The sequence below is a fragment of the Melanerpes formicivorus genome, unplaced genomic scaffold (assembly GCF_026170545.1).
Source record: "Melanerpes formicivorus ecotype bairdi unplaced genomic scaffold, bMelFor1.0.p_v2 SCAF_82, whole genome shotgun sequence".
Lineage (NCBI taxonomy): Eukaryota > Metazoa > Chordata > Aves > Piciformes > Picidae > Melanerpes > Melanerpes formicivorus.
The window spans coordinates 2,833,718-2,899,831 of record NW_027142434.1 but is presented as its reverse complement, the minus strand read 5'-3'; the positions used below and the strand labels follow the sequence as shown (position 1 = coordinate 2,899,831).

The window sequence follows — 66,114 nt, the reverse complement described above, 5'->3', positions numbered from 1 at the left end:
GGGGCTCCCGCCGGGCACTAGAGCTGAGGGGCTCCCGCCGGGCACTAGAGCTGAGGGGCTCCCGCCGGGCACCGGGGCTGAGGGGCTCCCGCCGGGCACTAGAGCTGAGGGGCTCCCGCCGGGCACCGGAGCTGAGGGGCTCCCGCCGGGCACTAGAGCTGAGGGGCTCCCGCCGGGCACCGGGGCCGAGGGGCTCCCGCCGGGCACCGGAGCTGAGGGGCTCCCGCCGGGCACCGGGGCTGAGGGGCTCCCGCCGGGCACCGGCGCTGGGCAAACCGGAGCAGGGGGCGAGGGAGGGGGCTGAGCCCCGGGGGGGTGAGGCTGGCTCCCTGTGGGAGGTTTCTCCCCATCCCACCGTGCTGTGGGTGATGCCAGCCAGGAAGGTACTGAGCACCCTGTGCCGGTGGGGGCAGGATGAGGCAGGATGAGGAGAAGTGAGTTCAGGATCAGTGCCCGCCAGCAGGGTGCAGGATCAGTGCCCAGCAGTGGGCTCAGGATCAGAGCTCACCAGTGGTGCTCAGGATCAGTGCTCACCAGTGAGGCTGAAGATCAGAGCCCCGCAGTGAGATGCAGGATCAGTGCCCAGCAGTGGGTGCAGGATCAGAGCCCAGCAGTGAGATGCAGGATCAGTGCCCAGCAGTGGGTGCAGGATCAGAGCCCAGCAGTGAGATGCAGGATCAGTGCCCAGCAGTGGGTGCAGGATCAGAGCCCAGCAGTGAGATGCAGGATCAGTGCCCAGCAGTGAGATGCAGGATCAGTGCCCAGCAGTGGGTGCAGGATCAGTGCCCAGCAGTGGGTGCAGGATCAGAGCCCAGCAGTGAGATGCAGGATCAGAGCCCAGCAGTGAGATGCAGGATCAGTGCCCAGCAGTGGGTGCAGGATCAGTGCCCAGCAGTGAGATGCAGGATCAGTGCCCAGCAGTGGGTGCAGGATCAGTGCCCAGCAGTGAGATGCAGGATCAGTGCCCAGCAGTGGGTGCAGGCTCAGAGCCCAGCAGTGGGTTGCAGGATCAGAGCCCACGAGCAGGTGCAGGACAAGACCCGCCCCCCAGTGGGGTGCAGGATCAGGCCCTGGGTGCACAGCCAGCCCCAAAACCAAACCTGGAGGCCAACCCCTGGGTGCCAGCCGTGGCTCTGCCCATCCCCGTGGCACCAGACCTGGCTGCTCCCTTTCCCCCAGGATGAGTTACTGGAAAGCTGGTTGGGAACCGATGTGTTCCCAGCACCCTGCGCTGGCGACAGGAGCAGCTCAGCACCACAAAGGGCTGAACACGGCGCTGGTGTCCACCCCCCGCAGGGAGGGGACTGACGGCAGCATGATGACCCTGGGGGTCCCTCCATGGCGGTGCTCCCAGCTTGCCGGAAACCCTCTGCAGCGCTCAGCACCCTCCCTAAACTTCAGGGGGGCGAGGAGGAGGAGGAGGACGTTGGCCTCGCTGCGCAACCCCCCCGCGGTGCCCCCCACCACTGCCCCACTCGTCCCCAGCGCCCGGGGCAGCCCCGCTCGGTGCTGGCACCGGAGGCTGACAGCTGCTGGGGGTGGCAGCTCGCCCTGCCCTGCCCTGCGGTGACTCAGCGCCCGCGGGGTGCAAGCCCCTGCTCGGGTTCGTGCCGCCCTAGGCTGGGAGGGGGTGGTCCCGCAGGGTCCCGGAGCCCTCTCCACCCCCAGCCCCCCAGCCAGCAGCTCCTCTCCCGCAGCTCTTTGCCATCTTCGCCTTCGGGGCCTGCGGCTCCTTCAGCGGCGAGAGCGGAGCGACGGTGAAGTGTGAGGGTGACGCCCCGGACACGAGTGTCATAGCCGTGCAGTTCGGGTACCCCTTCAGGTGAGGGGGCAACCCCCCCCCGAAACCGACACTGACTGAAACCCCCCTCTCCCCACCCCCGCTGCTGGGAGCGGGGCCACGGCCCTCGACCAGCTGCACCCTGGCACCGTGGGGCATCCCTGGCACCCGAGGCCATCCAGATGCCAGCCGGGGAAAGATGAAAGGATACTTGGGATCCTGGTGGAGGGGAGCTTGGGGCTGGGCCAGCCCTGAGCTGTGGGTTTAACCCTTTCCTTCCCCCACTGCTCCTGTGCTGGGCACTGCACTGAGGCAGAGGGGCCAGATCCTGCCCCAGCAGTGGGTCCATGCCCGGGAGGGCAGCCCACGGTGGTCACTTCCCCCATGCCCAGCAGCCTCTCCATCTCCAGCGTGGTTGTTTGGGGGCTGGCAGAGCCATCTCTGTTGCCCCACTCATTCCCAGGGGCCCAGCCCAGCATGGTTACTTCACCCCCATCCTCATCATCCCTTCCTTACCTGAGTCACCATCCCCAGCATGGTTACTTCACCCCATCCTCATCATCCCTTCCTTACCTGGGTGACCTTCCCCAGCATGGTTACTTCACCCCCATCCTCATCATCCTCTCCTTACCTGGGTGACCATCCCCAGCATGGTTACTTCATCCCCATCCTCATCATCCTCTCCTTACCTGGGTGACCATCCCCAGCATGGTTACTTCACCCCATCCTCATCATCCTCTCCTTACCTGGGTCACCATCCCCAGCATGGTTACTTCACCCCATCCTCATCATCCTCTCCTTACCTGGGTCACCATCCCCAGCGTGGTTACTTCACCCCATCCTCATCATCCCTTCCTTACCTGGGTGACCATCCCCAGCATGCTTACTTCACCCCATCCTCATCATCCTCTCCTTACCTGGGTCACCACCCCCAGCGTGGTTATTTTGGCCACCTCCACTCCCTTCCCTTCCAAAAGGCATCACCCCAGCATGGTTACTTCACCTACCCTCATCATCCTCTCCATCCCCAAGGGCCAGTTCCAGTGTAGTTCATTCACCCACCCCCATCCCCTCGCCCTGGCCCCAGGGGGGGGGTCACCCAGTGCAGCTGTGGCAGGGCTGGCAGATCCATCTCCACTCTCCCCTCCTCATTCCCAAGGGGTCATCCCGGTGTGGTTACTTCACTGCATTCCCTCTCTCCCTGCTTGACTCTCCCAGCACAGTTGGCCATCTCCATCTCCCCTTCATCCCCAGGGGACCACCACAGCATGGTGGTTTCTCCATCCATCCTCAACATCCCATCTGCCCCGGGGTGGCCACCCCAGGATGGTTACTTTGGCCATCACCTCCATCCCAGGGGACCACCCCAGGGTGGTCATTTCAGGGCTGGCAGAGCCGTCCCCATTGTCCTCTCCCATCTTTGGGTGGCCATCACCTCCAACCCTGAAGGACCACCCCAGGATGGTTACTTTGGCCACCACCTCCATCCCAGAGGATCCCCCCAGGGTGGTCATTTCAGGCCACCCCCATTCTCCTCTTCCATCTTGGAGTGACCACCACCTCCAACCCCCCAGGACCAGCCCAGCACAGTTATTCCAGAGCCAACCTCACCATCTCCCCCATTCCCAAGTGCCCATGACTCCTTCCCCCATCCCCATTGCCCTCCCCAGCCCCATGGCACCACCCCAGCAAGGTTTCCCTCCCCCATCCCCATTGCCCTCCCCAGCCCCGTGGCACCACCCAGCAAGTTTTCCCTCCCCCCATCCTCATTCCCCTTCTTGTCCCACTCCATCTTTGGGTGACCATCACCTCCAACCCTGAAGGACCACCCCAGGGTGATTATATCCCCATTGCCCTCCTCCATCTTTGGGTGACCACCCCAGGGTGCTTACTTTGGCCATCACCTCCATCCCAGAGCATCCTCCCCAGCCCCATGGCACCACCCCAGCAAGGTTTCCCTCCCCCCATCCTCATTGCCCTCCTTGTCCCTCTCCATCTTTGGGTGACCATCACCTCCATCCCAGAGCATCCTCCCCAGCCCCATGGCACCACCCCAGCAAGGTTTCCTTCCCCCCATCCCCATTGTCCTCCCCAGCCCCATGGCACCACCCAGCAAGGCTTCCCTCCCCCATCCCCATTGCCCTCCCCAGCCCCATGGCACCACCCCAGCAAGGTTTTCCTCCCCCCATCCTCCTTCCCCCATCCTCATTCCCCTCCTTGTCCCACACCATCACCTCCAACCCTGGAGGACCACCCCGGGGTGGTTATATCCCCATTGCCCTCCTCCACCTCTGGCTGACCACCCCAGGGTGCTTACTTTGGCCATCACCTCCATCCCAGAGCATCCTCCCCGGCCCCCCGGCACCACCCCAGCAAGGTTTCCCTCCCCTCCCCCAGCCCCCTCCTGTGGCCCAGCCCCCAGCTGCCCCCTCCCTCTGGCCCAGGTTGTATCAGGTCCCCTTCTGGGCGCCGGACTGCGCGGGGGAGTCGCAGGCCCTGCACCTCGTGGGGGACTTCTCCGCCCCTGCCGAGTTCTTCGTGACCCTGGGGGTCTTCTCCTTCCTCTACGCCATGGTGGCCTTGGTGCTCTACCTGCGCTTCCATTCCCTCTACAGCGAGAACAAGAAGCTGCCCTTCGCGGTAGGGCTGCCTGCGGCCCCTGGGGGGCGCTCTGGAGGGTGTTTTGGGGGTGGGCTGGGGTAGCGGGGGGAGGGTCTTTTGGGGGGGAGTGGGGGGTTGGTTTTTTGGGGGGGGTAGGGTGTTCTGGGGGTGCACTGGGGGGGTTGGAGTGTTTGGAGGATGGGCTGGGGGGGTGGGTGATGTGTTTTAGGGGGTGGGCTGGGGGGGTGGGATGGTGTGGGGGGGATAGTGTGGTTTTGGGGGTGAGATGGGGGTGTGTGTGTTTTGGGGGTGGGCTGGGGGAATGGGGGGAGTGTCTTTTGGGGGTGTGGGGGGTGGGACGTTTTGGGGGTGTGGTTTTGGGGGGTGGGTTGGGGGGGTGGTGTGTTTTGGGGGTGCTCTGGGCGGGGTGTTTTGGGGGTGTGCCTGGGTGGGTGGGTGGTGTGGTTTTGGGCTGGGGTGGGCTGGGGTGTTTTGGGGGTTGGGATGGTGTGTTTGGGGGGGTGGGCTGGGAGGGGGGGGTGCGTGTTTTTGGGGGTGGGTTGGGGGGTGGGCTGTTTTGGGGGTGGGCTAGAGGGATGTTTTGGGGGGTGGGTTGGGGGGTGGTGTGTATTGGGGGTGCTCTGGGTGGGGTGTTTTGGGGGTGTGCCTGGGTGGGTGGTGTGTTTGGGGGGTGGGCTGGGAGGGGGGGGTGCGTGTTTTTGGGGGTGGGTTGGGGGGGTGGGCTGTTTTGGGGGTGGGCTAGAGGGATGTTTTGGGGGGTGGGTTGGGGGGGTGGTGTGTATTGGGGGTGCTCTGGGTGGGGTGTTTTGGGGGTGTGCCTGGGTGGGTGGTGTGTTTGGGGGGTGGGCTGGGAGGGGGGGGTGCGTGTTTTTGGGGGTGGGTTGGGGGGTGGGCTGTTTTGGGGGTGGGCTAGAGGGATGTTTTGGGGGGTGGGTTGGGGGGTGGTGTGTATTGGGGGTGCTCTGGGCGGGGTGCTTTGGGGGTGTGCCTGGGTGGGTGGTGTGTTTGGGGGGTGGGCTGGGAGGGGGGTGCGTGTTTTTGGGGGTGGGTTGGGGGGTGGGCTGTTTTGGGGGTGGGCTAGAGGGATGTTTTGGGGGGTGGGTTGGGGGGGTGGTGTGTATTGGGGGTGCTCTGGGCGGGGTGCTTTGGGGGTGTGCCTGGGTGGGTGGTGTGTTTGGGGGGTGGGCTGGGAGGGGGGTGCGTGTTTTTGGGGGTGGGTGGGCTGTTTTGGGGGTGCACTGGGACGGGGTGTTTTAGGGGTGGGCTGGGAGGGGTGCGTGTTTTGGGGGTGCACCGGGACGGGGTGTTTTAGGGGTGGGCTGGGAGGGGTGCGTGTTTTGGGGGTGCACCGGGACGGGGTGTTTTAGGGGTGGGCTGGGAGGGGTGCGTGTTTTGGGGGTGCACCGGGACGGGGTGTTTTAGGGGTGGGCTGGGAGGGGTGCGTGTTTTGGGGGTGCACCGGGACGGGGTGTTTTAGGGGTGGGCTGGGAGGGGTGCGTGTTTTGGGGGTGCACCGGGACGGGGTGTTTTAGGGGTGGGCTGGGAGGGGTGCGTGTTTTGGGGGGTGCACCGGGACGGGGTGTTTTAGGGGTGGGCTGGTGGGCGGTGGCATGCTTTGGGGGTGGGAGCTGGGGGTGAGCCCAGGCAGGGGCTGCGGGCTGAGCCCCGTGTGTGTGTGTCCCCCCCCCACCACCACCCCCGGCAGGATTTCTGCGTCACCCTCTGCTTCGCCTTCCTCTGGCTGGTGGCGGCGGCGGCCTGGGGCAAGGGGCTGAGCGACGTCAAGGCGGCCACTCGCCCCTCCAGCCTGCTGGCCGCCGTGGCGGTGTGCCAGGGCCCCGACGTCACCTGCAGCCCGGGCACCACGCCCGCCATGGGGCTGGCCAACATCTCCGTGGTGAGCCGCGGGCGCGGCGGGGCGGCTGGGGGCGGGCAGGGGAGGGGGTGGGCCGCGGGGGGGCGCCGCCGAGAGCGGAGAGGATTAGGTGTTGGGGGGTGTGGGAAGGGCGTGGAGAGCACGGGGAGGGGCGCACGGAGGGCACACGGGGGGCACGGGGGTGCATTGGGTGCATGGGATGTGTAGGGACACATGGGACACACGGGACACATGGGACACAGGTACATGGGACACATGGGGTGCATGGGACACAGGTACATGGGACACATGGGGTGCATGGGACACATGGGGTGCACGGGGCACGTGGGACACAGGTACATGGGACACATGGGACACATGGGACACATACATGGGAGATAGGGGACACATGGGACACAGGTACATGGGGTGCATGGGACACATGGGACACATGGGACACAGGTACATGGGACACATGGGACACATACATGGGAGATAGGGGACACATGGGGCACAGGTACATGGGACACATGGGGTGCATGGGACACATGGGGTGCACGGGGCACGTGGGACACAGGTACATGGGACACATGGGACACATGGGACACATACATGGGAGATAGGGGACACATGGGACACAGGTACATGGGGTGCATGGGACACATGGGACACGTACATGGGAGATAGGGGACACATGGGACACATGGGGCACAGGTACATGGGGTGCATGGGACACATGGGGTACATGGGGTGCATGGGACACATGGGGTACATTGGACACATGGAACACAGATACATGAGACACATGGGACATGAGATGTGGGATACAGGGGACACGTGGGGCACATGGGACACACAGGACATGGCACACGTGGGACACAGGGCACATGGGACATGTGGGACACATGGGACATGAGATGTGTGGGACACATGAGACACATGAGACACATAGGGTACATGGGACATGGGAGACGTGGGGTGTATGGGATAAATGACATACAGGGGACACATGGAGTACCTGGGATGTATGGGACACAGGGGGTGCATGGGATGCATGGGATACATGGGGTACATGGAACATGTGGGGTACCTGGGACACATGGGAAGCATGGGGTATGTGGGGTGCCTGGGGTGTATGGGGGACACATGGGGTACATGGGGTACAGTGTGGGACACATGGGGTACATGGGACACATGGGGTACGTGGGGTGCCTGGGACACATGGGGTACATAGGACACGTGGGCCATAGGGGGTACACAGGGTACATGGGACACATGGGGTACATGGGGTGTGTGGGGACACATGGGGGACACATGGGGTACATGAGGTGCCTAGGGTACATGGGGTACATAGAACACATAGGGTACATGAGGGACACATGGGGTACATGGGGTACAGTGTGGGACACATGGGGCACGTGGGGGACACATGGGGTACATGGGACACATGGGGTACATGGCGTGCCTGGGACACATGGGACACTTGGGGGGGACATGGGGTACATGGGGTGCCAGGGACACATGGGACATGTGGGGGACTCATGGGGGACACATGGGGTACATGGGGTGCCTGGGACACGTGGGACACGTGGGGGACTCATGTGGGACACATGGGGTACATGGGGTGCCTGGGACACATGGGGGACACATGGGGTACATGGGATGCCTGGGACACGTGGGGGACAGATGGGGGACACATGGGGTACATGGGGTGCCTGGGACACATGGGGGACACATGGGGTACATGGGGTGCCTGGGACACATGGGACACGTGGGGGACTCATGTGGGACACATGGGGTACATGGGGTGCCTGGGACACGTGGGGGACAGATGGGCGACACATGGGGTACGTGGGGTGCCTGGGACACATGGGGTACATGGGGGACAGATGGGGGACAGATGGGGGCCATGTGCCCCCCGTGACACGTGAGGCGGGTGTGTGACCCCGGGCTCCCCGCCGCCCCCCGCGGGGTCCCTCCTGTCCCTGCAGCTCTTCGGCTTCCTCAGCTTCCTGCTGTGGGCCGGGAACTGCTGGTTCGTGCTGCAGGAGACGCAGTGGCGGGCGCAGGCGGCACCCCAGGGCCCCGACGCCGCCGAGCAGGGCGCCGTCGACAAGCAGTAGCGCCCGTGGGTGCCCCCGGGACCCCGCTGCCGCCGAGCAGCGTGCCGGCGCCCGTGGGTGCCACTCGTCCCCCCGGAGCCCAGCGCTGCTGAGCAGGGTGCCCCCAACGAGCGGTGGCACCTATGGGTGCCACCTGTCACCCGAGGCCTTGCCGAGCAGAGGGCCATCGACAAGCGGCAGCGACGATGGGTGCCACCTGGCCCCTTCAGGAGCACCCATGGGTGCCACCCGTCCCCTGCAACCCCGCTGAGCAGGGTGCCATCGACAAGCAGTAGCACCCATGGGTGCCCCTCATCCCCTACAGTAACACCCATGGGTGCTTCCCATCCTGTGAATTAGCACCCATGGGTGCCCTTCATCCCCTACAGTAACACCCATGGGTGCTTCCATCCCCTCAATTAGCACCTATGGGTGGCCCTCACCCCTACAGTAACACCCATAGGTGCTTCCCATCCTGTGAATTAGCACCCATGGGTGCCCCCCATCCCCTACAATAACACTCATGGGTGCTCCCATCCCCTCAATTAGCACCCATGGGTGCCCCACATCCCCTACAATAACACACATGGGTGCCCCTTGTCCCCTTCAGTAACACCCATGGGTGCTTCCCATCCCCTGAATTAGCACCCATGGGTGCCCCTTATCCCCTCAATAAGCACCCATGGGTGCTGCTCGCCCCTACATTAACACCCATGGGTGCCCCCATCCCCTGATTTAGCACCCATGGGTGCCCCAATCCCCTGCAGTAGCACCCATGGGTGCCACCTGTCCCCCAGGACCTCGCGCCGGCCGCCAGCAGGGGGCAGGGTGCCGCTGGCCCCGGGGGGAGGTGGGTGCTATAGAGGGGGACATGGCACCCCGGAACTGGGCGGTGTGGAGGGGGTCTGCGTACCCCAGGGAGCCCCACGCTGCGTGGGGGCAGGGGGAGACTCTGGGGGGCACATAAAGTCCTGGGAACCAGCTCTATATGGGGGGGCCCAGAGCCCCTGAGTCTGCCTCTGTGTGGGGGGAGAATGCAGCCCCTGGGTGCAAGGAGCTTTATATAGGGGGAATGCAGCCCCTGGGTGTAAGGAGCTTTATATGGGGGGAATGCAGCCCTGGGTGTAAGGAGCTTTATATAGGGCGGAATGCAGCCCCTGGGTGTAAGGAGCTTTATATAGGGGGAATGCAGCCCTGGGTGTAAGGAGCTTTATATAGGGGGAATGCAGCCCCTGGGTGTAAGGAGCTTTATATAGGGGGAATGCAGCCCTGGGTGTAAGGAGCTTTATATAGGGGGGAGTGCAGCCCCTGGGTGTAAAGAGCTTTATATAGGGGGGAATGCAGCCCCTGGGTGTAAGGAGCTTTATATAGGGGGAGTGCAGCCCCTGGGTGTAAAGAGCTTTATATAGGGGGGAGTGCAGCCCCTGGGTGTAAGGAGCTTTATATAGGGGGGAATGCAGCCCCTGGGTGCAAGGAGCTTTATATAGGGGTGAAGGTAGCCCCTGGGTGTAAGGATCTTTATATAAGGGGAGTGCAGCCCTGGGTGTAAGGAGCTTTATATAGGGGGAATGCAGCCCCTGGGTGTAAGGAGCTTTATATAGGGGGGAGTGCAGCCCCTGGGTGTAAGGAGCTTTATATAGGGGGGAGTGCAGCCCCTGGGTGTAAAGAGCTTTATATAGGGGTGAAGGCATCCCCTGGGTGCAAGGAGCTTTATATAGGGGGGAGTGCAGCCCCTGGGTGTAAGGAGCTTTATATAGGGGGAATGCAGCCCTGGGTGTAAGGAGCTTTATATAGGGGGGAGTGCAGCCCCTGGGTGTAAAGAGCTTTATATAGGGGGGAATGCAGCCCCTGGGTGTAAGGAGCTTTATATAGGGGGAGTGCAGCCCCTGGGTGTAAAGAGCTTTATATAGGGGGGAGTGCAGCCCCTGGGTGTAAGGAGCTTTATATAGGGGGGAATGCAGCCCCTGGGTGCAAGGAGCTTTATATAGGGGTGAAGGTAGCCCCTGGGTGTAAGGATCTTTATATAAGGGGAGTGCAGCCCTGGGTGTAAGGAGCTTTATATAGGGGGAATGCAGCCCCTGGGTGTAAGGAGCTTTATATAGGGGGGAATGCAGCCCTGGGTGTAAGGAGCTTTATATAGGGGGAATGCAGCCCTGGGTGTAAGGAGCTTTATATAGGGGTGAATGCAGCCCTGGGTGCAAGGAGCTTTATATAGGGGGGAATGCAGCCCCTGGGTGTAAAGAGCTTTATATAGGGGTGAATGCAGCCACTGGGTGTAAGGAGCTTTATATAGGGGGGAGTGCAGCCCTGGCTGTAAGGAGCTTTATATAGGGGGGAATGCAGCCCCTGGGTGTAAGGAGCTTTATATAGGGGGGAGTGCAGCCCCTGGGTGGAAGGAGCTTTATATAGGGGGGAATGCAGCCCTGGGTGTAAGGAGCTTTATATAGGGGGGAATGCAGCCCCTGGGTGTAATGAGCTTTATATAGGGGGGAGTGCAGCCCCTGGGTGTAAGGAGCTTTATATAGGGGGGAGTGCAGCCCCTGGGTGTAAGGAGCTTTATATAGGGGGGAGTGCAGCCCTGGGTGCAAGTAGGTTTCTACAGGGGGCTATAGGCTGTACGCAGCCCCTGGGCACCAGGAGCGTTATACAGGTGCTGTAGGTAGCCCTTGTGCATCCTGCCCCCTATGCTGAGTGTCTCTCAGGGCTGCCCGGCTCTCCGTGGGGCACTCCAGGGCCCCAGGCCCCATAGGAACGCCCCAGGGTCCCCCAGCACCGCTCTGGCTCTGTGTCGCCCCCAGCTGCCAGTCCCTACAGCGCTGTGTGCCCCCCCGCAGGGGTACAGGGACCCCAGCACTGCACAGGAGCATAGGGAACGCCGGGTCCCCCGCGGCTATATCGCGATATGGATCCCCAGCCCCTATATCAGTCTATGGATGCCCCCAGCCCCTATATCACAACGGGGATCCCCAGCCTCTGTATGGATGCCCCTATATCACGATATAGACCCCAATCTCTATAGCAGTGTATGACCTCTCCAACGCCCGTATCATGATATAGCCACCGCCCCCAGCCCCCATATCACGATATGGACCCCGATCCTTACAGCATTACATGACCTCTCCAGCCCCTGTATCACGATATAGCCAGCGCCCAGCCCCTGTATCACGATGTAGCCATGCCCCCCAGCCCCTATACCGTGATATAGCCAACCCCCCAGCTCCCGTATCGCGATATAGCCATCCCCTCCCCTCGAGCCCCTATATCACGATATGGATCTCCAGTCCCGATAGCTGACTGTGGACCCCCCCAGCCCCGCTGGCAGCCCGGTGCCGGTGCCGGTGCCGGTGCCGGGCGGGGCTGCCTGCGGGACTACACCGCCCGTGGTGCCGCGGGGCGGGCGGGGGCGCGCGGCGCATGCGCGGGGGCGCGCACGGGGCGGGGGCGGCGGCGGCAGCAGCGGCGGCGGCCGCCGTTGGGGGGGGGGGGGGGAAGGGGGGGGGCGCGCTCGCTCCCGCGGCGGCGGCGGCGGCGGCGGCGATGGCGGCGGAGCGGCGGCTGCTGCCCAGCCTGGACGAGTTCGCGGGGCAGAGCTGGAGCGCCTGGGTGGAGCGGGCCGGGCCCGCCGAGCCGGGTGAGGGGCGGCGGCGGCGGGGGGGGGGGCGGGGGGTGAACCGGGAGGGGAGGGGGGTGGGTGACCGGCGGGGGGAGCAGCGAACGGGGCCGCGCCCGCCGCCCCCCGGTCCTAGCGCCGCCGAGCGGCAGGAGGGCAGCGGGAGCGGAGCAGCGGGCACCGGGCATATTGCACCGGGCACTGGGAAAGGGGCACCGGGAAGCGGGCATCCTGCGCTGGGCAGCGGGAAACGGGCACAGGGAGCTGGGCACCGTGCAGCGGGCACCGGGAAGCGGGCGTCTGGCGCCGGGAAGCGGGCATCCGGCGTTGGGAAGCGGGCAGCGGGAGTGGGGCATCCCACGCTGGGCAGCGGGAGATGGGCACTGGGAAGTGGGCATCCTGCAGCGGGAGCTGGGCAGCAGGGAGAGAGCAGCCGGCACCGGGCAGCCCACACCTGGCACCGGGAACTGGGCAGCGGGCAGCAGGAGCAGGGCAGCCCACACACCAGGCACCAGGAAATGGGCACAGGGAACTGGGCATCCTGCGCCGGGCATCCTGGACTGGACGCTGGGAACAGGGCAGCAGGAGAGCTGTGCCCAGTGCAGGGTGCCTGGCACTGGGGGCTGGACGGTGGGAAGCAGGCAGCTGGCACTGGGCACTCAGCACTGGAAACTGGGCAGCCAGAACCAGGCAGCCCAGTACCAGGCAGCCAGAGCTGGCACTGGGCACCCCAGTGTGGTCACTGGGAAGCCTGGGGGGCATCCCAGGTGCCAGGTATCCCTGGGTGCAGTGGGCACTAGGTAGCCTGGAGCAGGAAGTGGTAGCCAAGCCTGGCAACCGATTTGCCACCCAGGCTGGGCAGAGGATGCCAGGTGCCCAGTGTGGACACCAGGTGGTATGGCATGGCTGGGTGGGCCTGGGTGCCCAGTATGATACGGCTGGATGGAACTGGGCACCAGGTGTGGCATGGCTTGGTAGGAGTGGAGGTGGACTGGGCACCCAGTATGGCACTGGGCACCCAGCACAGCAGAGCCAGGCAGGAGTGGGTGCCCAGTGTGGCACTGTCAGACAGCATGTCCTGGATGGCATGGTCAGACTGGCACAGCTAGACAGGACTGGGCACCCAGTATGACATAGCCAGGCAGGACTGGGGTTGAACTGGGCACCCAGACTGGCACAGCTGGCCTGGTGCCCACCAGTTGCCCCACAGCAGATCCCACTGCAGCTGGTTGGGTCTGGGCCACCCCTGGGCGCAGCTGGGATGCCCCCAAAGGTGTCCCAGGGGTGTGCCAAGGACATCCCAGGGGTGTGCCAAGGGTGTCCCAGGGGTGTCCCAGGGGTATCCCGGGAGTGTGCCAAGGGTGTCCCAGAGGTGTGCCAGGGGTATCCCAGGGGTGTGCCAAGGGTGTCCCAGGGGTGTGCCAGGGTGTGCCATCCCGGTGGGGCAGGGCTGGGAGGGGCTGGGTCATGATGGGGCCAAGCCTGATCCCGGGATGGATCCATCCCAGGTTGGTTGTCCTGGGCACGGTGCCGGTGCCAGGGAGGACTCAGCTGCTGGATGTGGCCCAGGGCAGGCCCAGGTCGTCCCTGTGCCAACCCCACTGAAGGGCTTCTGTCCCTGGCAGGAGCTGGGCAGGAGCTGGAGGAGGGAGGGAAGAGCAGCAGCAAGAAGCTGGAGGCCATGACCCTGATCAAGGAAGGTGAGTGCCAGGGCTGGGGCACACCCCTGGGCATTGGGCTCTGCCAGGCTGTGCTGAGCTGTGCCAAGCTGTGCCCAGCTGGTGTGAGCTGTGTCAAGCCATGCTGAGCCAGTGTGAGCTGTGCCAAGCTGTGCCCAGCTGGTGTAAGCTGTGCTGAGCCCTGCCAAGCTGCACTGAGGCAGTGTGAGCTGTGCCAAGCTGTGCCCAGCTAGTGTGAGCTGTGCTGAGATGTGCCAGGCTGTGCTGAGCTGTGCCAAGGTGTGCTGAGCTGGTGTGAGCTGTGTCAAGCCATGCTGAGCCAGTGTGAGCTGTGCCAAGCTGTGCCCAGCTGGTGTGAGCTGTGCCAAGCTGTGCTGAGCCGGTGTGAGCTGTGCCGAGCCATGCCAGGCTGTGCTGAGCTGTGCCCAGCTGGTGTGAGCTGTGCCAAGCTGCACTAAGCTGGTATGAGCCATACTGAGCTGTGCCAAGCTGCACTGAGCTGGTGTGGGCCATCCCAAGCTGTGCCAAGCTGGTGTGAGCCATACTGAGCTGTGCCAAGCTGTGCCAAGCTGGTGTGAGCCATACTGAGCTGTGCCAAGCTGTGCTGAGCTGGTGTGAGCCATACCAAGCTGTGCCATGGTGTGCTGAGCCAGTGTGAGCTGTGCCAAGCCATGCCAAGCTGCTCTGAGCTGGTGTGAGCTGTACCAACCTATGCCAAGCTGTGCCAAGCTGGTGTGAGCCATCCCAAGCTGTGCCAAGCTGTGCCAAGCTGGTGTGAGCCATACTGAGCTGTGCCAAGCTGTGCTGAACTGGTGTGAGCCATACTGAGCTGTGCCAAGCTGTGCCAAGTTGGTGTGAGCTATACCAAGCTGTGCTGAGCTGTGCCAAGCTGGTGTGAGCCATACCAAGCTGTGCCACGGTGTGCTGAGCCAGTGTGAGCTGTGCCAAGCCATGCCAAGTTGCACTGAGCTGGTGTGAGCCATAGAGAGCTGTGCCAAGCTATGCTGAGTTGGTGTGAGCCATACCAAGCTGTGCCAAGCTATGCTGAGCTGGTGTGAGCCATACCAAGCTGTGCTGAGCCAGTGTGAGCTGTGCCAAGCCATGCCAAGCTGTGCTGAGCTGATGTGAGCCATACTGAGCTGGTGTGAGCTATACCAAGCTGTGCCAAGCTGTGCCAAGCTGGTGTGAGCCATACCAAGCTGTGCCAAGCTGTGCTGAGCTGGTGTGAGCCATACCAAGCTGTGCTGAGCCAGTGTGAGCTGTGCCAAGCCGTGCCAAGCCATGCCAAGCTGTGCTGAGCTGATGTGAGCCATACTGAGCTGGTGTGAGCCATACCAAGCTGTGCCAAGCTGTGCCAAGCTGGTGTGAGCCATACTGAGCTGGTGTGAGCCATACCAAGCTGTGCCAAGCTGTGCCAAGCTGGTGTTAGCCATACCAAGCTGTTCTGAGCTGGTGTGAGCCATACCAAGCTGTGCCAAGCTGTGCCAAGCTGGTGTGAGCCATACTGAGCTGGTGTGAGCCATACCAAGCTGTGCCAAGCTGTGCCAAGCTGGTGTTAGCCATACCAAGCTGTTCTGAGCTGGTGTGAGCCATACCAAGCTGTGCCATGGTGTGCCAAGCTGCTCTGAGGTGGTGTAAGCTGTACTAAGCTGTGCTATGCCATGCCAAGTTGCACTGAGCTGGTGTGAGCTATAGAGCGCTGTGCCAAGCTGTGCCAAGCTGCTCTGAGCTCGTGTGAGCTATACCAAGCTGTGCCAAGCTATGCTGAGCTGGTGTGAGCCATACCAAGCTGTGCTGAGCCAGTGTGAGCTGTGCCAAGCCATGCCAAGCTGTGCTGAGCTGGTGTGAGCCATAGAGAGCTGTGCTAAGCTGTGCCAAGCTGCTCTGGGCTGGTGTGAGCCATAGAGAGCTGTGCCAAGCTGGTGTTAGCCATACCAAGCTGCTCTGAGCTGGTGTGAGCCATCCCGAGCTGTGCCAAGCTGGTGTGAGCCATACAGAGCTATGCCAAGCTATGCCAAGCTGGTGTGAGCCATAGAGAGCTGTGCCAAGCTGTGCCAAGCTGCTGTTAGCCATACCAAGCTGCACTGAGCTGGTGTGAGCCACAGAGAGCTGTGCCAAGCTATACTGAGCTGGTGTGAGCCATACCAAGCTATGCCAAGCTGTGCCAAGCTGGTGTGAGCCATACAGAGCTGTGCCAAGCTGTGCCAAGCTGCTCTGAGCTCGTGTGAGCTATACCAAGCTGTGCTGAGCCAGTGTGAGCTGTGCCAAGCCATGCCAAGCTGCTCTGAGCTGGTGTGAGCCATCCCGAGCTGTGCCAAGCTGTGCTGAGCTGGTGTGAACCATACAGAGCTGTGCCAAGCTGTGCCAAGCTGGTGTGAGCCATACGGAGCTGTGCCAAGCTGTGCCAAGCTGGTGTTAGCCATACCAAGCTGCTCTGAGCTGGTGTAAGCCATCCCGAGCTGTGCCAAGCTGGTGTGAGCCACAGAGAGCTGTGCCAAGCTATGCTGAGCTGGTGTGAGCCATACCAAGCTATGCCAAGCTGTGCCAAGCTGGTGTGAGCCATACAGAGCTGTGCCAAGCTGTGCCAAGCTGCTGTTAGCCATACCAAGCTGCACTGAACTGGTGTGAGCCATAGAGAGCTGTGCCAAGCTGGTGTGAGCCATAGAGAGCTGTGCCAAGCTATACTGAGCTGGTGTGAGCCATACCAAGCTATGCCAAGCTGTGCCAAGCTGGTGTGAGCCATACCAACCTATGCCAAGCTGTGCCAAGCTGGTGTGAGCCATACCAACCTATGCCAAGCTATGCTGAGCTGGTGTGAGCTATAGAGAGCTGTGCCAAGCTGTGCCAAGCTGCTGTTAGCCATACCAAGCTGCTCTGAGCTGGTGTGAGCCATCCTGAGCTGTGCCAAGCTGTGCCAAGCTGCTGTTAGCCACACCAAGCTGCTCTGAGCTGGTGTGAGCCATCCCAAGCTGTGCCAAGCTGCGCTGAGCTGGTGTGAGCCATACAGAGCTGTGCCAAGCTGTGCCAAGCTGCTGTTAGCCACACCAAGCTGCTCTGAGCTGGTGTGAGCCATCCCAAGCTGTGCCAAGCTGTGCTGAGCCAGTGTGAGTTGTGCCAAGCCATGCCAAGCTGCTCTGAGCTGGTGTGAGCCATCCCAAGCAGTGCCAAGCTGTGCCGAGCTGGTGTGAGCCATAGAGAGCTGTGCCAAGCTGTGCCAAGCTGCTGTTAGCCATACCAAGCTGTGCTGAGCTGGTGTGAGCCATAGAGAGCTGTGCCAAGCTGTGCCAAGCTGCTGTTAGCCGTACCAAGCTGCGCTGAGCTGGTGTGAGCCCTACCAAGCCCTTGCCCACCTCTGCCCCCGCAGACATGAACATCTTTGGGCACTGCCCTGCGCACGATGACTTCTACCTGGTGGTTTGCAACCACTGCAGCCAGGTGGTGAAGCCCCAGGCCTTCCAGAAGCACTGCGGTGAGTGGCACCCCGGGCACCGCCGGCCCCCCCCACCCCCACCCCCGGCACCGGTGGCGGCCGCTCGGGCACCGCCCCGCAGCGGTGGGCACCGCCCCCCGTGGGTTTTGCCCCCCCCCCGTGCCACCCTCCCGTCCCCGGCAGAGCGCCGCCACGGCCCCCTCAGCAAGCTGTACGCCCGCGCCGCCGCCGCCGCCACCGCCGCCCGCTGCCACGGCGCCGTCAACGGGCAGCCGGTGCCCGCCGGCACCCCCGGCACGGCCAAGGCGCTGCGGGAGAAGCCAGCAGGTGCCCGCGGGCGAGTCCAGCCCCTGCCCGAGCGGCCGGACAAGGACCTCTGGTGAGGGTTGGCACTGCTGGCCCTGCCCTTTCCTTCCCATGGCATCCCTGGCCCTGCCCTTTCCCTGCCATGGCACTGCTGGCCCTGCCCTTTCCCTGCCATGGCACTGCTGGCCCTGCCCTTTCCCTGCCATGGCACTGCTGGCCCTGCCCTTTCCACCCTATGGCACCCCTGGCTCTGCCCTTTCTGTACCATGGCACTGCTGGCCCTGCTCTTTCCTTGCCATGGCACCCCTGGCCCTGCCCTTTCCACCCCATGGCACCCCTGGCCCTGCCCTTCCCGTCCCATGGCACCCCTGGCCCTGCCCTTTCCTTGCCATGGCACCGCTGGCCCTGCCCTTTCCGTGCCATGGCACCACTGGCCCTGCCCTTTCCTTGCCATGGCACCCCTGGCCCTGCCCTTTCCATACCATGGCACCCCTGACCCTGCCCTTTCCTTGCCATGGCACCCCTGGTGCTGCCCTTTCCGTGCCATGGCACCCCTGGCTCTGCCCTTTCCCTGCCATGGCACCCCTGACCCTGCCCTTTCCATACCATGGCACCCCTGGCTCTGCCCTTTCCCTGCCATGGCACCCCTGGCTCTGCCCTTTCCCTGCCATGGCACTGCTGGCCCTGCCCTTTCCATCCCATGGCACCGCTGGCCCTGCCCTTTCCGTGCCATGGCACCCCTGGCTCTGCCCTTTCCACCCTATGGCACTCCTGGCTCTGCCCTTTCCACCCCATGGCATCCCTGGCCCTGCCCTTTCCTTGCCATGGCAGTGCTGGCCCTGCCCTTTCCCTGCCATGGCATCGCTGGCCCTGCCCTTTCCGTCCCATGGCACTGCAGGCCCTGCCCTTTCCTTGCCATGGCACCCCTGGCTCTGCCCTTTCCACCCCATGGCACCCCTGGCTCTGCCCTTTCTGTGCCATGGCACCCCTGGCTCTGCCCTTTCCGTCCCATGGCACCCCTGGCCCTGCCCTTTCTGTGCCATGGCACTGCTGGCTCTGCCCTTTCTGTGCCATGGCACCCCTGGCTCTGCCCTTTCCACCCCATGGCATCCCTGGCCCTGCCCTTTCCTTGCCATGGCACTGCTGGCCCTGCCCTTTCCACCCCATGGCACTGCTGGCCCTGCCCTTTCCTTGCCATGGCACCCTGGCTCTGCCCTTTCCACCCCATGGCACTGCTGGCCCTGCCCTTTCCGTCCCATGGCACCCCTGGCCCTGCCCTTTCTGTACTATGGCACCACTGGTGCTGCCCTTTCCCACCCCATGGCACCCCTGGCCCTGCCCTTTCTGTACTATGGCACCACTGGTGCTGCCCTTTCCATCCCATGGCACCCCTGACCCTGCCCTTTCCTTGCCATGGCACCCCTGGTTGTACCCTTTCCATCCCATGGCACCCCTGGCCCTGCCCTTTCCCTGCCCTGGCACCGCCTCTGAACGCCCCCTCCCCTCGCCCCCTCCTCTCCCCCAGCCTGTTCGTGCCAGTGGTCAACCTGGAGAAGATCCCCAGCATTCCCAAGGCGGACGGGCACGGGCTCAAGGTGCCCCCCAAGGCCGTGCCCAGCAGCTCCAAGGAGCCCTCGGGGAAAGCCGTGGCTGCCGCCGTGCCCACGGAGCCGCCGGTGCCAGCCGGGCCCGGGGGGGGCCTGGCGCTGCCCGCCGCTGGCCCTGGCTGCCGGCCGGAGCCGCTGCCTGCCCCGGGGGAGAGGGAGGCGGCGGGCACCAAGGCGCCCCCCAGGTCCCACAAGAAGCTGGCACGTGAGTGCCCCTCTTTGCCTTGCCAAGCACAGGGGGAGGGCAGCAGCCCAGTGCCCAGCTGGCACCGGATCCCTGCCTGGCATCCCAGTGCCGGGAGCTGGGTGGCAGGGTCTGGCAGCAGGGTGGGTCCCGAGGGGGCATCTCCTCCCTTCCTCTGCCCCTGCAGGTGCCAGCTGGTGCTAGCTGGTGCCCCCAGTGGGGTGTTGGCAGGGGTAGGGGGGTGGGGTGCCAGGCTCCATCCCCCCCCCCAGATCTGGGAGCTGGGCAGAGAGCTGTGGGGCACCAGCGATGCCATAGCAGGGACCCAGGCTGGGGGGGATGGGGGGGGGGGGGGGTATAGGGGAGGGGGATGGGGGGGCTTGGGGGCTCACCCCCCAGGGCAGGAGGTGAAAGTTGGGGGTGGGCAGGACTCGGTGCCCCCCCCCCCAGAGGAGGACTCTGAGGGGTGGGTTTGTGCCCCCCTGACTCACCCCAAGGCGAGGGGGGGGGCGGGGCAGGACTGGCACCCTGGCACCCAGCAGCACCTCCCAGCCATGGCCCAGCAGCCAGTGCTGGTCCCAGTTGGATTGGGCCCCCCACCCTTTGCCCCCCCCCGAGCTACCAGCCCCTCCCCCCCTCCCCATGCCACCTTCCACACCAAACCTCAACCAGTCTGGGGGGGTTGGGGGGCACTGGGGGCTGGTGCTGGGTGCCAGGGGTGCTGGCATGGGGGGGAGGAAGGGTACCTGGGGTGCGGGGGAGGGGGAGAGTGGGGATTGAAAGGGGGCTGGGGCGGGGGGGGGCAGTGTCCCCCCTCCCTCCCTGAACTGGGGGGGTGGGGAGGTCGTTGGGAGGATGAAGGAAGGGGAGTGGGGATTTGGGGGGGGGCGGGGGGGGGTCCCCATTTCATTCCCTTCTGACCTGAATTGGGGGAGGACAAGGTGGGGGAGCTGGAGTGGGAGCTGGGATTTGGGGGGGGGGTCCCCGCTTGAATCAGGAAGGATGGGAGGGGGGGGCAGGGATGGGAGTGGTGGTGATTTGGGGGGGCAGGGATGGGAGAGGAGATTTGGGGAGGCAGAGATGGAAGTGGTGATTTGGGGGGCAGGGATGGGAGTGGATTTGGGGAGGGGGACAGGGATGGGAGTGGATTTCGGGGGGGCAGGGATGGGAGTAGATGGGGGGGCAAGGATGGGAGAGGAGATTTGGGGGGGCAGGGATGGGAGTGGATTGGGGGGGCAGGGATGGGAGAGGGGATTTGGGGGGGAACAGGGATGGGAGTGAATTGGGGGGGGACAGAGATGGGAGTGGAGATTGGGGGGGAACAGGGATGGGAGTGGAGGTTTGGGGGGGGGAGCAGCGATGGGAGTGGATTTTGGGGGGGCCAGGGATGGGAGTGGAGATTTGGGGGGGACAGGGATGGGAGTGGAAATTGGGGGCAGGGATGGAAGTGGATTTGGGGGGGGACAGGGATGGGAGTGGAGATTTGGGGGGGCAGGGATGGGAATGGATTGGGGGGGTACAGGGATGGGAGTGGATTGGGGGGCAGGGATGGGAGTGGAGGTTTGGGGGGGCAGAGATGGGAGAGGAGATTTGGGGGGGCAGGGATGGGAATGGATTGGGGGGACAGAGATGGGAGTGGATTTGGGGGGGGCAGGGATGAGAGAGTGGAGATTTGGGGGGGGAACAGGGATGGGAGTGGATTTGGGGGGGCAGGGATGGGAGTGGAGATTTGGGGGGGACGACAGGGATGGGAGTGGATTGGGGGGGCAGGGATGGGAGTGGATTTGGGGGGGGGTCCTCTCATTTTACTGGGAGAGCCAGGGTGGGGAGGCAGAGCTTTGGGTGCCTCCCATCTCACCTCCTTCCAGACCCCTGACTCGGGGGGTGGTCAGAAGGGTTCCCCACCCTTCCTCACCCCAATATAGCCAAGACCCCCCCCCCTGCAGCGACCCTCCCCCCCCATAGAGACCCTTCCCCTCCCGCCCACCTTGCCTTGCTGTGCCTGCAGGCAAGGAGTGTGACCTGAACAGGCAGTGCGGGGTGCTGAACCCCGACACCAAGAAGATCTGCACTCGCCTGCTCACCTGCAAGGTACTGGAGGGGGGGGGGGAGGGTTGCCCCTGGTATTTTGGGGAGTCTGGGGGGGGTCAGCTGGGTGTTTTTCCGACCCTCTGACCCCCCCCTCCCGTCCCTTCCCCCGTCCCAGATCCACTCCGTGCACCAGCGCCGGGAGGTGCAGGGCCGTGCCAAGGACTTCGACGTGCTGGTGGCGGAGCTCAAGGCCAGCTCCCGCAAAGGGGAGCCCCCAAAAGAGAGGAGCCCCCCCGGGAAGGAAGCCGGGCCCCCCCCACCTCCGCAGGACCCCTCCTCGCTTCCCCAGCCCCTGGCGGGGCCCCCCAGCACCTCTCCGTGCCGAGCCAAGCAGCCTCACCCCCTCTGCCCCCTCCCCAGGTGAGCGGATGGGGAGTGGGGGATCGGGGTGGGAGGGGGGCACATACACACACACACACGCCCGCACGCACGCACGACACCCCCAGATTGAGCCCCCCCAGACTGGGCACCCCCGAAATCCCTTACGCCCTGTCGCCCCCCCCCTCCCCGGCTTGTGCTGCAGGACTCAGCTCTCCTCCGACAGCGACCCCGAGGACGCTCCGGCTGCCTCCGGGGGAGGGGGCTCCGGGGGTGTTCCCCTTCCCCCTGCCCAAGGGGGGGAACCGGGTGTCGAGTGAGGAGAGCGAGGAAGAGGGGGGGCAGCGAGGAGCCCCCCCGGCCCCCCACCCGCCCCCCCCCGGCCCCAGGCGGTGAGTAACGAGGGCCCCCCCCCCCCCCGCCCCGGGATGGGTCGGATGGATTGAGACCCCCCCCAGCCGCACCACGAACCCCACGGCTGGCTGGGGCTCGTTGCTGGGGGAGGTGGGGGGGGGGGGGTGTGGGGTGGAGAGGGGGGGGGTCGTGGTGACCCTTGTGCGTGCCTCCCCCCCCCCCCCAAAGTTCTGCACCTTCGGGAGCCGCCTGGTGAGCCCTGGCTGCTACGTCTTCAACCGGAGGCTGGATCGGTTCTGCTCCGCCCTGGGCTCCATGCTGGAGAGGCATCTCAGCTCCCACATGTGGAGGTCAGGGGGGCACTGGCGGCGGGGGGGCCGGCACGGGGAGGGGGCACTGGGGGGGCACTAAGGGCTGGGGGGCTGCTGCTGGGTGCCAGGGTGCAAAATCACCAAGCCCCGAGGGGTAGTTTGTCCTCCCTGAGGTGCTGGCACAGGGTGGAGGGAAGGGACCTGGATTGAGAGGGGGTGGGGATTTGGGGGGAGGGGCCTCTGGAGGAGGAGAGGGCATGGAGAGGGGGTACTGGGGGGGGAACTAAGGGTTTGCTGCTGGGTGCCAGGGTGCAAAATCACCAAGCCCCAAGGGGTAGTTTGTCCTCCTCGAAGTCCTGGCACGGGGTGGAGGGAAGGGACCTGGATTGAGGAGGGAGAGGGGGAGTGAGGATTTGGGGGGAGGGGGCTCTGGAGAAGGGGGGGCACGGGGAGGGGGCACTAAGCATTGGGGGCTGCTGCTGGGTGCCAGGGTGCAAAATCACCCAGCCCTGAGGGGTAGTTTGTCCTCTCTGAGGTCCTGGCATGGGGTGGAGGGAAGGGATCTGGATTGAGGGGGGAGGGGGATTTGGGGGGAGTGGGCTCTGGAGAAGGGGGGGGCACGGGGAGGAGGCACTGGGGGGGGCACTAAGGGTTTGCTGCTGGGTGCCAGGGTGCAAAATCACCAAGCCCCAAGGGGTAGTTTGTCCTCCCTGAGGTGCTGGCATGGGGTGGAGGGAAGGGACCTGGATTGAGGGGGGAGAGGGGGAGTGAGGATTTGGGGGGGGGGGGGGCACTGGAGAAGGGGGGGCACGGGGAGGGGGCACTGGGGGGGCACTAAGGGTTTGCTGCTGGGTGCCAGGCTGCAAAATCACCCAGCCCTGAGGGGTAGTTTGTCCTCCCTGAGATACTGGCACAGGGTGGAGGGAAGGGAACCTGGATTGAGGAAGGAGAAGGGGAGTGGGGATTTGGGGGGGGGGGGTGGAATGGGCATTTGGGGGGGAGGGATGGGGGAGTGTGACCCCTCCCTGCCTGAACATGGGGAGGATGCAGGGAGGGGAGCAGGGATTTGGGGGCGGGGGGGGGGTCCCATTTCACTCCTTTCCCACCCAAACAGGGGGACAAGGTGAGGATGCAGGGGGGGGGAGCTGGGATTTTGGGGGGGGGGTCTTGCCTCACCCTTCCCTACCTGAACCAGGAGTAATGGGGGGGGGAGGGATGGGAGAGAGGTTTTGGGGGAGTCCCCATTTCACCTCCTTCCTACCTGGAAGTAAGGATTTGGGGGGGGGGGGTAGGGATGGGAGTGAGGATTTGGGGGGGAGGGAAGGGAGTGAGGATTTGGGGGTGGGAGTGGGGGTTGAGGGGTAGGATGGGAGTGAGGATGGGGGGACAGGGATGGGGAGTGGGGATTGGGGGGGTAGGATGGGAGTGGGGATTGGGGGGGGTAGGATGGGAGTGAGGATGGGGAGACAGGGATGGGAGTGGGGATTTAGGGGGGAGGGATGGGAGTGGGGATTGGGGGGTCAGGATGGGAGTGGATATTTGGGGGGCAGGGATGGGAGTGGAGGTTTAGGAGGGGGCAGGGATGGGAGTGAGGATTTGGGGGGGAGAGATGGGAGTGAATATTTGGGGGGGAGGGATGGGAGTGGAGGTTTAGGAAGGGGGAGGGAAGGGAGTGAGGATTTGGGGGTGGGAGTGGGGATTGAGGGGGAGGGGATGGGAGTGGGGATTTGAGGGGCAGGGATGGGAGTGGATATTGGGGGGACAGGGATGCGAGTGGAGGTTTATGAAGGGGCAGGATGGGAGTGAGAATTTGGGGGGGAGGGATGGGAGTGGAGATTGGGGGGGGCAGGGATGGGAGTGACGACTTGGGGGTGGGAGTGAGGATTTTGGGGGAGAGGAGTGAGGATTTTGGGGGAGGGATGGGAGTGGGGATTGGGGGGGTAAGGATGGGAGTGAGGATGGGGGGACAGGGATGGGAGTGGGGGATTGGGGGGGGTCAGGATGGGAGTGGGGATTTAGGGGGGGAGGGATGGGAGTGGATATTTGGGGGGGAGGGATGGGAGTGGAGGATTAGGAAGGGGGAGGGAAGGGAGTGAGGATTTGGGGGTGGGAGTGGGGATTGAGGGGAAGGAATGGGAGTGGGGATTGGGGGGGCAGGGATGGGAGTGGATATTTGGGGGGGAGGGATGGGAGTGGAGGTGTAGGAGGGGGCAGGGATGGGAGTGAGGATTTGGGGGGCAGGGATGGGAGAGGAGATTGGGGGGGGACAGGGATGGGAGTGGGGATTGGGGGAGGGATGGGAGTGAGGACTTGGGGGTGGGAGTGAGGATTTTGGGGGAGAGAGTGAGGATTTTGGGGGAGGGATGGGACGTTGGGGATTGGGGGGGGTAGGATGGGAGTGAGGATGGGGGGACAGGGATGGGAGTGGGGGATTAGGGGGGTCAGGATGGGAGTGGGGATTTATGGGGGCGGGATGGGAGTGGATATTTGGGGGGGAGGGATGGGAGTGGAGGTTTAGGAAGGGGCAGGGCATGGGAGTCGAGAATTTGGGGGGGAGGGATGGGAGTGGAGGTTAGGAAGGGGGAGGGAAGGGAGTGAGGATTTGCGGGTGGGAGTGGGGATTGAGGGGAGGGGATGGGAGTGGGGATTGGGGGGGTAGGGATGGGAGTGGATATTTGGGGGGGAGGGATGGGAGTGGAGGTGTAGGAGGGGGCAGGATGGGAGTGAGGATTTGGGGGGAGGGATGGGAGTAGGGACTTTGGGGGGGGAGGGATGGGAGAGGAGATTGGGGGGGGGACAGGGATGGGAGTGGGGATTGGGGAAGGGATGGGAGTAGGGATTTGGGGGGGGGGGGGAAGCAGGTGAGCATTTGGGGGGTGTCATTTCACCCCCCTTCCCATCTGATCTGGGGTGGGGACAAGGTGGGGAAGCAGAGCTGGGAGCTGGGATCTGGGGGGGGGGTCCTGTCTCAGCCCTCCCCACGTGAAGCAGGAAGGAAGAGGGGGCAGGGATGGGAGTGGGAGTTGGGGAGGGTCTCTTTCACCCCCTTCCCATCTGCACTGGGAGGGCCCAGGTGGGGAAGCGGGGGGGGGGGGGGGGTACCATCTCAACCCCTCCCACCTGCACTGGGGGCGTCAAGGTGGGAGTATTGTTGGGGGGTGGGGGGGGGTCCCACCTTGCTCCTCCCCACCTGAATCAGGAAGGATAGGAGGAGGGGGCAGGAATGGGAGCAAGATTTGGGGGGGGGGGGTCCCCATCTCATCCCTCTTCACCTGGCCTGGGGGGGATGTGGCAGGGATAGAAGCAGGTATTTGGGGGGAGGAGGGGGGGAGGGGGGGGGTCTCATCTCGCCCCCACCACACTTCAATCTGGGGGGGGGGGGGGGGGGCGAGTGCACATGAGGAGGCAAGGACTGGAGTGGGAATTGGGGGGTGGGGTGGGGGTGGGTGAGGGTCCCATCTCACCCTCCCCCCTCCCTTCCCACAGGAAGATCCCTCCAGCTGCCGAGCCCCCTCTGCACAGCCCCCCGCCCCCCCCCAGCCCTGCCGCCCCCACCTGTGGCCTCACCACCAGGACCCCCTCACCCCCACCACGGACCTCCTCCTCCTCCTCTTCATCCTCAGCAGCGCCCCTGCGGGAAGGCAGGGTCCCCACCGTGGGGTCCCCCCCGGCAGCAGCCGCCTGCAGCCAGCCCGAGTGTGGCGGGGGGGGCAGCCAGTCCATCACCTCCCCCCTGCCCGCCAACACCCCCTCCCCCTCCTTCAGCAAGTTGCCTTCCACCAAGGCCAGCAAAGCCTCCCGAGCTCGGGAAGCTGCCGGGGGCGGGGGCAGGGGTGGGGGGCGGGGGGGGTGCCGGGGGGGGGATGGACCCCGACACCCGCAAACGAAAACCCCCCCTCGCCCCCGGCTGCCCCCCCTACAAACGGACCTGTCCGGGTGACGGGGGCAAGAACAAACCCCCCAACTGCCAGGCTTTGCCCCCCCCCGGCAAGACGAAACCCACCCCTGCGGCTTGTCCATCCTCATCCTCCTCCCCCCCCCGCGCCCCCCCCAGCTCCGCCATCCTCAACGGCACCACGCGGGTCAAGCGGCTCCCCCCTCCCCTCCTCCCTGGACTGCCGTGGCCCCCCCGTTGCCACCACCGCGGACCCCCGAGGTTCGCCGCTGCACGGCCCGCCGGGGGTCCCGCCGGGGGTCCCGGCGCCGCCTCGGTGCCTCTCCGATGACGAAGTGAAGAAGCGCAAGAACTCCGCCACCTACTGCCGGCCCCCTCAAGCCCAAGCCTGTGCCGCCCCCTCCCCCGGCCGGGCCCCCCCAGCCGCCCCCCGCCTCCGCGCCCCCCGACGCCGCTGGCTCCATCAGGAGGAAGAAGCCGGCGACCCCCCCGGGCTTCGAGGAGAAGCGAAGCGCCCTGAAGGTAAGGGCTGGGCTGGGGGGGAGGGAGGGAGGGGTCCCGGCTGAGGTGGGAGTGGGTGTTTGGGGGGGCTCCTAGGGGGTGCAGAGGCCGGGAAGGGGAATGGGGGGGACCCCTCCAGGGCCGCTGGCACTCCCAGGGGGTACGGTGGGAGCCACTTTCCCCCAGGGCTTTGGGGCTGCTGGTGGGGGGCCACGGCCCCAGGGGCACTCTGGGCTCCAGGGGGGGAGACCACCGTGAGGGCAACTTGGTCTCAGTAAGGGGGGGGCCAGGAGGACAGCTGGGCCTCAGGTGAGTGGCACCGTGGGGGATCCCCTGGGGGTGGCAATGGCTTAGGTTGGGGGCACCCTGGGGACCCCCTGGGGGTGACAATGGCTTAGGTTGGGGACACCATGGGGACCCCCTGGGGGTGGCAATGGCTTAGGTTGGGGGCACCCTGGGGACCCCCTGGGGGTGACAATGGCTTAGGTTGGGGGCACCCTGGGGACCCCCTGGGGGTGACAATGGCTTAGGTTGGGGACACCATGGGGACCCCCTGGGGGTGGCAATGGCTTAGGTTGGGGGCACCCTGGGGACCCCCTGGGGGTGACAATGGCTTAGGTTGGGGGCACCCTGGGGACCCCCTGGGGGTGACAATGGCTTAGGTTGGGGACACCATGGGGACCCCCTGGGGGTGGCAATGGCTTAGCTTAGGGACCCCCTAGGGACCCCCTGGGGATGGCAATGGCTTAGCTTGGGGACACCATGGGGACCCCCTTGGGGGTGGCAATGGCTTAGCTTGGGGACACCCTGGGGACCCCCTGGGGGTGGCAATGGCTTAGCTTGGGGACACCCTGGGGACCCCCTGGGGGTGGCAATGGCTTAGGTTGGGGACCCCCTGGGGACCCCCTGGGGGTGGCAATGGCTTAGCTTGGGGACACCCTGGGGACCCCTTGGGGGTGGCAATGGCTTAGGTTGGGGACCCCCTGGGGACCCTAGGGCTGCAAGCAGGGGGCCCTGGGCTCGGGGGCAGGGACAGGATGCTGTGGGGACCCTCTGGTGACCTGGCTGCGGGGTGGGAGGTGTGGAGCCTCTGGTAGGGGCTGCTGGGGGTGCTCTTGACCCCGGGGGGGGGCGGGGTGTGACACACCGTGGGTGCCGCTGAGGGGGACACCCCGGGGCTGGGGTCAAGGCCCCCCCCCCCTCTCGTCCCCGGGGTCACTTCCCCGCGGCTGATCCGACGTCTCCTGTCCCACAGTCCAAAGCCCATTAACGCTGGGGCCGCCTGGGCCAACCCCCCCACCCCCACCCCCGCCCCTCACCAGGCACAGGGTCCCCTTGGGGTGCCGGGAAGCCCCCGCTGGACCCCCCCCGCAAACCCGAGGAGAGGGGGAAGTGGGGGTGGGGGGGGTGGGGAAGAGGAGCCCCCCTCCGGCTCCTACCCCGCCTCCCCCCCCCCCGAGGAAACCAGAAGAAGGAAGAAGAACCTGCAGAAAAAATACCTCAAGACTCTCAGTTCTGTTCTCTTGCTGCTAACCCAACCCCTCCCCCACCCCCTCCCCACCCCCCACGACCCCCACCCCCCCCTTCCCCGGCAACCCAGGTGGCCACAGCCGGGATTCGGAGGGGGAGGGCAGGGCAGGGGAGGGGAAGGGAGGGGAGGGGAGGGGAGGAGGGGGGGTGGGGGGTTCCCGGCCACCAGGCGACCACCAGGAGGCCACCCCCCGAGGCCACCCCACCCACCCCCACCCCCCCTTACGCCCCCCCCGGCCGCGGGTATGAATTATTGTTGGCTTTTTGTTTTCCTTTTGTAAGAAAAACCACCCAAAAAAAAAACGAAGAAAGGGGAAAAAAAAAAACCCAAAACCAGCTCCAAACCGACCCGAAGTGAAGATGGGGGAGGGGGGAACGGGGGGGCGATGAAGTGGGGGGGGGAATCTGGGGGGAGAGAGGTGGTCGCCGGCAGCCCTGCGAGGGCACAAGAGGGGCTGCGGTGGCCCCAAGTCCGTAGCGGTAGCAGGGGAGGGGGGAGGGGGGAGATGGGGCAGTGAGTGACCCCCCCCGGGGGTGACAGCAGAGAGGGGGAGGGGGGGATAAGGGTGGCCTGGGATGGGGTAATCCCCCCCCCCCGCCGGGAGGATATTAGGAGCTGAGAGGGATAGGGGGGGCCCGGGATGGGTTGCCCCCTCCCCAGGGACGACAGCAGGGGCTGGGGGCAATAAGGGTGGCCCGGGATGGGTTGCCCCCCCCCGGATGACAGCAGGGGCTGGGGGGGCACAGAGGTGGCCCGGGATGGGTGCTCCCCCCCAGGGATGACAGCAGGGGCTGGGGGCCATAGGGGTGGCCTGGCATGGGGTAATCCTCGCCCCCCCGGGAGGACATTAGGAGCTGCGGGGGTACAGAGGTGGCCCTGGATGGGTGACCCCCCCAGGGATGACAGCAGGGGCTGGGAGGGATAGGGGGGGCCCGGGATGGATGCCCCCCCCCCTCCCCCAAGATGACAGCAGGGGCTGGGGGCAGATAGAAGTGGCCCTGGATGAATGACCCCCCTCCCCCCAGGGTGACAGCAGGGGCGGGGGGGCATAGGGGTGGCCTGGGATGGGATAATCCTCGCTCCCTGGAGGACATTAGGAGCTGCGGGGGCACAGGGGCGGCCCGGGATGGGTTGGCCCCCCAGGATGACAGCAGGGGCTGGGGGCAATAGGGGTGGCTCTGGATGGATGAACCCCCCCAGGATGATAGCAGGGGCTGGGGGCCATAGGGGTTGCCTGGCATGGGGTAATCCTCGCCCCCCCGGGAGGACATTAGGAGCTGGGGGGGCACAGGGGCGGCCCGGGATGGGTTGCCCCCCCCCCCCCCCCCCCCAGGGATGACAACAGAGGCTGAGGGGCGTAGGGGTTCCCTAGGATGGGGTAATCCCCCCGCCCCCGGGAGGATATTAGGAGCCCTGGGTTGGTTCCCCCCCAAGGGAGGACAGCAGGGGCTGGGGGGCACAGGGGTGGCCTGGCATGGGGTAATCTCCCTCCCCCGCGGGAGGACATTAGGAGCTGCGGGGGCACAGGGGCGGCCCGGGATGGGTTGCCCCCTCCCCAGGGATGACAGCAGGGGCTGGAGGGGATAGGGCCTGGCCCGGGATGGGGTAATCCCTCCCCCCGCCCCGGGAGGACATTAGGAGCTGGGGGGGCACAGAGGTGGCCCGGGATAGGTTGTCACCCCCCAGGGATAACAGCAGGGGCTGGGGGGCACAGGGGTGGCCCGGCATGGGGTAATCCTCGCCCCCCCGGGAGGACATTAGGAGTTGGGGGGGGCACGGGGGGGGGCACAGGGGCGGCCCGGCATGTGTTGGCCCCCCAGGGTTGATAGCAAGGGCTGAGGGGGATAAGGGTGGCCCGGGATGGGTTGGCCCCCCAGGATGACAGCAGGGGCTGGGGGGGCACAGAGGCGGCCCGGGATGGGTTGCCCCCCCAGGATGTCAGGGGGGGATAGGGGGTGTCCCGGGATGGTGTAATCCCTCCCCCCCCCCATCCCCCCCGGGAGGACATTAGGAGCTGGGGGGCACAGGGGTGGCCCTGGAGGGGGTGACCCCCGCCGAGGGAGGACGTCAGGGGTGGCTCTGAACAGAGTGACCCCCCCCGCAGCGAGGGCAGCAGGGGCTGGGGGTGACCCCGTGGGAATGGGTGGGGAGCCGTAAGGGACAGTGGGGTGCTGGGGGGGGGGGGGGGTCATGGGGGTGTTTGGGACCAGAGAAAGGGGTTTGGGGTGCTGGGGGGGGGGTGTGTCAGTGAAGTACTGGGGACCAAAGTGGGGAAACAAGTCGCTGGGGGGGGGGTGGTGGTGGTGTCAGTAGAGTCACTGGGGAGATGAGGACCATAAAGGAGCAGGGGGGTGCAGGGGGGTGTGGGAGTGGATGGGGAACCATAAGGGACTGTGGGGGTGTCAATGGGGGGGGGGTGGGGGGGGCTCCCAGCACAGCCAGAGGGAGCCAGAGTCGGCTGGGAGCAGGGGGAGCAGGATGTGACCCCCTCCCCCCCCAAGCCTCTGCTCCCGCAGCCCTTCCGTGCATCCATCCCGACCCCCGATGGGGGCTGGGGGCTCAGCCTGACCCCACTGCCACCGGCCTGACCCCCACCCCAATCCACCGCGGGGGTCCTGTCCCTGTCCCTGTCCCAAACTACCCCACGCCCAACGAGGAGCCCCCCACCCCCCCCTTAAAGCCCCCCGCCCCCCCAAACCGGGCGAGGGCTGCAGAGGCACCAGGGGGAACAACTTTATTTGGGCCAAGGAATCAGCGAGCAGCTGCCAGCGCGGGGGGGGGGGCTGGGAGGGGGGGACACGACTTGAGGGGGGGAGTGACACAGGCTGGGCCTCAAGGGCACAAGGCCAGGGGGGTGCTGGACTCCCCCAGGGTCTCACTCCCTGCCGGGGGGGGGGGGGGGGGGAGCCTCTGCTCGTGGCTGTGAGTTGCGCGGTGGGAGGGGGGCAAGAGGGCGCTGAGGTGGATGGGAGGAGGGTCGGGGGGGGGGGGGGAGGAGGGCTGCACCCCTGTGGGTCCCCAGGGGGTGACCTGCCCCTCGTGTCCCCCCACCCCGTGCCGGGGGTGGCACATGCTCCTCGGTGGGCTCATGCTTGGCGATACACATGCACGGCGTGGGGGGGGCTGGCAGGGAGGGGGCAGCGCCCTGCCAGTGTGGGACAAGCCCCTCCCCGCCCCCCCCCCCCCCCAGTGTCACAGCCCGGGGGGGCGCGCCCAGTGCTGCCATCCTTGGGGGGCACTCAGCCTGGGCACTGGCACCTGCCGTCCGGCCACGTCTGGTGGGCAGTGGGGCTGGGGGGCCCCTCCAGCAGTGCTGCCCCCCCCGGCAGCTCCTCCTTGCCCCTCAGGGTCCCGCGGTGGAGGTGACCTTGGTGTGGGCGCACAGCAGCGACGCTCAGTCCGGGGGAGGGGAGCGGGGGGCGATGCCATTCGTGTCTGTGCGACCCCAAAGCTGGGGACAGTGTTCCGGGGTCCAGGCTGCCCCCTCCCCGCCCCCCGCCCTGCAGCACAGCCCTCGGGGACAGGGCACGGCCCTGGGCACTGTCCCCACGGCGTGTCCCCCACCTCTACACCACGATGGGGGTGTCGGAGAAGACGGAGCTGACCGAGTCCGGGTCCGACACCTTCCTCTGCGCCTTGGGGCCGTGCCTGAGGGGTGGCTGCGGGGTGCCCCCCGCCTTGAACCTCCCGTTCTGCCCCGGGCCGGCGGCGGAAGCCGAGTGAGACCGACACGGCTCCCCGGGGACCCCGGCGGCGTGGTTCGGAGTGGTGCTGAGCACCGAGGAGTTGATGCTGTCGTCCCGGGGGGCCGGGGGCTTCTCGGCGCCGCGGCAGCAGCAGCAGCGGCAGGGGGTGAGGTACAGGTAGATGAGCACCAGCACCACGCTCAGGATGCAGCCCACCAGCGTGGTGTAGGCCGTGTTGAGGGTGTCGTGGGGGCCGTGGAGGGTGAAGTTGTGCACCAGCAGCTCCACGTAGAGGGTCTCGTTGAGGAGGGGCCCTGCCACCCAGCAGGCGTAGGTGCCCGCGTCCTCGGGGCGCAGTGCCCGCAGCTGCAGGCTGCCGTTGGCCAGCAGCGCGGCGCTGCCGTTGCCGCCTTCCTCCAGCACCCTCTCGCCGCCGGGGGTCAGCCAGTGCCGCTGCCGCACCCCCCGCAAGCGAGTGTCGCAGCCCAGGGTCACCGTGTCCCCCAGGTGGGCTTCCAGCACCGCCTCCCTCGCCTCGCTGCAGTTGAGGGGCTGCTGGCCGGCCAGGCTGAGGATGCCGACGGGCACCGTGGCGGCGGGGGGCAAGCAGCGCAGCTCCTCCTGGAAGTCCACCACGGCGCTCAGCCGGCGGCGGTGCCCGCGGTCCACCAGCTGGAAGAGAGGGCAGGAGCAGGCCAGGGGGTTGGCGTGCAGGTAGAGGCGGTCCCGGAGCCAGGCGGGCAGCGCCTGCAGCTCGCCCACGGGCACGGAGTGCAGGCGGTTGGCGGAGAGGTCGAGGAGGGCGAGCTGGGGCAGGCGGCTGCCGTCGCGCAGCAGCTCCAGCGGGAAGCGGGCGATGCGGTTCTGCCCCAGGTAGAGCTTGCGGAGCCGGCCCAGGTTCTCGAACGCCGTGCGGTCCACCGAGGCGATCTCGTTGTTGTAGAGCAGCAGCACCTCCAGCTCCGCCAGGTCGCTGAAGAGGTTCTCCTCCAGCGCCCGCAGGCGGTTGGAGGAGAGGTCGAGGTGGCGGAGGTGAGGGACGTGGGTGAAAGCCTCGGTGGAGACGAAGGAGAGGCCGTTGTGGCTGAGCAGCAGGGCGTGCAGGTGTGCCAGCCGCCCCGGTGCCCAGTCCGCCCGCAGCCGGCTGACGTTGTTGTGGCTGAGGTCGAGGACGGCGGCGAAGCGCGGCAGGGGGGTGGGCACCGCGCTCAGCGCCGCCTGCGAGCAGCTCAGGATGTTGGAGGCGCAGACGCAGCGCGGAGGGCAGCTGCCACCCGCTGACCCCCCTGGGGGCAGCAGCAGCAGCAGCAGCAGGGGCGGCAGCAGCGGCACCCTCCTGCCCCCCATGGCCCTGCCCGGCCCCACGGCCTCACCAGGGTGTTGGGCACCGGGCAGCGGCATGGCTGTGACCCTCCGGTGGGGGGTGGGGGGGCACAGGGTGGCTCGGGTCACAGCATGCACCAGGCTGGCTGTGCCCCCCCCGTGTCACCAGACAGGGTGGCTTTGGTCTCCCGGTGGGGGGGGAGAGTGAAGTGGCTTTGTCACTTAAGGGTCACAGCACGGGCTACGGGGTGACTTTGGTCACTCAGTGGGGCAGAGGGGGCTGGCTTTGTCACCCAGCGTCACAGCATGGGCTAGAGGGTGACTTTGGTCACTCAGTGGGGCAGAGGGGGGTGGCTTTGTCACCCGGCAGGCCCGTGGGGGTGGCTTTGTCACCCACTCACAGCATGTCCTACGGGGTGGCTCTGGGCCACCCGATGTCACAGCACGCCCCCAGCTAGCTGCTCCCCCGGTATCACCGTGCAGGGTGACTTGGTCACCTGGTGGGGCAGAGGGGGGGGTGGGGGTGGCTTTGTCACCCAGTGTCACAGCACGGGCCGTAGGGTGGCTTTGGTCACCCAGTGTGCCAGGCTGGCTGCTTGCCTAGTGCCATGGCACAGAGCAGCTTCGGCCAGGCAGAGTCACGGCGCAAGGCGGCTGCTGTCCCCTGGTGTCACGGCATGCCCCGGTGTCACGACGCAGGGTGGCTTTGTCACCCGCTGCCACCGCGTGGGGTGGCTTTGTCACCCAATCTCGCAGCGCTAACGGCGGGCTGGCTTCGGCCCCCGGCTGGCGCGGCGCGCACCGGGCTCGCCGCTCGCCTCGGGTGCGGCGGCAAGCGGCGGCTTTGGCCACCCAGCGGGGTGGCTTTTGTCACCTGCTGTCACGGGGTGGGGGCTCCGTGACACGCAGCAGGCTCCCCCCTCACCCAGAGTCCCGGCATGGGGTGGCTTTGTCACCCGCTGGCACAGGTCCCGCCGCGGCCCCGTTCCTCCTGCGCTGCGGAGGTGGTCCCGGTCCCTCCCGGTCCCTCCCGGTCCCCCCCGGTGCTCTTGGTCCTCGCGGTCCCCACCGGCCCCTCGCGACCTCCCCCGGTCCCAGCGCCGCTGCGTACGGAGCCCGCCGGAGGATGCTCAACTCTCCCCCACCCCCGCCCGGGGCGTTACCGGGGCCTGGTACCGGGGCCGGTGCGGAGCAAGGCGGCCAGGGGAGGCCGAGTCGGACCGAAACGAGCCGAACCGAACCGAACGAGGCCGAACCGGACTGAAATGAGCCGAACGAGGCCGAACCGAGGCGGGCAGAGCCGAATCGAACCGAGGGGAGCCGAACAGAGGCTGGCGGAGACGAGTGGGGCCGAGCGGATCCGAGCGGTGCCGAGCAGAACCGAGCGGGCCGGGCCGAACCCAGCCGAGCCGAGCGGGCCGAACCAGGCCGACCCGAGCCGAGAGGGGCCGAGCCGGGCCGACCCTGAGCCGATCAGAGCCGAGGGGGACGGAGCGGAGCCGAGCGGGCCGGACCGAGCCCCCGCCGGCTGCAGAGCGGCCCCGGGACAGGGTCTGGGGGCGGCCCCGGCGCGGCGCACCCCGCGCACGGCCCTTCCCCATTGGCTGTCGCTGCATCGCCCTCGACCAATGGCGGCAGCGCCTCGTTAACCCCTCGCGAGCCGCGCGTCGCCCCCCCGGCTGAGACCCCCCCCGGGGGAGCCGGACCCGGACCGGGACCCCCCGGCCGGGATCACCCCCGGCCCGGCATCACCCCGCAGACCGGCAACGCGCCTGTCCCCGTCCCATGCTTCTCTCCATCCCCATCCCACCCATCTCGTCCTCAGCTCTGTCCCCCGGACCTATGCCTCAGCCTCATCCCTGTCCCCATCCTCAGCTTTATCTTCATCCCCCTCCCCATCCCATCCTCATCCTCATCTCTACCCCAAATCCCCTCTCTTCCCCACGCCCCTCTCTATCCTATCCCATCTCAACCTTATCCCCAGCCTCATCCCCATCACCCCCAACCCCATCTACATCTCCATCCTCATCCCGATCCCACTCTCCATCCCATTCCATCTTATCCCCATCCTGATCCTTGTGCCCATCCCTGTTATCCCCATTCTCATCCTCACCCCATCTGTTCTGTTCTATCCTACCCTACCCTACCCTCCTATCGTATCGTATCGTATCGTATCGTATCGTATCGTATCCTATCCTATCCTATCCTATCCTATCCTATCCTATTCCATCTCACCCTCATCTTCTTCCTAATCTCCTATCCCCATCCTCATTCCTGTCCTCACCAGCCCCATCCCTGCCTCCAGCCCCATCCTCATCCTCATCCCCATCCCACCCTCCTCTCCATGCCCATGCCCCTCTCTGTCCTATCCCATTTCATCCTTATCCCCATCCTCATCCTCATTTCCATCCTCATCCATGTCCCTGTCCCTACTATCCCCATCCCTGTACCCATTTCCACCCTCATCCCCATATCCCTCCCCATCCCATCCCCATCTCCATCCCCATTCCCAATCCCTATCCCTATCCCTGACCCCATCCCATCCTCATTCCCATCCCATCCTCATCCCCATCCCCATCCCATCCCCATCCCCATTCCCTATCCCTATCCCTATCCCTATCCCTATCCCTATCCCTATCCCTATCCCTATCCCTGACCACATCCCATCCTCATCCCTAATCCTATTCCCAATCCTTACCCCTATCCCCATTCCCATTCCCATCCCCATCCCCATTCCCTATCCCTATCCCTATCCCTATCCCTATCCCTGACCCCATCCCCATCCTCATCCTCATCCCACCCCACCCACACCCCCATCCCACCTTTATCCCATCCCACATCCCAAATCCCTCTGTGCTGCCCCAGCTCTGCCCCGTCCTGCTGGGCCGGGACCCACTGCTTGTATTGTCCCATGGGCCACGGTGCCAGCCCAGCCTCCCCTGGCACTGACCCGCCCCCCCCTGGGCACTGGCCCAGCCCTCCCCTTCCAGCCCAAGCTCCCGGGGACCGACCCCAGCCCAGCGCCGCTCAGCCCCGCTGGGATGGAGAGGTCACATCCTGCCCTGATCTCCCTCTCCAGGGGGGGCACCCTTGGGTGCTTTCACCCCCAGCCAGCCATGGGGCACCCCCATGCCCTCCCGCCCCGGTGCCCTCCCCCCCTTCTCCTGGGGATATTTTTAGCCCTGAAAGGTTTCTGCTGCTTTTTTGGGTCCAGAAGGAGAGGGAAAGGAGCCGGAAGGATCCCTGCCAGATGATGCAGCTCTTAGCGGAGGGGGGGCAGGAATTAAAGGGGGACACCACCACCCCCCCCGGGGACTGGGTGACCTCGGAGTGCCCTCACCCTGTCCTGTGGTGGCTGCGTGTGCCCCCTCCCACCTCCCCGCCCCACCCCCACCCCCCCCCCCCCGATAAAATTTTGTCCTTTGCTCACCCTCGATGCCAGCTCTAATCCTGCTGCTAATCTCTGCCCAGCATCCACTGCCCGGCCTGGCACCCACCCAGCCCTCCAGACCCCCCCTTTCAACCCCCCCCCGACCAGGGGTGCTCTGCCCAGCATCCACTGCCCAGCCTGGCACCCACCCAGCCCCCCAGCCCCCCCCTTTCAAGTCCCCCCCGACCAGGGATGCTCTGCCCAGCCTGGCACCCACCCAGACCCCCAGACCCCCCTTGACCAGGGGTGCTCTGCCCAGCATCCACTGCCCAGCCTGGCACCCACCCAGCCCCCCAGATCCTCCCCTTCCACCCCCTCCCCCCGACCAGGGGTGCTCTGCCCAGCATCCACTGCCCAGCCTGGCACCCACCCAGCCCCCAGCCCCCCTGACCAGGGGTGCTCTGCCCAGCCTGGCACCCACCCAGCCCCCCAGCCCCCCCCTTTCAAGTCCCCCCCGACCAGGGGTGCTCTGCCCAGCCTGGCACCTACCCAGCCCCCAGATCCCCCCTTTCCACCCCCCCCCGACCAGGGGTGCCCAACCTGCCCAGCCCACCGGTGGGGTTTGGGTGGCCCTGACCTTGTGCCAACGCAGTAAGGACATTGGCGGGGGGGAGGGGGGGAGGGAGAGGCACAGCACAGGCACGGCGTGCCAGGCAGGATTGGTGCCAGCTGCGTGTGTGTGGTGGCACTGGATGAGCTGATCCCACCCCGCCCTGGGGAGGACAGCAGGGACTGGAGGGCATAGGGGTGGCACCAAGGTGGGCATTAGAGGTTGGGGAGAGAGAGTGAGCACCCCCCAGGGAGGACAGGAGGGACTGGAGGGGATGGGGGTGGCACCAAGGTGGGCATCAGAGGTTGGGGAGACAAAGTGAGCGCCCCCAGGGAGGACAGGAGGGACTGGAGGGCATAGGGGTGGCACCAGGGTGGGCATCAGAGGCTGGGGAGACAGAGTGGGCACCCCCCAGGGAGGACAGCAGGGACTGGAGGGGATGGGGGTGGCACCAAGGTGGGCATCAGAGGTTGGGGAGACAAAGTGAGCGCCCCCAGGGAGGACAGCAGGGACTGGAGGGGATGGGGGTGGCACCAAAGTGGGCATCAGAGGTTGGGGAGACAGAGTGAGCACTCCCCAGGGAGGACAGCAGGGACTGGAGGGCATAGGGGTGGCACCAAGGTGGGCATCAGAGGCTGGGGAGACAGAGTGGGCACCCCCCAGGGAGGACAGCAGGGACTGGAGGGCATAGGGGTGGCACCAAAGTGGGCATCAGAGGCTGGGGAGACAGAGTGGGCACCCCCCAGGGAGGACAGCAGGGACTGAGTCCCCCTCATGTCCCCACCCTGCTGGCACAGGGTCAGGGACCCCCAGAGCCCACCGGTGGGTCAGGGAGGTTGGGGGGTGGGTACTGCCAGGCAGGGCACCCCAGCTGCGGGGGGTGTCTGGGTGCTGGGTGGGTGCCAGGCTGGGCAGTGGGTGCTGGGCAGGGATTAGCACCAGGATTAAACCAGGACAACGTTTGTGCTGGCACAGCTGCAGGAGCCATGCCAGGGTGCCAGGGTGCCAGGGTGCTGGGCATGGGCGTGCCAGGGTGCTGCGGTGCTAGGGTGCTGGGTATGTCAGGGTATTGCGGTGCCAGGGCATCAGGATGCCAGGGTATGGGCATGACAGGATGCCAGGGTGCTGGAGTGCAGGGGCTCAGACATGCCAGGGTGCCAGGCATGGGGATGCCAGGGTGCTGGGGTGCCAGGATACTGGGGTGCAGCAGTCCAGATATGGCAGGGTGCCAGGGTTTTGGGGTGCCAGGGGACTGGGGTGCCAGTGTGCCTGTGTAGTGGGGTGCTCAGTACCAAGGTGCCAGCATGGCAGGATGCCACCCTGGCGCTGAGCTGCCAGTGTCATAGGGTGCTGGGATGGCAAGGTGCCAGGATACCGAGGTACTGCTAGGACAGTGGGGTGCTTGGGAACCGGGGTGCCAGGGTGCCAGCAGTGCCAGGGTGCTGGAGTACCAGGGCAGCAGGGTGCCAGCAATCAGGTGCCAAGCCTTGGGGTGCTGAAGTACTGCAGTGCCAAGGTGCTGGGGCAGCAGGGTGCTCGAATGCTGGGATGCCAGGATGCCAGGGCACCCCCCTCTCAGCACACACCATGCCAGCTCCCTGGGGATCTGTCTGGGCTGGAAGGTGGGCACCCAGGTAGAGTGGGCACCCAGGCTGGAGTGGGCACCTGTGTTGGTGTAGGGGCACCAGGGCTGGACTGGGCACCGGGGTTTGGCTGGGGGTATCGAGGGAGAAGTGAGTAGACTGGGCACCCAGGTTGGGGTGGGCACCCAGGGAAGGGTGGCACCCAGGTTGGAGTGGGCACCCAGGTTGGAGTGGGCACCCAGGTTGGGGTGGGCACCCAGGTTGGGGTGGGCACCCAGGGAAGGGTGGGCACCCAGGTTGGAGTGGGCACCCAGGGAAGGGTGGCACTCAGGTTGGAGTGGGCACCCAGGTTGGTGTGGGCACCCAGGGAAGGGTGGGCACCCAGGTTGGGGTGGGCACCCAGGTTGGGGTGGGCACTCAGGGAAGGGTGGGCACCCAGGGAAGGGTGGGCACCCAGGTTGGGGTGGGCACCCAGGTTGGAGTGGGCACTCAGGGAAGGGTGGGCACCCAGGGAAGGGTGGCACCCAGGTTGGAGTGGGCATCCAGGTTGGGGTGGGCATCCAGGGTAGGGTGGCACCCAGGGAAGGGTGGCACCCAGGGAAGGGTGGGCACCCAGGTTGGTGTGGGGGCACCCAGGTTGAGGTGGGTAGCTAGGGAATGATGGTCACCTAGGGTGAGTGGGCACCCAGGGCAGCATGGGCAGCCAGGCAGAGGTGGGCATCCAGGGTCGGGTGGGCAGAGAGGTTGGAGTGGGCACCCAGGTTGGAGTGAGGGCACCCAGGTTGATGTGGGTACCTGGGGAAGGAGGAGCAGCTAGGTTGGGATGGACAACCAGTGGGCATCCAAGGAAGGGTGGGCACCCAGCTTGAGGTGCAGGCACCCAGGTTAGGGTGGGCACCCAGGTCAGGGTGGGCACCCAGCTTGAGGGGCAGGCACCCAGGTTAGGGTGGGCACCCAGGTCAGGGTGGGCACCCAGCTTGAGGGGCAGGCACCCAGGTTAGGGTGGGCACCCAGGTTAGGGTGGGCACCCAGCTTGAGGTGCAGGCACCCAGGTTAGGGTGGGCACCCAGGTTAGGGTGGGCACCCAGCTTGAGGGGCAGGCACCCAGCTTGAGGTGTGGGCACCCAGGTTAGGGTGGGCACCCAGGTTAGGGTGGGCACCCAGCTTGAGGGCAGGCACCCAGGTTAGGGTGGGCACCCAGGTTAGGGTGGGCACCCAGCCTGAGAGCAGGCACCCAGGTCAGGGTGGGCACTCATGCTCAAGGACAGAGGGGGTGCCCAGGGCTTCCTCCACTCTGAGGTCAGGGCAGGTGCCCCAGAGGGGCGATGTGGGGCAGCCCTGGTGCCCTTCAGCCCGTGGCGCTGCCGCTCGCCGTGCTGCCCGCCGGAGCGGTGCCCGCCGTGCCCGGGCAGCCCCTGCCAGCCGCCGGGGCTGGTTCATGCCAGGTCCCACGTTTCTAATCTGGGCTGGTTTGGGCTATTTTTGGGTTTTTGTTACCTAGCAATGGGCACGTGACACACAGGGCCTGTGCCAGGGCCTGTGCCAGGGCCGCGCATCGCCCGCCTGGCCCTGCCCGCTGTGCCCTCACCACCCTCTGCCACCCGCCCTGGGCTTGTGGCCTGCACACCCCCCCCCCCCCCCCCCACCTTGGGCACCCAGGGACTGGGCTCAGGGCACTGCCAGGAGGATGCTCAAGGCCTGGGGGGGGTCCCGAGGGGATGCCAGGCTCTGGCTGGTGTTGGGGATCCCCCCCCCGGAGCTGTGCCAGGGGAAACCGAGGCACGGAGCCTGGCACCGCCCTGCTCCCAGCTGGCTCCGTTGCTGAACCGAGAGGAAGGGAAGGGCACAACGGGCTGGGGGTGGACAGAGCCGGGGGGGGGGGGCGGGGGGCTCCTTGGCATCTCTGAGCGGCCCCCCCCCGGCCCTGTGCCCACCCCCCGCAGCTGTCCCCATCCCCACCCTGTGCCCACCCCCCGCAGCTGTCCCCATCCTCACCCTGTGCCCACCCCCCGCAGCTGTCCCCATCCCCACCCTGTGCCCCAGCGCTGCGGAGCTGTCCCCTTGTCCCCTCCATCTCTCTGCCCCCTCCCCAGGCTGCCTCCTGCGCCGCCCCCCCTCCCCCACCCCTGCCCCCCCTCTTTGCCCTCCCCATGGCCCCCAAGAGACTGCTCCCCCCCAACCCCCCCTCCAGCGGCCCCGTCGCCCCCACCCCCTCCCCATCCTCTTTTAGGGGGCAGCTGGGGCCAGAATCCAAAGTGATGCCCAGGGCAGGACCTGGGGTGGGTGGGGAAGGACACCCCCAATCTCCGGGGGGTGAAGCTGGGGTCCACACGGCCGAGACAGCCCCCGCGGGATCCCTCCGCTGCAGCGGGGCCGGGGGCGGGGGGGGGGGGCCATGCCGGGGTACCGGCGGCTGGCGGCAGGCGCTAGGACCCAGCAGCAGGCGGTGCGGAGCATCCCTCGCCGCAGCGGCTCCGGCCCCGGCCCGGCCCCGAGCATCCCCCACACGCCCCCCCGGCACCGGGGACCCCCGCCCACCCCGGAACCCCCCCTGCGGCCTGCCCGGGGACCCTCGGGCCAGGCCCCGGCCCCATGCAGCCCCCCAGGGTAGGTACCGCGGTCGAGCTGCCCCACCGGGGCGATGCCCGGGGGTGGGGTGGGGGCGATACGGTGTTGGGAGTGGGGACCCCGGGAGGTCGGAGGGGGGGTGCCCAGCCGGTGACATCGCCCCTGCACCCCCCGGGACTCATTGCCTTCATCCCCCCCCTTCCATCCATACCTCCCTTCCATCAGCATCCTCCCTTCCCCCTGAGCTCCCTGTGGTGCAGAGGATGGGTGTCCCCCCCCGGGAAAGCAGCCATGGGTGAGGGTCTCTTGGGTAACCCCCAGACCCCTCCCCAGATCCCGGGCTCTGCTTTGCAGCTGGTGGTCCCCATCGGGGTGGGTGGGGGGCGCAGAGCCCATGCCAGGGTTGGGCCTGGGTGGGGGTGTCCCTGTGGGCCCTCAGAGCACCAGGAGTGAAGCCAGGCGTTGGTGACCCCCCCCAGCCATCCCTGAGGCCCCTCGGGGTCCCCAGGTTCTGGGTGAAGGGTCCCACCGGGGTGGTTTGGGTGGAAACCTTGGGGTTTGGGGGTTTCAGCCCCAGAATTGCTCCTTTGCAGAGGCTTTTGCTTGGGAAAAGGGCTTGGGGGTGGGGAGGGGCACCCGGGGGCAATGGGGGGCTGCGATTTGGGGTCACGCTGAGTGAAGACCCCCCTCCCCGGCCCCCCAAACCTAGGCCATCAGGAGTCGTGTCCGTCCCCCCCAGGGTCGTGTCCCTTACCCTGCTGCCACCTCAACCCTCCCTGCAGGAGCCCGGAGCTGCCCAGCAGCGAGGAGCAGGGAGATGAGCAAGGCTGGGGGGCACCTTTGGGTGCTCTGAGCGGCACCCCCCAACCCCCCCGTCCCCTCCCCCAACCCTCCCGGGGCAGCACCCACCCGGAGCGGGCAGAAGGTAGGCAACGATGTGAGCCCCCCCTGGGCAATGCCCGGTCCCCCGAGGATGGGCGATGGGCCGGTGAAGGCCCAGGATGGAGCCCTCCCTGCCCTCGCCCTGGGGCTGGAACGGCTCTAGGGGGGCTCGGGGGCTCCAGCCCAGCCCCAGCCCCATGCCCCCCAACGGCACGGCCGACGCCAAGCCGAAAGACGTGGCCTCCAAATCGGTTGGGCTCTTCTTCATGCTGCTGCTGGACCTGGTGGCCATCGTGGGCAACGCGGCCGTCATGACGGTGATCGTCAAGACCCCGGCGCTGCGCAAGTTCGTCTTCGTCTTCCACCTCTGCCTGGTGGACTTCCTGGCCGCCCTCACCCTGATGCCGCTGGAGATGCTCTCGGGCTCGGCCGTCTTCGAGAGCCCGGTGCTGGGCGAGGCGCTGTGCCGAGTCTACCTGTTCCTCAGCGTCTGCTTCATCAGCATGTGCATCCTCTCCATCTCCACCATCAACGTGGAGCGCTACTACTACGTGGTGCACCCCATGCGCTACGAGGTGAGGATGACCGTGGGGCTGGTGGCCTGCGTCCTGGTGGGCGTCTGGCTCAAAGCCGTGGCCACCTCCCTCGTCCCCGTCCTGGGTTGGTTGGCCCCCGACCACCGCCCCCCGCCGCCGCCTTCCTCCTCCTCGCCGCCGTCGCCGTCGTCGTCGCCGCCGCCGCCTCCCGCCGGCCGCGGCTGTTCGTTGCAATGGAGCCGCGGGCCCTACTGCAAGTTCTTCGTGGTCTTCTTCGCCGCCTTTTACTTCCTCCTGCCCCTCCTCATCATCGTGGTGGTCTACTGCAGCATGTTCAAGGTGGCGCGGGTGGCCGCCATGCACCACGGGCCGCTGCCCACCTGGATGGAGACCCCGCGGCGGCGCCGCTCCGAGTCGCTCAGCAGCCGCTCCACCATGGTGACCACCTCGGGAGCCCCCCGGACCACCCCGCAGAGGACGTTCGGAGGGGGCAAAGCCGCCGCCATCCTCTTAGCCGTGGGGGGCCAATTCCTCTTCTGCTGGCTGCCCTACTTCTCCTTCCACCTCTACACGGCGCTCAGCTCCCAGCCCTTGGTGGGGCCGGCGGCGGAGACCGTGGTCACTTGGCTCGGGTACTTCTGCTTTACCTCCAACCCTTTCTTCTACGGGTGCCTCAACCGGCAGATCCGGGCCGAGCTGGGCCGGCTCCTGACCTGTTTCTTCAAGCAGCCCCCCGAGGAGGACCTGCGGCTGCCCAGCCGGGAGGGCTCCATCGAGGAGAACTTCCTGCAGTTCCTGCAGGGCACCGGCTGCCCGGCCGAGCCCCGGCCCCGCACCCCCAGCCCCAAGCGGGACCAGCCCCCCGTCGATTTTCGCATCCCGGGGCAGATCGACGAGGAGGCGGTGGAGGGCTCGGAGCGACGCGGGGGGGATGGGCTCTGTGCGCCCCCGGGGGGCCTCTCCCAAACCTGAGCTGTAGCCTTGGGGCAGGGGGGGCTTGGGGACAAACACGGCTGCAAGGGCAGAGCTGGTCTGAGTCGCCTGGCTGGGGTGGGCGGGGGGGGGGTCTGCGACGTTGCCGTGGGGGTCGGGGATCCCGGGGGAAGGGTTGGGGGGTTCGGTGGGCACGAGCCCAGGGAAGCTGTGGGGCCAAGGGGCTTGGGGTCATCCCCACCCTGGCATGAAGGGTCTCCTCAGGAGGGCTGTCCCCCCCAGGTGCCCAGCACCCCCCCCCAGCCAGCCGGCAGATGGGGATGGGAGCAGGGTGGCCCCAGAGGGGCGTCCGGGCCCCCTCCCTGACCCCTGCCCCTCCCAGGCCGCTCCTTGCTTCCCCACCAGCACTCTGTGTCTGCCCCACGGCCGGGGGACCGAGGCCTGGCCCTTGGGGGGGCACAGAGCTGGAGCTCCTCACGGCAGGGGGAGCTGGGAACGGACCCACGGCAGGCTGGGGCTGGGGTCGGTATGGGCTCGGGGGGTGCTCGGTGTATGGCTGGGGCCAATGTGGGGCTGGGGTCAGTGTGGGCTCGGGGGGTGCTCAGTGTGGGGCTGGGGTCGGTGTGGGCTCAGGGGGTGCTCATTGTGGGGCTGGGGTCAGTGTGGGGCTGAGGTCGGTGTGGGGTCGGGGGGTGCTCATTGTGGGGCTGGGGTCAATGTGGGGCTGGGGTCGGTGTGGGGTCGGTGGTGCTCATTGTGGGGCTGGGGTCGGTGTGGGCTCAGGGGGTGCTCGGTCTGGGGCTGGGGTCGGTGTGGGGCTGGGGTCGGTGTGGGCTCGGGGGGTGCTCAGTGTGGGGCTGGGGTCGGTGTGGGCTCGGGGGTGGCTGCGGCTGGTGTGAGGCTGGGCGGGGCCGGGCCGGGCTCGGGGGCTTCTGGAGCCTCTGTACGGCCAGGCCCGGCCGAGCCTCCGTGTGGGGCTGGGGTCGGTGTGGGGCTGGGGTCGGTGTGGGGCTGGGGTCTGTGGGGGACCGCCGCGGGAGCTGCCATGGGCCTCACGGAGGCCTACGGCTCCCACCGTGCCCCGCTGTAGCGAGGCGGAACGGAAGAGCTCCTCCCGGCCCCCGCGGGGGCGGAAGTGACGCTGCCTCGGCTCCCATCATGCCCCACTCTATCGAGGCGGAGGCGAGGCGCACGCCTCCGTTCCCATCATGCCCCGCTCTATCGAGGCGGAACTCCCAGCGCCGGCTCCCCCTCCCGCTCCGCGGGGACTGCGCTTCCCGTGGTGCTCCGCGGCGCGGGACCGGATATCCGGCGCCGCCTCAGGGAGCCGCCCGGGCCGAGGCGAAGCGAGAGGCTCAGCCCCGCTCCGGCGCCGCTCCTGTCCCGCTCCCGGCGGCCGGGCCGCTCCGCCGGCCTCCTCCCCCCACCCCGCCGCCGCCATGGGTTGCACGCTGAGCGCCGAGGACAAGGCGGCGGTGGAGCGGAGTAAGATGATCGACCGCAACCTGCGGGAGGACGGCGAGAAGGCGGCCAAGGAGGTGAAGCTGCTGCTGCTCGGTGAGGAACGGCCCGAGGGGAGGCGGGGGAGGAGGCCTCTGAGGCGCCTAAAGTGCTCCGCAGGGAGGCGTGCGGCGGTGAGAGGGCTCCGGGGAGCGCCTTAAGAGCCTGAGAGAGCCCTGGGGAGAGCGTTAAGGAGGTGGCAGGGCTCTGGGGAGGGTCTGAGGGGGCCCGAGAGGGCTCTGGGGAGGGTCTGAGGGGAGCGAGAGGGCTCTGGGGAGGGTCTGAGGGGAGCGAGAGGGCTCTGGGGAGGGTCTGAGGGGCCCGAGGGGGCTCTGGGGAGGGTCTCAAGGGTCCGAGGGGGCTCTGGGGAGGGTCCGAGGGGGCTCTGGGGAGGGTCTCAAGGGCCAGAGAGGGCTCTGGGGAGGGTCTGAGGGGGCCGAGAGGGCTCTGGGGAGGGTCTGAGGGGGCCCGAGAGGGCTCTGGGGAGGGTCTGAGGGGCCCGAGGGGGCTCTGGGGAGGGTCTGAGGGGGCCGAGAGGGCTCTGGGGAGGGTCTGAGGGGCCCGAGAGGGCTCTGGGGAGGGTCTCAAGGGGCCGAGGGGGCTCTGGGGAGGGTCTCAGGGGCCCGAGGGGGCTCTGGGGAGGGTCTCGGGTTCTGTGAAGTCTCCCTCGGGCTTGGAGAGGGTGAAGGAGTCCCTGGGGAAGGGAGCTTGGAGCTCCCCAAGGCTCAGGAAGGCTCCAGGGGTGCCCCAGGGGAGGGGCTCCAGGAGGTTAAGAGGCCTTCAGAGGGCAAGTGGTGAGCAGAGAGGGGGTGATGGGAGGTGAGGAGAGTCCTGAGGGGCCCAGGGAAGTGTGAAGAAGAGGAAGAGCTGGGGCAGGATACTGCAGGAGGGCTGGGGAGGAGGGGAGCCAGGGTCTGGGGGCCATGGGCAGAGGTTGTGCTGGGTCTGGGGGCCATGGGCAGAGGTTGTGCTGGGTCTGGGGGCCGTGGGCAGAGCTCGTGCTGGGTCTGGGGGCCGTGGGCAGAGGTTGTGCTGGGTCTGGGGACCGTGGGCAGAGGCTGTGCTGGGTCTGGGGGCCGTGGGCAGAGCTCCTGCTGGGTCTGGGGGCCCTGGGCAGAGCTCCTGCTGGGTCTGGGGGCCGTGGGCAGAGCTCCTGCTGGGTCTGGGGGCCGTGGGCAGAGGTTGTGCTGGGTCTGGGGGCCGTGGGCAGAGGTTGTGCTGGGTCTGGGGGCCGTGGGCAGAGCTCCTGCTGGGTCTGGGGGCCGTGGGCAGAGCTCCTGCTGGGTCTGGGGGCCGTGGGCAGAGCTCCTGCTGGGTCTGGGGGCCGTGGGCAGAGCTCCTGCTGGGTCTGGGGGCCATGGTCAGAGGTTGTGCTGGGTCTGGGGGCCCTGGGCAGAGGTTGTGCTGGGTCTGGGGGCCATGGGCAGAGGTTGTGCTGGGTCTGGGGGCCATGGGCAGAGGTTGTGCTGGGTCTGGGGGCCATGGGCAGAGGTTGTGCTGGGTCTGGGGGCCATGGGCAGAGGTTGTGCTGGGTCTGGGGGCCATGGGCAGAGCTCCTGCTGGGCCTGGGGGCCGTGGGCAGAGCTCCTGCTGGGTCTGGGGGCCGTGGGCAGAGGTTGTGCTGGGTCTGGGGGCCGTGGGCAGAGCTCCTGCTGGGTCTGGGGGCCATGGTCAGAGCTCCTGCTGGGTCTGGGGGCCATGGTCAGAGCTTGTGCTGGGTCTGGGCCATGGGCAGGGCTGGGTCAGGGCTGCTGGGAGCAGCAGCTGAGGAGGGTTTGGGCTCTCCAGGAGGTCCCCAGCCCCGGGTGGCCTCCTGTCCCCTCACCCTGGGGCTCCTTGGTCCCCTCCTGGGGGTGAGGGGGGAGGGGGGGATGTGTCCTGTCCTGTCCAGGGGGCTCTGCTGCCCTCCTGGATGGAAAAGCTGCTCCCTGCCTGCTCCTGGGGGCAGAGCCCTCCCTGCTGGCTTTGGGCTGAGGCTCTGGGAGCTGAAGCTGCTGCTGGGCCTTGCAGCTCCCTCTCTGTGGGCCAGAGGAGGAGGAGGAGGAAGAAGAGGAGGGAAGGGAGCCCTCTGCTTAGGTGCAGAGATCCTGTGGGTGCCAGCTGGCTGCTGAGCTCCCTGCCCAGCCTGAGGGGGGAGGTTAGGTCCTTTCCTGAGGGGGAGATGCCCCCCAGAGGTGCCCAGGCTGGGGGGTGAGCTGCCCTGGCAGGCTGCTGTGATCCTGCTGCCACACATCCCCTGCTGGCAGCTGCCTGCCTGCCTGGGGCAGGGGATGGGAGCTGGGCTGTGGCCCAGCTGGTTCTGCAGAGCTCCCAGGAGGCTGAGAGCAGCCCTGGGGGAGCTGCTGGGGGGGCAGAGAGCCCAGCAGGGAGGAGCTGCTGCTGTGCTGTGCTCCTGCTGGCCTTGGGGCTGCTGTGGGGGCCATGGGCAGGGCTCCTGCTGGCCTTGGGGCTGCTGTGGGGGCCATGGGCAGGGCTCCTGCTGGCCTTGGGGCTGCTGTGGGGGCCATGGGCAGGGCTCCTGCTGGCCTTGGGCCTGCTTTGGGGGGCCATGGGCAGAGCTTGTGCTGGGGTTGGACCTCCTTTGGGGGCCATGGTCAGTGCTTCTGCTGGGTTTGGGGGCCATGGGCAGAGCTCCTGCTGGGTCTGGGCCATGGTCAGAGCTTGTGCTGGGTTTAGGTCATGTTTGGGGGCCATGGTTAGAGTTCCTGCTGGCCTTGGGCCTCCTTTGGGGGCCATGGGTAGAACTTCCCCTGGGTTTGGACCATGGTCAGAGGTTGTGCTGGGTCTGGGACATGTCTGGGGGCCATGGGCAGAGCTCCTGCTGGCCTTGGGGCTGCTTTGGTGGCCATGGGCAGAGCTCCTGCTGGCCTTGGGCCTGCTTTGGGGGCCATGGGCAGAGCTCCTGCTGGGTCTGGGGGCCATGGTCAGAGGTTGTGCTGGGTCTGGGGACCGTGGGCAGAGGTTGTGCTGGGTCTGGATCATGTTTGGGGGCCATGGTCAGAGCTCCTGCTGGGTTTGGGTCATGGTCAGAGCTTGTGCTGGGTCTGGGTCATGTTTGGGGGCCATGGTCAGAGCTTGTGCTGGGTCTGGGCCATGGTCAGAGCTTGTGCTGGGTCTGGGTCATGTTTGGGGGCCATGGTCAGAGCTTGTGCTGGGTCTGGGCCATGGTCAGAGCTTGTGCTGGGTCTGGGCCATGTTTGGGGGCCATGGGCAGAGGTTGTGCTGGGTTTGGGTCATGGTCAGAGCTTGTGCTGGGTCTGGATCATGTCTGGGGGCCATGGGCAGAGGTTGTGCTGGGTCTGGGGGCCATGGGCAGAGGTTGTGCTGGGTCTGGGGGCCATGGGCAGAGGTTGTGCTGGGTCTGGGGGCCATGGGCAGAGGTTGTGCTGGGTCTGGGGGCCCTGGGCAGAGCTTGTGCTGGGTCTGGGGGCCCTGGGCAGAGCTTGTGCTGGGTCTGGGGGCCCTGGGCAGAGCTCCTGCTGGGTCTGGGGGCCATGGGCAGAGCTCCTGCTGGGTCTGGGGGCCATGGGCAGAGCTCCTGCTGGGTCTGGGGGCCATGGGCAGAGCTCCTGCTGGGTCTGGGGGCCATGGGCAGAGCTCCTGCTGGGTCTGGGGGCCATGGGCAGAGCTCCTGCTGGGTCTGGGGGCCATGGGCAGAGCTCCTGCTGGGTCTGGGGGCCATGGGCAGAGCTCCTGCTGGGTCTGGGGGCCATGGGCAGAGCTCCTGCTGGGTCTGGGGGCCATGGGCAGAGCTCCTGCTGGGTCTGGGGGCCATGGGCAGAGCTCCTGCTGGGTCTGGGGGCCATGGGCAGAGCTCCTGCTGGGTCTGGGGGCCATGGGCAGAGCTCCTGCTGGGTCTGGGGGCCATGGGCAGAGCTCCTGCTGGGTCTGGGGGCCATGGGCAGAGCTCCTGCTGGGTCTGGGGGCCATGGGCAGAGCTCCTGCTGGGTCTGGGGGCCATGGGCAGAGCTCCTGCTGGGTCTGGGGGCCATGGGCAGAGCTCCTGCTGGGTCTGGGGGCCATGGGCAGAGCTCCTGCTGGGTCTGGGGGCCATGGGCAGAGCTCCTGCTGGGTCTGGGGGCCATGGGCAGAGCTCCTGCTGGGTCTGGGGGCCATGGGCAGAGCTCCTGCTGGGTCTGGGGGCCATGGGCAGAGCTCCTGCTGGGTCTGGGGGCCATGGGCAGAGCTCCTGCTGGGTCTGGGGGCCATGGGCAGAGCTCCTGCTGGGTCTGGGGGCCATGGGCAGAGCTCCTGCTGGGTCTGGGGGCCATGGGCAGAGCTCCTGCTGGGTCTGGATCATGTTTGGGGGCCATGGGCAGAGCTCCTGCTGGCTTTGGGTCATGGTCAGAGCTCCTGCTGGCCTTGGGCCTGCTTTGGGGGCCATGGGCAGAGGTTGTGCTGGGTCTGGGCCATGCCTGGGGCCATGGTCAGAGGTTGTGCTGGGTCTGGGTCATGTCTGGGGGTCATGGTCAGAGCTTGTGCTGGGTCTGGGACATGTCTGGGGGCCATGGTCAGAGCTCCTGCTGGCCTTGGGCCTGCTTTGGGGGCCATGGTCAGAGCTCCTGCTGGCCTTGGGCCTGCTTTGGGGGCCATGGTCAGAGCTTGTGCTGGGTTTGGGTCATGTTTGGGGGCCATGGTTAGAGCTCCTGCTGGGTTTGGGTCATGGTCAGAGCTTGTGCTGGGTCTGGGTCATGTTTGGGGCCATGGTCAGAGGCTGTGCTGGGTCTGGGTCATGTCTGGGGGCCATGGTTAGAGCTCCTGCTGGCTTTGGGCCATGGTCAGAGCTTGTGCTGGGTCTGGGTCATGTCTGGGGGCCATGGTCAGAGCTTGTGCTGGGTCTGGGTCATGTCTGGGGGCCATGGTTGGAGCTTGTGCTGGGTCTGGGCCATGGTCAGAGCTTGTGCTGGGTCTGGGTCATGTCTGGGGGCCATGGTCGGAGCTTGTGCTGGGTCTGGGCCATGGTCAGAGCTTGTGCTGGGTGTGAGCTGTGCTTGGAAGCTCCTGTTGCTGAGGACTAAGGCCCTGAGCAGGCAGCAGCTGCCTCTGGAGCCTGCAGGGTGCAGCCCCTCTCCTCTTGTGGTTCATTGCTGTGTGCTGTGAGCTCAGGAGCAGGCAGGGGCTGGATGGACCTCGTGCTGCTCTTGCCCTGTCTCTCTCAGCTGGGTTTCATCCCAGAGAGGCAGAGTGAGGTTGGGAGGAGCACAAGAAGCTGCTGAATGGGACAGGGTCAGGCACAGCCTTCCTTCCTGCTTGTGGCTGGCAGTAGTGGTTCCTCCCCTGGCAGGCTGTGGCTTTGGGCTGTTGGTGAGGGAGCTGGAAGGGGCTGGGGGGTGAGAGTCAGCCTGTCAGGGAGAGCTGGGGGGGCCACAGTGTGCAGTGATCACTCTGCAAGCTCCACAGCCCCAGGGGAAGCAGCTTCCCTTTGGCCTGAGGCTGGCTGTTGCTTCTCAGCATCCCTTAGGGCTCAGCCTTGTGCAGGTCCCTGCTCCAGGGGAGCTCCTGTGGGGCAGCTGGGCTGGGTGTGGGGCTGGGGATCTGCCTCCAGCCTTGCTGAATGGCAGTGCATCAGCTCTGCACCCAGCTGGAGCCTGTAGTCCCCTCTTGGGGCTTCTCTAGCCCTAAAAATGAGGCTGGCCATGGAGCTGGCCAGGCTGGGCAGCAGGAGAGGCAGCTCAGGAAGCTGAGCCAGGGAACTGCCCCTGGGGAGCAGCAACCTCCTGCAGCAGCACAGCTGAGGGGGGACCTGCTGGAGAGCAGCTCCAAGGAGCAGCAGCTGGGAGTGCTGGGGGCCAGCAAGGTCCCCAGGAGCCAGCAAGGAGCCCTCAGGGCCAAGGAGCTCCATGGGGGCCTGGGGGGCATGGAGAAGAGTGTGGCCAGCAGGGCAGGGGAGGGGCTGCTGCCCCTCTGCTCTGCCCCAGCCAGGCCACAGCTGGAGCCCTGGGGCCAGCTCTGGGCTCCCCAGCTCAGGAGGGACAGAGAAGTGCTGGAGAGAGTCCAGGGGAGGCTGGGAAGCTGCTGAGGGGCCTGGAGCAGCTCTGGCAGCAGCAAAGGCTGAGAGCCCTGGGGCTGAGAGCCTGGAGCAGAGCAGCCCCAGAGGGCAGCTGAGCAATGCTCAGCAAGAGCTAAAGGAGCTGTGGGGGGCAAGAGGCTGGGGCCAGGCTCTGCTGAGTGGTGCCCAGGGCCAGGCCAAGGGGCAAGGGGCACAAAGTGTCAGGCAGGAGGTTGGAGCTGAGCAGGAGGAGAAAGTTGTTTGGGGTGAGGCTGCTGGAGCCTGGAGCAGGCTGCCCAGAGAGGTTGTGGAGTCTGCTGGGGGGGAGAGCTTCCAACCCCCCCTGGGCACTGTGCCCCTGGGCAAGCTGCTGGGGGAGCCCTGCTGGGGCAGGGGTTGGAGTGGCTGAGCCCTGCTGGGGGAGCCCTGCTGGGGCAGGGGTTGGAGTGGCTGAGCTCTGCTGGGGGAGCCCTGCTGGGGCAGGGGTTGGAGTGGCTGAGCTCTGCTGGGGGAGCCCTGCTGGGGCAGGGGGGGTTGGAGTGGCTGAGCTCTGCTGGGGGAGCTCTGCTGGGGCAGGGGGGATTGGGCAGGGTGAGCTCCAGAGCTCCCTTCCAGCCTGCCCCACTCTGGGGCTCTGAGCTCATCCCCAAGCTCTCCTAGCACCCAGGTTGTGCTTCCAGCAGTGCTGGGGCTCAGACACTGCCCTCTGCACCACCCTGAGCTGCTCCTGAGCCTCCAGCAGGCCCTGGGCAGCCTGCCCTGGGGCAGCCATTCTCACAGAGCTGGGGCTCTGGATTCCCAACCAGATGAGGAGTGAAGCTTCTCCTCAACTCCCCTGCAGCAGCAGCACTGCCAGAGCCTGGCTCCAGTTACATAAAGCACTGCAGGAGCTCCTCCAAGCAGTCACCAGCACTGCTCTGGATGCTCTGGATCCCAGGTTCCTAGGCTGGAGGAGAGGGGAGAGGGGGGGAAACCAAACCCAGAGCCAACAAAAGGCTTCCTCCAACGATGGGAAAGGGAACAAAAACCAACACCAACCCCCCAGGAGCTTTGCCCTCAGCTGCTCAGAGCCTCACTCAAAGGGCAAAGCTCCCAGCCCAGATGTTGCCCCCCTGGCAGTTCACTCTCCTGCTTCACCTCCATGCTGAGAGGCCTGGGTGTGGGGAGAGCAGAGCTGAACAGTGCTGAGCACAGAGCCCCAGCAGGGTGCAGGCTGGAAGGGAGCTCTGCAGCTCAGCCACTCCAATTCCCCTGCCCCAGCTCAGGCTGCTCAGGGCCTGAGGGAGGCTCAGGAGCAGCTCAGGGAGGTGCAGAGGGCAGTGGCTGAGCCCCAGCACTGCTGGAAGCACAGCCTGGGTGCTAGGAGAGCTTGGGGATGAGCTCAGAGCCCCAGAGTGGGGCAGGCTGGAAGGGAGCTCTGGAGCTTACCCTGCCCAATCCCCCCTGCCCCAGCAGGGCTCCCCCAGCAGAGCTCAGCCACTCCAAGCCCTGCCCCTGCAGAGCTCCCCCAGCAGAGCTCAGCCACTCCAACCCCCCCTGCCCCAGCAGGGCTCCCCCAGCAGAGCTCAGCCACTCCAAGCCCTGCCCCAGCAGAGCTCCCCCAGCAGAGCTCAGCCACTCCAACCCCTGCCCCAGCAGGGCTCCCCCAGCAGAGCTCAGCCACTCCAAGCCCTGCCCCAGCAGGGCTCCCCCAGCAGAGCTCAGCCACTCCAACCCCTGCCCCAGCAGGGCTCCCCCAGCAGAGCTCAGCCACTCCAAGCCCTGCCCCAGCAGGGCTCCCCCAGCAGAGCTCAGCCACTCCAACCCCTGCCCCAGCAGGGCTCCCCCAGCAGAGCTCAGCCACTCCAACCCCTGCCCCAGCAGGGCTCCTCCAGCAGAGCTCAGCCACTCCAACCCCTGCCCCAGCAGGGCTCCCCCAGCAGGGCTCAGCCACTCCAAGCCCTGCCCCAGCAGGGCTCCCCCAGCAGCTTGCCCAGGGGCACAGTGCCCAGGGGGGGTTGGAAGCTCTCCCCCCCAGCAGACTCCACAACCTCTCTGGGCAGTCTGCTCCAGGCTCCAGCAGCCTCACCCCAAACAACTTTCTCCTCCTGCTCAGCTCCAACCTCCTGCCTGACACTTTGTGCCCCTTGCCCCTTGGCCTGGCCCTGGGCACCACTCAGCAGAGCCTGGCCCCAGCCTCTTGCCCCCCACAGCTCCTTTAGCTCTTGCTGAGCATTGCTCAGCTGCCCTCTGGGGCTGCTCTGCTCCAGGCTCTCAGCCCCAGGGCTCTCAGCCTTTGCTGCTGCCAGAGCTGCTCCAGGCCCCTCAGCAGCTTCCCAGCCTCCCCTGGACTCTCTCCAGCACTTCTCTGTCCCTCCTGAGCTGGGGAGCCCAGAGCTGGCCCCAGGGCTGCAGCTGTGGCCTGGCTGGGGCAGAGCAGAGGGGCAGCAGCCCCTCCCCTGCCCTGCTGGCCACACTCTTCTCCATGCCCCCCAGGCCCCCATGGAGCTCCTTGGCCCTGAGGGCTCCTTGCTGGCTCCTGGGGACCTTGCTGGCCCCCAGCACTCCCACCAGAGAAGTTTCTCCTCCTGCTCAGGTGAAGCTCCTGGACTTGAGTGAAAGCCTTTGAGCTCCTGGCCTGCTGACTGCCTCCCCACAGGGCTGTGCTGAGGGCCAGATGCCATCCAGCAGAGCAGGAGTGGAGGCCAAGGAGCTGCTGAGCTCCCAAGGAGAGGCCAGGAATTCACTGCAGGGAGTCACAGAATTGCTTTGACTGGGAAAGAGCTTTCAGCTCATCCAAGCCCAACCATTCCCTGACCCTGCCAAGGCTGAGGCTGAGCCCTGGCCCTCAGCACCACAGCTCTGAAACCCCTCCAGGCATGGGGACTCCACCACCTCCCTGGGCAGCCTGTGGAGGTCAGATGGGAGCCAGAATGGGTCAGAGCTCCTCTGTGCTTGGAGATCCTTGGAGGTCCCCAAGGCACTTCTGGAAGGTGTCCAGAGAAGGGCAACCAAGCTGGGGACAGCAGCTGAACAGGAGGCAGCAGTGTGCCCAGGGGGCCAAGAAGGCCAAGGGCAGCCTGGCCTGCAGCAGGCAGAGTGTGGCCAGCAGGAGCAGGGAGCTCATCCTGCCCTGTGCTCAGCACTGCTGAGGCCACACCTGGAGTCCTGTGGCCAGCTCTGGGCTCCTCAGGTCAGGAAAGAGGTTGAGCTGCTGGAAGGTGTCCAGAGAAGGGCAACAGAGCTGGGGAGGGGTCTGGGGCACAGCCCTGGGAGGAGAGGCTGAGGGAGCTGGGGTTGCTTAGCCTGCAGAAGAGGAGGCTCAGGGGAGACCTTCTTGCTCTCTGCAACTCCCTGCAGGGAGGTTGGAGCCAGCTGGGGGTTGGGCTCTTGTCCCAGGCACCCAGCAGCAGAACAAGAGGACACAGTCTCAAGCTGTGCCAGGGGAGGTTCAGGCTGGAGGGGAGGAAGAAATTCTTCCCAGCCAGAGAGATTGGCCCTGGGGCTGTGCTGCCCAGGGAGGTGGTGGAGTCCCCATCCCTGGAGGTGTTTAGGAAGAGCCTGGCTGAGGCCCTTGGAGCCATGGCTGAGTTGATCAGATGGTTCTGGGGGAGAGGTTGGACTTGGTGAGCTCTGAGCTGTTTTCCAACCTGGTTGATCCTGTCCCCATCCCTGTCCCCATCCCTATCTTCACCCAACTGCTGCTGCACCTTGCTGCTGCCGTTTCCCTCCCTTGAGCTGTCAGAGCTGCAGCTTCCAGCTGAGTTTTCCCAGCTGCAGGGCTGAGGATCAAGTGCAGGATCCCTGGAGCCTGTCCCACGAAGGGCAGAGCTGGAGAGGAGCAGCTGAGGGAGCTGGGGGGATGCTGAGCCTGGAGCAGAGGAGGCTGAGGGAGACCTCATTGCTCTCTGCAGCTCCCTGAGAGGAGGCTGCAGCCAGGGGGGGTTGGGCTCTGCTCCCAGGGGTAGGACAAGGCCTCAAGTTGCCCCAAGGGAGGTTCAGCTTGGCCATGAGGAACAATTTCTGCCCCTTGAGGCTTGCCCAGGCCTGGCCCAGGCTGCCCAGGGGCAGTGGTGCAGTCCCCAGCCCTGGAGCTGTGGTGCTGGGGGCCATGGGCTGGTGGTGCCCTGGGGCTGGGCTGGGGGCAGGCTTGGCCTGGATGCTCTCAGAGGTCTTTTCCAACCCAAGCACTTCCAGGCCTCTGTGCTGCAGCCAGATCAGCTCCTTGCTCCCCATGGCAGGGCAGAGGGGGCAGAGAGCATCTCTGCTGCCCCAGGCAGGGCTTGTGGCTGCTGCCCAGGGGCTGGCTGCTGCTGCTCCCCCTCCCCCCCTGCCCCCAGGCTCTGCTCCAGCCGGGCCAGGGCTCCTCTTTCATGTCTTCTCAGGTGGTGTTTGGTGACTTCCCTGCTCCTCTCACCTCCCCTGCTGCTCCTTCACAACACCCGCGGGGTGGGGGGAGCAGTGGCACCGGGGGGGGGGGGAGCTCAGCCCCCTGCAGCTCTGAGCTATGGGGGCTCCATCCCTCAGGCCCCCAGAACTCAGCCCCCACAGCTCTGTGCTCTGGGGGCTCCTTCCCTCAGCCCCCTGCAGCTCTGTGCTCTGGGGGCTCCATCCCCCAGCCCCCTGCAGCTCTGTGCTCTGGGGGCTCCATCCCTTAGCCCCCCTGAGCTTAGCCCCCTGCAGCTCTGTGCTCTGGGGGCTCCTTCCCTCAGCTCCCTGCAGCTCTGTGCCTGGGGGGCTCCATCCCTCAGCCCCCTGCAGCTCTGTGCTCTGGGGGCTCCATCCCTCAGCCCCCTGCAGCTCTGTGCTCTGGGGGCTCCATCCCTCAGCCCCCTGCAGCTCTGTGCTCTGGGGGCTCCATCCCTCAGCCCCCTGCAGCTCTGTGCTGGGGGGCTCCATCCCTCAGCCCCCTGCAGCTCTGTGCTCTGGGGGCTCCATCCCTGAGCCCCCTGCAGCTCTGTGCTGGGGGGCTCCATCCCTCAGCCCCCTGCAGCTCTGTGCTGGGGGGCTCCATCCCTCAGCCCCCTGCAGCTCTGTGCTCTGGGGGCTCCTTCCCTCAGCCCCCTGCAGCTCTGTGCTCTGGGGGCTCCATCCCTCAGCCCTGTGCAGCTGTGTTTTGAGGGCTCCTTGCCTCAGCCCCCTGAGGGGTGAGCAATGAGCTGTTCCCTCTGCAGGGGAGCCCTGGGGCTGCTCCCCAGCCTCCTGCTGGTTTGGCTCAGTGCTGAGCAGCTCTGCAGTGCTGTCCCTGCCTGGGCCTGGGGGGGGTTGCTCTACATAAACAGGAGGAAATTTGATCCAGAAACAGCAGGCTGCTGAAAATCTGCTCCAGCTCTCCCTTCCCACCATTCCCTCTTCCAGCACATCCAGGTTGCTCAGCCTGCAGAGGGGAAGGCTCCAGGGAGACCTCAGAGCAGCCTTGCAGCACCTGAAGGGCTCCAGGAGAGCTGGGGAGGGACTTGGGCCAAGGGCTGGGAGGGACAGGAGGAGGAACAATGGCTTTGAGCTGGGAGAGGGGAGACTGAGAGTGGAGAGGAGGAAGAGATTGCTGAGAGTGAGGCTGGGGAGAGCCTGGCACAGGCTGCCCAGGGAGGCTGTGGCTGTGCCCTGCCTGGAGGTGCTCAGGACCGGGCTGGATGAGGCCTTGAGCAAGCTGTGCTGGGGGGAGGTGTCCCTGGGCATGGCAGGGGGCTGGAGCTGGCTGAGCTTTGAGCTCCCTCCCAGCCTAACCTCATTCCATCAGTCTGTTGCTTTCTGGTAGCTCCTACTGCCAGGGGCCTGAAGTGTAAGCCTCAGCCTCCCCTCAGGGAGCTGCAGAGAGCAATGAGGTCTCCCTCAGCCTCCTCTGCTCCAGCCTCAACCCCCCCAGCTCCCTCAGCTGCTCCTCCCCAGACCCTTCCCCAGCTCTGTTGCCCTTCCCTGGCCCTGCTCCAGCCTCTCAATCTCCTTCCTGCAGTGAGGAGCCCAGAGCTGAACCCAGCACTCAAGCTGTGGCCTCCCCAGTGCCCAGCCCAGGGGCACCAGCCCTGCCCTGCTCCTGCTGCCCACCCCACTGCTGCTTCAGGCCAGGCTGCTGCTGCCCTCCTTGCCCCCCTGGGCACCCCCTGGCTGCTCTCCAGCTGCTGGCACCCAGCACCCCCAGGGCCCTTCCTGCTGGGCCCTTTGCAGCCCCTCTGCCCCCAGCCTGGAGCCTTCCTGTGCCCCAAGTGCAGCCCCCAGCCCTTGGCCTTGCTGATCCTCAGCCCCTTGGCCTCAGCCATGGATGCAGCCTGCCCAGGGCCCTCTGCAGAGCCTCCAGCAGCTCAGCACTGCCACCCAGCCTGGTGCCCCCTGGGCCCTCAGCTGCTCCAGGCCAGGCTGCTGCAGCCCTCCTTGTCCCCCTGGGCACACCCCCAGCTCCCTCAGCTGCTCCTCCCCAGCCCTCTTCCCCAGACCCTTCCCCAGAGCTCTGTTGCCTTTCCCTGGCCCTGCTCCAGCCTCTCAATGTCCTCCTGTGATGCCTTCCACCCCTGCTGCTGTCTGGCTCCAGCCTCCTGGCAGGGAGCTGTGGAGAGCCAGGAGCTCTCCTCTCAGCCTCCTGTTTGCTCCCCCCCAGGGCTGAACAACCTCCTGACCTGGCTGGAGGTGTCCCCTGCTGACTGCAGGGTGACCTCTGCTGCTCCCTTCCACCCTCAGCTGCTCCTCACGAGGGCACCCCCTGGGGCCAGCCCTGGCCAGGCTGCTGCTGTGCACTGCCCCTGGCTGCCAGGCTGCTGCTGTGCCCTGCCCCAGGGGCCAGGGGCTGCTGCTGTGCCCTGCCCCAGGTGCCAGGGGCTGCTGCAGTGCCCTGCCCCAGGTGCCAGGCTGCTGCAGTGCCCTGCCCCAGGTGCCAGGAGCTGCTGCAGTGCCCTGCCCCGGCTGCCAGGCTGCTGCTGTGCCCCTGCCCCAGGTGCCAGGCTGCTGCTGTGCCCTGCCCCAGGTGCCAGGCTGCTGTTCTCCCCTGCTTCAGGGGGCTGAGGGATGGAACCCCCAAAGGGGAGAGCTGCAGGGGGCTGGTGGATGGAGCCCCCCAGCACAGAGCTGCAGGGGACTGAGGGATGGAGCCCCCAGAGCACAGAGCTGCAGGGGACTGAGGGATGGAGCCCCCAGAGCACAGAGCTGCAGGGGGCTGAGGGATGGAGCCCCCCAGCACAGAGCTGCAGGGGCTGAGGGATGGAGCCCCAAAGCACAGAGCTGCAGGGGGCTGAGGGATGGAGCCCCAAAGCACAGAGCTGCAGGGGGCTGGGGGATGGAGCCCCCCAGGCACAGAGCTGCAGGGGGCTGAGGGATGGAGCCCCCCAGCACAGAGCTGCAGGGGGCTGGGGGATGGAGCCCCCCAGGCACAGAGCTGCAGGGGGCTGAGGGATGGAGCCCCCCAGCACAGAGCTGCAGGGGGCTGAGGGATGGAGCCCCCCAGCACAGAGCTGCAGGGGGCTGAGGGATGGAGCCCCCCAGAGCACAGAGCTGCAGGGGCTGAGGGATGGAGCCCCCCAGCACAGAGCTGCAGGGGGTGAGGGATGGAGCCCCCAAAGGGGAGAGCTGCAGGGGGCTGAGGGATGGAGCCCCAAAGCACAGAGCTGCAGGGGGAATGGAACCCCCCAGCACAGAGCTGCAGGGGGCTGAGGGATGGAGCCCTCAGAGCACAGAGCTCCAGGGGGCTGAGGGATGGAGCCCCCCAGCAGGGGGCTGCAGGAGAGCTCTTGCTTGGTTGAGATGGAAGCAGTGCAGCCCCCAGGGGAGGAGGGGCTCCCCCTGCCCCCCCCAGCAGGGCCTTCTTCCTTCTGCCTCTTCCCAGCCTGAGTTCCCCAGGAAGAATCTTTCTCAACCTCTGCAGTTTCATAACTCTGTGATTCAGGTCCTGGCCCTGCAGCTCCTCCAGCCAGGGCTGCCTGACCTCAATGAGTCAGAGCTGGGGCTGCTCCCCCAGCACCACCAGCCTGGGGCTGCCCAGGGGCTGGCAGGGCTCCAGGGCACAGTGCCTGGGGGGGGATCTCAACCTGGGGAGGTTGAGAGGGCTTGGCAGGCTGTGAGCAGGAGAGATCTGGCTGTAGGAGCTGAGGGAGAGCTTGGCAGGCTGTGAGCAGGAGGGATCTGGCTGTAGGAGCTGAGGGAGAGCTTGGCAGGCTGTGAGCAGGAGGGATCTGGCTGTAGGAGCTGAGAGAGAGCTTGGCAGGCTGTGAGCAGGAGGGATCTGGCTGTAGGAGCTGAGGGAGAGCTTGGCAGGCTGTGAGCAGGAGGGATCTGGCTGTAGGAGGTCACAGAGAGCTTGGCAGACTGTGAGCAGGAGGGATCTGGCTGTAGGAGCTGAGGGAGAGCTTGGCAGGCTGTGAGCAGCAGGGATCTGGCTGTAGGAGCTGAGGGAGAGCTTGGCAGGCTGTGAGCAGGAGGGATCTGGCTGTAGGAGCTGAGGGAGAGCTTGGCAGGCTGTGAGCAGCAGGGATCTGGCTGTAGGAGCTGAGGGAGAGCTTGGCAGGCTGTGAGCAGCAGGGATCTGGCTGTAGGAGCTGAGGGAGAGCTTGGCAGGCTGTGAGCAGCAGGGATCTGGCTGTAGGAGCTGAGAGAGAGCTTGGCAGGCTGTGAGCAGGAGGGATCTGGCTGTAGGAGCTGAGGGAGAGCTTGGCAGGCTGTGAGCAGCAGGGATCTGGCGGTAGGAGGTCACAGAGAGCTTGGCAGACTGTGAGCAGGAGGGATCTGGCTGTAGGAGCTGAGGGAGAGCTTGGCAGGCTGTGAGCAGCAGGGATCTGGCTGTAGGAGCTGAGGGAGAGCTTGGCAGGCTGTGAGCAGGAGGGATCTGGCTGTAGGAGCTGAGGGAGAGCTTGGCAGGCTGTGAGCAGCAGGGATCTGGCTGTAGGAGCTGAGGGAGAGCTTGGCAGGCTGTGAGCAGGAGGGATCTGGCTGTAGGAGCTGAGGGAGAGCTTGGCAGGCTGTGAGCAGGAGGGATCTGGCTGTAGGAGCTCAATGAGAGCTTGGCAGGCTGTGAGCAGCAGGGATCTGGCTGTAGGAGCTGAGGGAGAGCTTGGCAGGCTGTGAGCAGGAGGGATCTGGCTGTAGGAGCTCCCAGGGAGAGCTTAGCAGGCTGTGAGCAGGAGGGATCTGGCTGTAGGAGCTGAGAGAGCTTGGCAGGCTGTGAGCAGGAGGGATCTGGCTGTAGGAGCTGAGGGAGAGCTTGGCAGGCTGTGAGCAGGAGGGATCTGGCTGTAGGAGCTGAGGGAGAGCTTGGCAGGCTGTGAGCAGGAGGGATCTGGCTGTAGGAGCTGAGAGAGCTTGGCAGGGTGTGAGCAGGAGGGATCTGGCTGTAGGAGCTCAGGGAGAGCTTGGCAGGCTGTGAGCAGGAAGGATCTGGCTGTAGGAGCTGAGGGAGAGCTTGGCAGGCTGTGAGCAGGAGGGATCTGGCTGTAGGAGCTCCCAGAGAGCTTGGCAGGCTGTGAGCAGGAGGGATCTGGCTGTAGGAGGTCACAGAGAGCTTGGCAGGCTGTGAGCAGGAGGGATCTGGCTGTAGGAGCTGAGGGAGAGCTTGGCAGGCTGTGAGCAGGAGGGATCTGGCTGTAGGAGCTGAGGGAGAGCTTGGCAGGCTGTGAGCAGGAGGGATCTGGCTGTAGGAGCTGAGGGAGAGCTTGGCAGGCTGTGAGCAGGAGGGATCTGGCTGTAGGAGCTGAGGGAGAGCTTGGCAGGCTGTGAGCAGGAGGGATCTGGCTGTAGGAGCTGAGAGAGAGCTTGGCAGGCTGTGAGCAGGAGGGATCTGGCTGTAGGAGCTGAGGGAGAGCTTGGCAGGCTGTGAGCAGGAGGGATCTGGCTGTAGGAGCTCCCAGGGAGAGCTTGACAGGCTGTGAGCAGGAGGGATCTGGCTGTAGGAGCTGAGGGGGAGCTTGGCAGGGTGTGAGCAGGAGGGATCTGGCTGTAGGAGCTCCCAGGGAGAGCTTGACAGGCTGTGAGCAGGAGGGATCTGGCTGTAGGAGCTGAGGGAGAGCTTGGCAGGCTGTGAGCAGGAGGGATCTGGCTGTAGGAGCTGAGGGAGAGCTTGGCAGGCTGTGAGCAGGAGGGATCTGGCTGTAGGAGCTGAGGGAGAGCTTGGCAGGCTGTGAGCAGGAGGGATCTGGCTGTAGGAGCTGAGAGAGAGCTTGGCAGGGTGTGAGCAGGAGGGATCTGGCTGTAGGAGCTGAGAGAGAGCTTGGCAGGCTGTGAGCAGGAGGGATCTGGCTGTAGGAGCTGAGAGAGAGCTTGGCAGGCTGTGAGCAGGAGGGATCTGGCTGTAGGAGCTGAGAGAGAGCTTGGCAGGCTGTGAGCAGGAGGGATCTGGCTGTAGGAGCTGAGGGAGAGCTTGGCAGGCTGTGAGCAGGAGGGATCTGGCTGTAGGAGGTCACAGAGAGCTTGGCAGGCTGTGAGCAGGAGGGATCTGGCTGTAGGAGGTCACAGAGAGCTTGGCAGGCTGTGAGCAGGAGGGATCTGGCTGTAGGAGCTGAGAGAGAGCTTGGCAGGCTGTGAGCAGGAGGGATCTGGCTGTAGGAGCTGAGGGAGAGCTTGGCAGGCTGTGAGCAGGAGGGATCTGGCTGTAGGAGCTGAGGGAGAGCTTGGCAGGCTGTGAGCAGGAGGGATCTGGCTGTAGGAGGTCACAGAGAGCTTGGCAGGCTGTGAGCAGGAGGGATCTGGCTGTAGGAGGTCACAGAGAGCTTGGCAGGCTGTGAGCAGGAGGGATCTGGCTGTAGGAGCTGAGAGAGAGCTTGGCAGGCTGTGAGCAGGAGGGATCTGGCTGTAGGAGCCTGAGGGAGAGCTTGGCAGGCTGTGAGCAGGAGGGATCTGGCTGTAGGAGGTCACAGAGAGCTTGGCAGGCTGTGAGCAGCAGGGATCTGGCTGTAGGAGCTGGGTGCACACTTCCCTGGGTGCCAAACTGGCTGCTGGCTGGGCCCAGAGTGCTGGGGATGGAGTCACTGCCAGGAGGGCAGCAGTGCTGTCCCCAGGACTCAGTGCTGGGCCCAGGTCCCTTCAGTGTCTGCATCAATGGTCTGGGGGAGGGCATCAAAGGTGCCCACAGCTGGCAGGGGGCACCAGGCTGGGTAGCAGTGCTGAGTCTTGGAGGCTCTGCAGAGGGCCCTGGGCAGGCTGCATCCATGGCTGAGGCCAAGGGGCTGAGGATCAGCAAGGCCAAGGGCTGGGGGCTGCACTTGGGGCACAGGAAGGCTCCAGGCTGGGGCCAGAGGGGCTGCAAAGTGCCCAGCAGGAAGGGCCCTGGGGGTGCTGGGTGCCAGCAGCTGGAGAGCAGCCAGGGGGTGCCCAGGGGGGCAAGGAGGGCAGCAGCAGCCTGGGCTGGAGCAGCAGTGGGGTGGGCAGCAGGAGCAGGGCAGGGCTGGTGCCCCTGGGCTGGGCACTGGGGAGGCCACAGCTGGAGTGCTGGGTTCAGCTCTGGGCTCCTCACTGCAGGAAGGAGCTTGAGAGGCTGGAGCAGGGCCAGGGAAGGGCAACAGAGCTGGGGAAGGGTCTGGGGAGGAGCAGCTGAGGGAGCTGGGGGGGTTGAGCCTGGAGCAGAGGAGGCTGAGGGAGACCTCATTGCTCTCTGCAGCTCCCTGAGAGGAGGCTGCAGCCAGGGGGGGTTGGGCTCTGCTCCCCAGGAACAGGAGCAGAGGAAATGGCCTCAGGTTGCCCCAGGGCAGGTTTAGGTTGGACTTTAGAAGAAGCTTCTTGACTAAAATGGTTCTCAAAGCCTGGCCCAGCTCCCTCAGCCTCTCCTCCCAGGGCTGTGCCCCAGACCCCTCCCCAGCTCTGTTGCCCTTCTCTGGACACCTTCCAGCAGCTCAACCTCCTTCCTGACCTGAGGAGCCCAGAGCTGGCCACAGGACTCCAGGTGTGGCCTCAGCAGTGCTGAGCACAGGGCAGGATGAGCTCCCTGCTCCTGCTGGCCACACTCTTCCTGCTGCAGGCCAGGCTGCCCTTGGCCTTCTTGGCCCCCTGGGCACACTGCTGCCTCCTGTTCAGCTGCTCTCCACCACTCCCCCCAGGTCCCTCTCTGCCTGGCTGCTCTCAGCCACTCTGCCCCCAGCCTGTGGCACTGCCTGGGGTTGCTGTGGCCAAGCTGCAGCCCCTGGCACTTGGCTGTGCTGCTTCTCCTCTGGTGTCCCCCTCAGGCTCTCAGTGTAACTCCATCCCCTGGCCCTCAGCATCTTCATTTCCATCTGCAGCATCAGTTTCCTGCCGGCTGGGGCAGGGTTTCAGCTGCCTTTCCACTCCTCTCCTCTCCTGGGGGTGGTTTTCCTCTCTCCTCCTCTCCCTTCCTGGAGGTCCTTGAGTGGAGGCTTTGAGGCACATCGAGGCCAAAGCTCTCCTGCCTCAGGGTGCACAGAGCTGGCTGACAGCAGGGGGCAAAAGGTGGTGAGCAGGAGCTGCTCCCAGGCTGGCTCCTGCTGCAAAACCTTTCCAGCCCCTCCACTCAGCTGGAAGAAAAGAGAGGAGGAGGAGGAGGAGGAAGGCAGCTGGAGCCTGCAGCCAGCTGCAAAGGCTTAGAGAGGGTTCAAGCCTCCAAGAGCAGCAGGGAGAGCTTGGAGAGCAAGGGCTGGGAGAGGGAAGGGTGAGGGCTGAGGACCTTGGGGGGAGAAAAGCAGAGGGAGAGGAAGGCCTCTGAGAAGGCTTAGTCAGGGAGCCAGGGAATGGGTTGGGTGGGAAGGGAGCTTCAGAGCCCCTCCAGGCCCAGCCCTGCAGCCCCCAGGGCCAGCCCCAACAGAGCAGGCTGCCCCCAGCCCCCTGCAGCTCTGTGCTGGGGGGCTCCATCCCCCAGCCCCCTGCAGCTCTGTGCTTTGGGGGCTCCATCCCTCAGCCCCCTGCAGCTCTGTGTTCTGGGGGGCTCCATCCCCCAGCCCCCTGCAGCTCTGTGTTCTGGGGGGCTCCATCCCTCAGCCCCCTGCAGCTCTGTGCTTTGGGGGGCTCCATCCCCCAGCCCCCTGCAGCTCTGTGTTCTGGGGGGCTCCATCCCTCAGCCCCCTGCAGCTCTGTGCTCTGGGGGCTCCATCCCTCAGCCCCCTGCAGCTCTGTGCTTTGGGGGCTCCATCCCTCAGCCCCCTGCAGCTCTGTGCTCTGGGGGCTCCATCCCCCAGCCCCCTGCAGCTCTGTGCTCTGGGGGCTCCATCCCTCAGCCCCCTGCAGCTCTGTGCTCTGGGGGCTCCATCCCCCAGCCCCCTGCAGCTCTGTGCTTTGGGGGGCTCCATCCCCCAGCCCCCTGCAGCTCTCTCATTGAGGGCTTCATCCCTCAGCCCCCAGGAGGTAGGAGCTGAGCAGGAGGAGAAAGTTGTTTGGGGTGAGGCTGCTGGAGCCTGGAGCAGGCTGCCCAGAGAGGTTGTGGAGTCTGCTGGGGGGGAGAGCTTCCAACCCCCCCTGGGCACTGTGCCCCTGGGCAAGCTGCTGGGGGAGCCCTGCTGGGGCAGGGGTTGGAGTGGCTGAGCTCTGCTGGGGGAGCCCTGCTGGGGCAGGGGTTGGAGTGGCTGAGCTCTGCTGGGGCAGGGGTTGGAGTGGCTGAGCTGCAGAGCTCCCTTCCAACCTGCACCCTGCTGGGCTTCTCTACCCTTTGTCTGCAGCTCTGCTCTCTCCTCCAGAGGCTTGGGGGGGAGCAGGGCAGGGGGCAGCCAGGCCTGGCTGGCAGTGCTGTGGCATCTCCAGCTGGGCTCAGGGGCTGCTGGGGGTTGGGGCAGGCAGGGGCCAGGCAGGGCCAGGCTCAGTGCTGCCTGCTGCAGCTGCAGAGGGATTTGAGGTCACCTGAAGGGGAAATGGCAGCAAAGGTGAGGAGGAGGAGAAAGGGAAGGCAGAGAGGCCACCTGCAGGAGTGGCTTCTCCAGCCCCCACTGCTGGGGCTCTGGCTTGAAGCCTCCTCTCTGGGGACCACTGAGGCTTTCCCAGAGCCACAGAGCTGCCAGGGCTGGAAGGGAGCTCAAGGCTCAGCCAGCTCCAAGCCCCTGCCATGGGCAGGGACACCTCACACCACAGCAGCTTGCTCACAGCCACCTCCAGCCTGGCTGCAAACACCTCCAGGGCTGAAGCTGAGGCTTCCAGCACCTCCCTGGGCAGCCTGGGCCAGGCTCTGCCAGCTCCCTGAGGTGTGGCAGCTGGAGCAGGGCAGGCTCAGGTTGGGCAGCAGGAGGAAGTTCTGCTCTGGGAGGCAGGGCAGAGCTTGGCACAGGCTGCCCAGGGAGGTGCTGGGGGCTCCATCCTGGCACCACTCAGGGTCAGCCTTGCTGTGGCCCTGGGCAGGCTGCTCTGGCTGGGGGCAGGGGGGTTGGAGAGGATGACCTTGGAGGCTCCCTCCCAGCCCAAGGCCATCTGTGGAACAAGGCCAAGGCTCCTGGGGGGCTCCAGGCTGGGAGGGTGGCAGTGAGCTGAGCTGCTGGGAGGCCATGGCAGGGGCCCAGGGATGCTGCCAGAGCCCTGCTGGCTGCAGGCTCCACTCACAGCAACCTGAGCAGAGAGGAAAGGGCTGGGGAGCAGGGCTGGGGAGGAGCAGCTGAGGGCCCACAGCTGGCACCAGGCTGGGTGGCAGTGCTGAGCTGCTGGAGGCTCTGCAGAGGGCCCTGGGCAGGCTGCATCCATGGCTGAGGCCAAGGGGCTGAGGATCAGCAAGGCCAAGGGCTGGGGGCTGCACTTGGGGCACAGGAAGGCTCCAGGCTGGGGGCAGAGAGGCTGCAAAGTGCCCAGCAGGAAGGGCCCTGGGGGTGCTGGGTGCCAGCAGCTGGAGAGCAGCCAGGGGGTGCCCAGGGGGGCAAGGAGGGCAGCAGCAGCCTGGGCTGCAGCAGCAGTGGGGTGGGCAGCAGGAGCAGGGCAGGGATGGTGCCCCTGGGGAGGCCACAGCTTGAGTGCTGGGTTCAGCTCTGGGCTCCTCACTGCAGGAAGGAGATTGAGAGGCTGGAGCAGGGCCAGGGAAGGGCAACAGAGCTGGGGAAGGGTCTGGGGAGGAGCAGCTGAGGGAGCTGGGGGGGTTGAGCCTGGAGCAGA

At 66.4% G+C, this 66,114-nt stretch overlaps 5 protein-coding genes across 6 annotated transcripts in view; 4 read left to right on the top strand and 1 right to left on the bottom strand.

The window, feature by feature from the left end:
- SYPL2 (synaptophysin like 2) overlaps positions 1-9,327 on the top strand; it is an 11,531-nt gene extending 2,204 nt beyond the window's left edge. Inside the window, exons 3-6 of one of the 2 annotated variants that reach the window (XM_068164695.1) lie at positions 1,698-1,822; positions 4,225-4,420; positions 6,108-6,299; positions 8,249-9,327. In XM_068164695.1, the coding sequence (XP_068020796.1) occupies positions 1,698-1,822; positions 4,225-4,420; positions 6,108-6,299; positions 8,249-8,380 (645 nt within the window). In that variant the 3' untranslated portion in view covers positions 8,381-9,327. The remainder of the gene's footprint in view (positions 1-1,697; positions 1,823-4,224; positions 4,421-6,107; positions 6,300-8,248) is intronic. The other variant, XM_068164697.1, reaches the window with a different exon arrangement.
- A 2,548-nt stretch (positions 9,328-11,875) lies between these two features.
- ATXN7L2 (ataxin 7 like 2) lies at positions 11,876-28,010 on the top strand. The gene is given in 16 exon segments (XM_068164686.1): positions 11,876-11,990; positions 13,595-13,669; positions 17,013-17,117; positions 17,262-17,457; positions 18,910-19,196; positions 21,184-21,266; positions 21,382-21,626; positions 21,790-21,859; positions 21,861-21,932; positions 21,935-21,976; positions 22,167-22,288; positions 25,736-26,065; positions 26,106-26,355; positions 26,357-26,515; positions 26,517-26,666; positions 27,901-28,010. Coding segments are annotated over 16 exon segments (2,295 nt in total). The 5' UTR covers positions 11,876-11,896; the 3' UTR covers positions 27,916-28,010.
- Positions 28,011-30,905: 2,895 nt separating this feature from the next.
- AMIGO1 (adhesion molecule with Ig like domain 1) lies at positions 30,906-34,894 on the bottom strand. Its single transcript, XM_068164688.1, has one exon. It carries the CDS (start codon positions 33,261-33,263, stop codon positions 31,743-31,745), a length of 1,521 nt encoding a protein of 506 aa, XP_068020789.1. The 5' UTR covers positions 33,264-34,894; the 3' UTR covers positions 30,906-31,742.
- A 6,407-nt stretch (positions 34,895-41,301) lies between these two features.
- On the top strand, positions 41,302-43,706 carry GPR61 (G protein-coupled receptor 61). The gene is made up of 2 exons (XM_068164717.1): positions 41,302-41,355; positions 42,099-43,706. Exon 2 carries the CDS (start codon positions 42,318-42,320, stop codon positions 43,704-43,706), a length of 1,389 nt encoding a protein of 462 aa, XP_068020818.1. The 5' UTR covers positions 41,302-41,355; positions 42,099-42,317.
- A 1,269-nt stretch (positions 43,707-44,975) lies between these two features.
- GNAI3 (G protein subunit alpha i3) overlaps positions 44,976-66,114 on the top strand; it is a 37,028-nt gene continuing 15,889 nt past the window's right edge. Inside the window, 1 exon segment of the mRNA XM_068164670.1 lies at positions 44,976-45,224. Within this exon segment, the coding sequence (XP_068020771.1) occupies positions 45,107-45,224 (118 nt within the window). The 5' untranslated portion in view covers positions 44,976-45,106.

Excerpts from the sequence above, each read along its gene's own strand:
- AMIGO1 (XM_068164688.1), bottom strand. The coding sequence starts at position 33,263 with ATGCCGCTGCCCGGTGCCCAACACCCTGGTGAGGCCGTGGGGCCGGGC.
- GPR61 (XM_068164717.1), top strand. The coding sequence starts at position 42,318 with ATGGAGCCCTCCCTGCCCTCGCCCTGGGGCTGGAACGGCTCTAGGGGG.